Source organism: Pseudonaja textilis, chromosome 2 (assembly GCF_049901715.1).
Source record: "Pseudonaja textilis isolate UNSWEBS1 chromosome 2, rPseTex1.2, whole genome shotgun sequence".
Taxonomy (NCBI): domain Eukaryota; kingdom Metazoa; phylum Chordata; class Lepidosauria; order Squamata; family Elapidae; genus Pseudonaja; species Pseudonaja textilis.
In genome coordinates, this window is record NC_141991.1 from 201,545,214 (window position 1) to 201,612,040 (window position 66,827).

The 66,827-nt window shown below is 37.3% G+C and overlaps 2 protein-coding genes across 3 annotated transcripts; both read right to left on the reverse strand.

Moving 5' to 3' along the window:
- Window positions 1–11,319: 11,319 nt before the first annotated feature.
- On the reverse strand, window positions 11,320–48,473 carry AUH (AU RNA binding methylglutaconyl-CoA hydratase). Of its 2 annotated transcripts, XM_026703942.2 has the most exons (11): window positions 48,242–48,473; window positions 46,414–46,481; window positions 46,244–46,331; window positions 42,185–42,271; window positions 40,707–40,799; window positions 39,343–39,399; window positions 26,617–26,804; window positions 17,644–17,694; window positions 15,949–15,996; window positions 13,859–13,932; window positions 11,320–12,291 (listed from the first exon to the last, which is right to left on the reverse strand). In XM_026703942.2, exons 1-11 carry the CDS (start codon window positions 48,444–48,446, stop codon window positions 12,288–12,290), a joined length of 963 nt encoding a protein of 320 aa, XP_026559727.1. In that variant the 5' UTR covers window positions 48,447–48,473; the 3' UTR covers window positions 11,320–12,287. The 2 variants fall into 2 exon arrangements, with proteins under 2 accessions (XP_026559727.1, XP_026559726.2); XM_026703941.2 differs by lacking the exon at window positions 11,320–12,291 and having other exon boundaries at window positions 12,730–13,932.
- On the reverse strand, window positions 20,796–24,375 carry LOC148127323 (uncharacterized). Its single transcript, XM_087923102.1, has 2 exons — window positions 23,781–24,375; window positions 20,796–21,625 (listed from the first exon to the last, which is right to left on the reverse strand). Exons 1-2 carry the CDS (start codon window positions 24,318–24,320, stop codon window positions 21,284–21,286), a joined length of 882 nt encoding a protein of 293 aa, XP_087779228.1. The 5' UTR covers window positions 24,321–24,375; the 3' UTR covers window positions 20,796–21,283.
- Window positions 48,474–66,827: the final 18,354 nt, after the last annotated feature.

Sequence of the window (66,827 nt, forward strand, 5' to 3'; positions counted from 1 at the left end):
TCGCAATAATGTCTAGAAAGTCTCCTAATCAAGATAGCTTGTCAAACCAGCAGCAATGACTAAAGCTCCTGAGTACTAATAAAGAACATTTATTACTGCCCAGGTTATTGAGGAAGTGGACAATAGTTCAGGAAAGTATTTGCATAATCATATTTTATGTAATTCTCCTGTTATACTTTCAAATCATAATGTAGATAATGAAAAAAGCATTATTTTAGTACCTGAATCTTGGTCTCTCTGGATTCTGTGACTAAGGTCAGCCAAATCAATGAAAGCTGACACAGGTAATAAAATATCAAAACACAGAAATGTGTTATTATTTCACAAGAAGAGTTCTCCACTCCTCTACTCGTTGCAGAATACCTTATGCCACCAGACTTGAAATTCTAGACCTAGAAAACCTAGAACTACGCGGCCTTCAGTCTGATCTAAGTATAATATATAAAATCATACATTGCAATATCCTACCTGTCAATGAATACTTCACTTCAACCATAACGATACAAGAGCACACAATAGATACAAACTCAAGGTAAACCGCACCAAACTTGATTGCAGGAAATACGACTTCAGCAACAGAGTGGTCAATGTCTGGAATACTCAACCTGACTCTGTGGTTTCTTCCTCAAACCCCCAAAACTTAACCTTAGACTGTCTACTATTGACCTTCCTAAGAGGTCTGTAGGGCGCGTGCATAAGCGCACCAATGTGCCTACTGCCCCTGTCCTTTTGTTTCTTTTTATTTTTCTTATATGTATTCATTTCATGTATTCATAACTATGTTTATACGTATATAATCTTATAGTTGCTTGACAAATAAATAAATAAATAAGTAAATAAACAAACAAACAAATAAATAAATAAATAAATAAAAATTATTCTGAATGCTCAGTTTAAGAAACTGTTATTATCCCCTTTCTCCTATAGTTAACACTTCTGCCAAAAACCCATAGGCAACATATACTGGTTCAACTGTTGAATATTTACTTGCCACACTATTATGGCATGGGGGCTTAGTCAGAGAAGATGACAGTCTGGTGTCAGTTCTTCAGCTTTAATATAAATTAGCTTTGTGTAACAGCACATATCATTTTAGGAAATGTGTTTCCATGCTAACTCCCAAACTAATTAACAATAACCCCAAATATTTCAGAAGAAAAACAAAGCGGAAACAGGTCTGGAGGTTATTTTTGTTTGTTTGAATCAGGATGCCAAGTTGCTCTAGAAACTATTTACAAGAGATAGAAAAAATAGCTGTCTTGACCATTGCTAACGCTTGCTTGAGCAGCTGGGAGCTATAGTCCAAAATGTTAAATGACTATTTCAACACATAGTAATATAGGAAATGTGACACATAAACCTAAATATTCCCAATCAGCACAGTATTTCTCTGGACCGAGAGAGTGAATTTGGTTCTGCTTGATGTTTCTTCTTGTCTTCAAAGTCCAATCATTACTCCCTACTCCCCAAATCCATTTACTGGTGGAGATAAGTCTCTTCCATCTTCACTGATAAAATCTGGGACAAAGGACCAGGCTCAGAAAACATGCTTCTTTTAATGCTGCCTTCTTCAATCTAGCTCTCTCCAAGTGTATTAGACCACAATTCCCAACATGACCAGAGAATATATATGAGGGGATAGGGATAAGAGGAGTTATAAGAGGAGTATAGCACAGCAAATCAGGAAAACAGCAGGCTTTCAAAGCTCTGAGACTAATCCTGAGATGTTCTTCCTATTGAGACTCATGCAGGGGGCTGCATTAAGTTGTCTGGTTCCCCTCCCACCCTTGGTCAATGAGAGAATGTAGCAAGGGAGAGAGAGTTGGATAAAACGGAATAGTAGCTAGATACCCATTGTGCTAAGAGTGAAGCACAATGGAACCTCCCACTGCTCCCAATTGACTGTGAGCCTTTGTGTTCATGTGTAGAAGGCCTGCCAGGTAGGGAAGCTGGAGATCCAGAGTTAGGGTGTAATACAGTCTCTGGAGGGCAGGGTTAGGGAGGGCAGTTATATCCAAGTAGTGACAGGCAGGGGTCATTATGACAGGAGTCAGAAAGCAGGCCACATGTGGGGAAGATGCTCCCAATGTTTATTACTGGTGGTATCTTCTGGCCATTTGCACTCACACCGAGGCCTGGCAATGGGACCTGGGGCTTTTGACTGCTGCTGCTTAAAGCCAGGTTGATCAACAATAAAGCTCTTATTTGTGACCTATAACTGAGGATCAGGCCAAACTATTATGTATGACTGAGATCTGGTTGGACTGATAGGTAGGGAGGTTTCCCTCTTTGAAATATACCAACGGGGTTTAAGTTCTGGCACCAACTGAAAGTCAGGAGAGGACAGGTAGCAGGATCCAGGAATCTCTGGTAGTCATCAGAGGTACAGTCAATTGTGAGACCCTTTCCTTGAAGTTAGACTCCTAGGAGCAGTTGGGATTGTACCAGCCTCCCTGCTGCTTTGCAAACCTACCCTACCAAAGCTGCTGGAGGTGATTGGCAGGATTGCCAGTGGAGTTTCCCAGACTCATGTTTTTTGCAACTCTTCTTTACTTCTTGTGGCTTTTGATCCCATCAACAATGGTATGTGTGTGTATATATATGTTTTCTTAAGTTTTCACGGGTACTTACATGTATGGCATTCAGCTTTGTTTGGGTATTTTCCCACGTCATTGTAGTTGTGCTTTTAAAGTTGTAGCAACGTTTCGGCAGAATCTCATCTGCCATCATCAGTCTTCTGTATTGTGTTCGTCTGTGAGTCAGACTTTTACAGGTAAAAGTCTGACTCATAGATGAACACTATACCAAACAAGCTGAATGATTTTGAGCTTTAGGCAAACAAGCTAAAATTAAAATGTCCCTTTATGAACAAGTCTGCAAGGAAGGTGCTACAATTGGGGATTATCAGATGGCCATGTTTGCTGTTACATTATCTCTAATCCATAATTTTTTATTTGATTGGACCTGGCAACAGCTGCCTACATCTTTGTCACCTGATAAATTTTTGGAAATTGTCTGGAAGTTATATGTGATACAGAATATGGCTACATATTACATCTATGTTAAAAGCTCTTATCCTGATGATTGTTTGGGGGCACAATTTAAAAGGTTCAGCTCCTAGTCAAAATAGTGAGAGATAGTTTGTATTAATATACATGATTATAAATATCCTACTTAAAAAGTTGCCCTTTAATTAAAATACTGTATCTGATGGGGTTATGCTAATCAGTCCACACCCTGCTGATGAAAGCCCAGGCATGCTGGGCAGGCCATGTTACAAGGATGCCAGACCATTGCATCCCTAAACAGCTCCTCTATGGCGAGCTGTCTCAAGGAAAGCGATCACAAGGGGGACAAAGGAAGTGATACAAAGACATTTTGAAAGCCTCCTTCAAGTCCCTGGACATTGACACCATCTCCTGGGAAACCCCGGTACAAGATCGATCAACATGGTGCATGTCGATTCACTAATTCACATGTTGATCCGCTGCCAGACATTTGAAGACAAAAGAACTACTACTTCACAAAAGCAGCGAGCACTCCACAAAGCCAGAGCTGCAAATGCTCTAACAATGGTGCCCACACATGTCTGTACGACATGTGACAGAACATTCCATGCCCGTATAGGCCTTACCAGCCACCTGTGGACACATCATGGACAGCCCACAACCTGTTAGATGTCAAGATGTTCAAACACGATGGACGGACATCATAATCATGCTAAGGCACAGAAGAATATGAACTGTGGAAGTGAGTGGTCGATTTCCTTGTTTTGCAACTGAGGATAGCTCAAATGATCAAAACATACTTACAGGATTTAAGTTCATATAGATATATCAGTACCAATTATGCCTCATCTTTGGAATTGTTTTAAGTCTCCTTAATATAACAAGATTCAGCTTACTTCAGCATTTGCCAGGAAGACTTCAGATGGCAAAATCCAATTTGTTTTAATAGCCACTGGCAACATACCATTTTCTTCACCACATCAGCAATTATTTTTCTAAATACAGCACTAATGGGCAAAAAAAAAACCATTATAGTACTGGATGTTGTAACACCAGAAGGGCAAGATTTTATAAAAGTTAACATCTCTATAATCATGTTTTAGAAAACTGAAAACAGCTAAACCACAAAGGAAAACACACACACACACACACACACACACACACACACACACACACAGCCACACATACATAATCATCTTTCCCTTCTTTTATCTCACAGATCTCTGTAACAAACTGGTTGCTAAAGAAATCTGATCAAATTGTGACACCGTGTTTTGAAACTCTTCTTGGAGTTCATTTGAAACTTCAGCATAACAAGTGGCCTCTTATCTGTGTACTATTCCAAGAAGGAAGGCATGTTATTTTGTCATCCCAGCTGAAAAACTAGCTGGCTTCGCACGTAGACCCAGGGAGAAGAGAGACAGAGAGTGAGCTTGCACACATACTAGTAAACAATGGTAACCAAACCTCTTTCCTTTTCCCACTGCTGCTGTTATTGCTTACTGGAACTGGAATGCAGGAAGAAGTATGGCCCAGATTCCTAACTTAAAGTCAATGTTTGACTTTTTATTTGCTTTTAACCAGTTTATTCTGTGGTAGCATTCTTGTTCTGCCTCTCCCAGCTGAATATGGATGCATTCATCTCTCACCGAGGTCATGCACACTTTTTGACAAATAGACCCACTGAATTCCTATGGAGAACTTATGTGAGCAATGCTTACTCATTCTTAGTGCTGAGGCTGATAAACATTTCACTGAAGTGGGGAAAGGCAATGCTGCTTTTTTCAAGTTAAAAATAGTCTTATGTAATTTGGAGATATGCAAAATTAGTTGCAGGAGAGGATACCATTTTGCTTCTTCCTGTGTCAGTAGATGGATCAATAGTTCTAACCAGCCCAACCTACATAAAGAAAGGTATTTTTAAAAAACCTATTATCTAGATATAGTGGCTAGGATCTAATACTAACTTATCCCGGGATATGTTAGGCTTTGGCTTAGTGTGGTATGTAAATACTGCTGGTGTGGAAAATTATGTTTATAGCTTAGTATATTGATTGGGTTGAGAGGAAGCAATTCTGCATATATTGGGCATGAAGTCACTGAGAGCATGACTGGTATGCTATAAAGAAGTTCAAAGAAGGCATGAGATAGCTAGAGCCAAGTCTTTATTTCATCTAAAGAGGGGCTGTTTTGAGGTTAAAATAAGGGGAGATATTCAATGTATTATTCTGATCCAGAGAAAATCCCAAGGTTAAAACATAGGTATAAATACATAAATAAGTAAATGCTTAGCATCTTCAACTGGATTAATAAAAGGCAAGAATAAATAAGATCATTGGAATAATTATGAGAATAGTAATGGCCAGAAAAGAATAGTTAAGCTTGATTGTTGAAGAAAAACATTTGACTATTTAGAGAAAATGAGTTTACACTTGTATGGTTGTCACTATTTCCAAAATTAATCATGTGTAATACTTTGCAATCCAAAAATAAATTATCTATGCCCTTTCCCAAACAAAAAGCTCTTTTCTGAACTTTGAAGCTGAACTACATTACCAAAGAGAAAAGGCTTCATTTTTGAAACATGAGTTTGAAACTTTCATATTTATGTGATGAGAATTATGTCACAAAGTTAATCATTCCCAGGATATAAACATTCAGGCTAATGAAAAACTTCTTGTGCAAGCAGTCATTAGTCAGGAGCATAACATTGCATAATGCTTTCTAAAACATGTGTTATATGATCAGAGTACAAGGCTATATAATACAGACAAGTGTTTATGCCATATGCTGACCTTTCCTAAGACAGAAATGGATCCATGTGACATGCTCTTCTTGCCAACTTCATGCCAATAATTAAACTTGATGAGATGAAGGAAGACAAAATAGTCTTTAAGAAGCAGCTTTCAAGTTTTTATGTTCTGTCGTAATAAATGTAACCATAGTCATGTTGTCCACTGGGAACTTCACTTTTTAAAACTGGAAATCAATAAAGACTTCAAATGGTTTCTCGCATTTGTAGGAGAGAAAACACATACTCCTATAGATACATATGCACACACATACACTATCGCACACAATTGCTTTATTTGCCAAAGAAGTAAAAAGGTCAGAGGAACAAAGACAGCCAAAAGAATGCAAGGCACATCAAATCTCAGCACAGAACAATGGTGTTTGAAGTTCTTGAGCAATAACATTAGCAAGAAGCTGTTACTTAATCTCCTACCAGTATTACTGAAAAGAACATTTGCGAAACCATTCAGGCAAGCATGCTGTAATTATAATAAAAAGGGTTTTGCAGCACCAGATAATTTTAATTCTTTGCACAAATACTTCTTTAGACCTAGCTTAATTAGGAAGAACAAAGCCATGACTTGTAAAAGAATCACATGCACTTAAAACTATTACAGATAGTAGATAGCACGTACATAGAAGTATCTTTACCTACTGATGGCATCCATTCTATTCTATGGAATCCTGAACACGTTGTTAAATGACTAAATTCCCACTGAAACCAGTCATTTCCCAACTTGGTATACTCCAGATATATCTTAGGAATTCCAGCTAGCTTTCATAGTAAGAAAGGAAGCTGCAACGAACTCACTGGGAATAAAGGCAGAATATAGATTTGCATTATAAGGAAACTCTGCTAACCCAGGTATACGTAGGCAGAAAATAGATTTAATATTGGAAAACCCTTTGATAATTTATAATAAATATTTCTAACTTTTTATCCATTTTAATTCATTATAATTAGACTGCACAGATGGAAAAACAGTTTAAAGAACCAAAGGCTTTTCTTTTGGTACTGATGGACAAACAGTTGAGAAAAAGTTATGGAACTTTGTTTTTGTATAGGGTAACTGCAGCAAATTATTGCAATCACAATGATGGAAAAAAATTGACTCTATTCACAATGGAGAATGGTTGGTGAGGATGATAGAACCTGCCTGAGATGGCTACATTTTCTTTGATCAGAAAAAAAATCTAATATTTATGTTTAAAGACTTTTTGCATGAAACAAAAAAAGGTGAACATGTGATTTATGGGTTTGATGATTTAATAGGATATATTTAATCAGGAAATGAGAGGGTTATGATGTAACCATCAAGAGGTAAATTTCTAATTGTATTTATAACTGCTGTAAAGAAAATCAAAAGCTACTTTGTATCTTTTTTTCTTTTCTATATTTCTTTTACACATTTTCCTTTCCTGCACTTTTAAATTCCCCCCCCCCACACACACACACTTTTTTTTCCCCTTTTATATTACTGGTAGTTTGTATCAGTTATCTTACTTTTTAAAATCTTTAATAAAATGTAATTTTTTAAAAGCTGGAAAAAATGACAAATAAGAGTGCACTAGTCTGAAAAGATTTTGAGGTTAGTTTATAAATTGTTGGCTAAGGAGATGCTCAGTGTTCTGAATGTATAATCTGTTCTCTTCTCATATACTGCTTTCCAAGTGGTAGACACTGCTGTTCTAGGAAAATAATGTAGATCTAACAAGTTCTAAATCTGCCTGTTCTGTAGAAAACCATAATTTGTTACTCATATTATTCTCATATATTCATTATTCTCATACTCATATATTACTTATGTAAATGTGATAATAGGACTCCCATCCATCCTCCATACTTTCCCCAAAAAATTACTTTTCCAATTGAAACTGGTAATAAGCTGAAGAAATTGATGATTTGTAATTTGCATTTTCTCCTACCAAAATAAAGCTTAATTTTCAGAGTGCATCCATAGTTTACAAATTTGTAATTTTTGAATTTGGCGATTAATACAGGAAAATGCAGTCAGGCTTCTTTTACCAGAGGCTGACTGGATTTAATAGAAAAGTATAATTCGGTTTGCAAAATTCTTGAAAAAAGAATGTGGGTTCCACATGCCCCAAATTTTTGAGAAATACTCAGCTGATAAAACTGATAAATATTGAATCAGAATGAAGATATTTATAATAATTTATTGATTAGCCCTGCAACATCAATAAAAGAAAAATAAAATGCATAATCTGGTTCCAGGATAAAAGAGATGGAATGTGATACGGTGATAAAATACATGTGATACAGTGAGTCAGCAATTAGTAATTAATAGATTCACTCCCTTGCAGGATACCTCAATTGGTTCAATGTGTCAGGTTCTTAGTTCAACTGCCTTAAAAACTAAGTAATTATATATGTAGGATAACCACGAGGAGGAATTCATTCAGAACTATGCAAAAGATGAATGACATGGGGCATAGAATGCAAAGAAAAATGAAATATCAAAATAGCTATAAAACAGGCAAGAAACAGCAAATGGCTCCTATGTTATAATCTGAATCTTTATGTATTCCTTTTTCTTTCCTATCTGCACAACAGTCATTCATGAGAGTCTCTGTGTGTGTTTGCGTGAAACATATACAGCAGTAACACAAAGAACTTCTTGAACTTGGACATAGTCAAATGGATAAGGTTCACTCAAATCCGGCTTGCCATTTCTCATTTCTTGTTGTTGCTTTTAGACAGACAATAGAGAAATAAAGCTTAGCCTTTCTCACATGATGTCACCCTTTAAAAATATCCATCACCTACTGGCAATTAACTTGGAAAAAATATCCCCCGTCCATTTGAAAATATTTTTTTAATAAGAGAAAGAGAAGGGATGACAGAAGAAGTCATGTAAGAATGAGACTTGTGGCAGAGTGTTTTCCTCACATTTGGCTTTAATTTCATATAATTATCCATCTACTCCTGGCCCATCACTGCAAAACTGTGTCTACCAGCATGAACCCCTCCCCAACTTCCACTTAGTGGGATGGGATTATACATTTTAGACATGACTTCTGATGTCAACAACAGCTTCATCCAGGAGCAATTGTCCAAATTTCTCTTCCTTTTTTAAATTAAAGTGGGTTGTTTTTCATCAATGGGAATTATAAGCCAGTACAAAAATACAAGAGTGGTTTCTCTTGTCTAGAATTAAATTTAATAATCTTGGAAGAGTTAATTGACAGAAATGCTTGAACGAAAAGTATGCATGCGGATGAAATGTTGAAACTGAGAAAGGCAGTTATGCAACTTCTGTTTCATCACTGGAACAATTGGATTTTCAGGAGTATTTCACGTAGTGATATGAAGTGTTAATGCTGAATCTTTCTCTGTCTTCCAGGCTCCCAGCCAACTTATGTTTGTCATTTCAATCTTTTTTTTTCCTTCTCAACCAGCTGGGAAAATAGTTCGAATATCTAAAGCTAGTAAATGGAAATACCAATATAAGCCAAATACCTTAAAATGAATTAAGTACAATTCACCAAAATAAGCATGTTCTTAAAAAACTGAAAAACATCTGGTATTTAACTGGATATCAACATTGCAAAATTTGGAATCTTCTTCCCAAATTCATTATAATAACAAGAATCCTCCTGAGTCCTTGTGAACTACAAAAAGGGACATTTTATCATACTTGGTGGACAAGTAAAAAGCTAAAAAATGGATTCAAATACTGTAGATACATTGATTCAAAGGATTTTAAAGTAAAAGTAAAATAAACAATAGTGATCAAAGGCTTATATATTGAAATTGACAGGCAGTTTGAAAAAAGTCATGGAACTTTGTTGTTGTATATTGTGTATCCAAAACTTGGAAAGATTCAGCATTATCCACAATAGAAGAATGGTTGGTGAAAATGATAGAACTTTCTGAGACGGCCAAATTGACTTCTTTGATAATTAGACTGGCTAGATTATAGAAAGAGAGTCATGTTGTTTTAGAGTACAAAGGCAAATTTATAATTGTATTTTTAATTGTAAAGAAGGGTGGAAGCTATTTTGTAACTTTATTTTCTATTTTTCTTCTACCTTTTACTTTATTTTCTCTTTGATTTCTTATTTTTATTTTTTTCATTATATTAGTTTATTTCACTTTTTATTTTCCCTTTTTAAAACTATATGCAGTGGTTTTGTTTAGATTGTTTTGGCTATAGAACATGGCCCATTTCCTTTGCAATTTTTTTCTATAATTTGATGTATAAACAATATATTTACATAGTTTTGCTCATCACATCAGTAAGATAAATTCGGTAAACAGAAATATGAAATATGAGTGGAAATCCCATAAAAGATCAAGGATCTTTATTTTCCAATAATACCAAATATCTTTATGATGTCTTGCTGCAAATCAAGTTTTCTCATAGTGAATTTCACTTCTATTTATTTGATTTTCCAAAGTTTCATAACAAAAACATGCAAATATAGTGAAATAGCTTAAGAGGCCATAGCATTTTTTCTTGGCAACTATGGCAAGCAGTAAATCCAGATGTGTAACTCACCTAGTGATTACATATTGACAAGCCATTGTGCTTCAAAGCTACAGGTACTCTAAAGATTACGTTCTACATATCACACTGGAACAATGCAATTAAGAAAAATTAGCAGTTCATAATCCATGCTTTGATTCTATTTGATATAATTAATCTAAAAGAGTTAGCATTATAAATAATATATTAATTGGATATTCACTTTAGCTAGAAGTGAGGTGATGGTTTGGATTTTTTGAATGAGAATAAATCCCCTTACTTGCACGGGGTCTAAGAATAACTTTTTTTTTTTTGCCCCACCTGATTCTTTTCCCCAGAAAAGCTTAAGAAGATTGAGAAATTACTTTGCTTTCAGGTTAACATGGTGGGTGCAAATGGAATCAGTACAAAAGGATTATGTACTGAATTGTCAGCTTAACAAATTGTAAGGCCCCTTCTTTCTAGCAAATGATTAACCGAATAAATTAAACAAAAAGGAAGAAACAGAGGATAAATTATTGTCTAATGTGGATAATCTTTCCCCTGGAATTCATTACACCTTAAGATACCATGATATTTAATGCACAGAAGTGAAGGCTGCAGATACAAGGGCTGCAAATAAATAGCAACATTCTTCTTGTGAAGGAAAAATGAGATATGTGTAAATAATTTCCTTGAATCAAAATAATTTTTAAAACATAGGCATCAAAATGACTAAATATTACAGTTTAGTAGAGATATTTTTGTATTCCTTTATAAGCAATTCTGATGAATGACATTCAACATGCAATTATCATAATTTATTATTTTTATACACTAGATGTATTTAGTCTTGAGTGATGTCTGTGCACTTAAGTATATTTAATTGGATGCATGACTTTATTAAACGTTACATCTTACACAATGAAAATAGAATTTTAATATTTTTGGGGACTTTTTCTTTCTTTCTAAAATTATAATAGATAAAATGGTCAGTCAGCTAGCATAGTGATAAGTCCACTGAAGTATTTTAATCAAAAAGTGGAATGTTGAATTTAAGGATATTTATTTCATTTTGATTCATTCTTATATTTATTACTGACATGCAACATACAAAATTACATATAATTTTTCCATACTAGGCAATGCTATATAACAGAATATGTAAACAAAAAACTGATATACACTGCATTCACAGATGAAACCTCCTTCTAGTTCATGTAGTGGGTAGAACAAGTTTCCCTACAAAGGTTAGCATCCAACTTAGCCGAAGACAAAAAGAAAATAAAAAATGTGGGCTTCATCAATATGTTTAATGCTTGTAGATGATATTAAAAAACTGACAATGAATCCAGATAAGATGTTGGTTCTACTGTTTAAGATGGAAGGGGATTGCACAGAGAGAATGATAATATATTAAGTTAGGCGCATAAGAATCCTTATAAGCCCCTCTATTTCTTTGAAGAAAGCAAAGATTGGCCATAGTCATATGATCTTTTGTTAATTTTAGCTGTCTAGAAAGACTTAGGCTTTCTGGTTAATTGCAGTTTTTCTCTCATCATTTTCTTTAAAAAAATTTTTTTTTAAATGAGGTGTTGCCTTAAAAACAACTTGTATGAATCCCTAAACTGTAAATTATAATACAGATAGTCTTCAACTTACAACCACAATGAAGCCCAACATTTCTGTTGCTAAGCAAGGCAGGCGTTAAGTGAGCTTTGTTCCATTTTACAATCTTTTTTTTGCCAGTTTTTAAGTGAATCACTGCAGTTGTTGTAACACAGTTGTTAAGTGAACCTGGCTTCCCTTTGACTTTGCTTGACAGAAGGTCACAAAAGGTGACCACGTGACTCCACAACACTGTGACCGTCATAAATATGAGTCAGTTGCCAAGCGTCTCAGTTTTGATCACGTGATCATGGGGATGCTGCAATTGTCTTAAGTGTGAAAAAATGGTATTTTTCCAGTGCTACTGTACCTTCAAACAGTCACTAAATGAACTGCTGTAAGTTGAGGACTACCTGTAAAACAAACAAAAAAATCAGTGCTGCTTCTTACCTTCTCGGCAGAATGCAGCTGCTTTCTAAAGTTGGAAGAATTCCAAGCAGACAGATGTTGCAGCACTAGCAATTCCTTTTTTTTGGAGTCATCAAGTGTGTAGAATCCTTGGCTTGCAATGTCACTTTCTCTGTAGCGATTTCAGTTTATTTGCCTTCCAATGAGGAGCCTTGTTTAGTAGGCAACACAACTGCAGAAAATTGTATGAGCAATTTCTGGACATGTGTAATGTAAGGTGGTAAGGTCTCCTATTATTATTATTAAATTAGTTATTAAGATCCCTATACATCCTTAATTAAAATGTACAAGTTTATAAGACAAAATGTCCTTGGATCCGTTTTGATTAGTATGTAGGGTAAAGCTATCTGATTTGTTAAATTGGGTTTATTGATGTATTTGCATTTATTCTTTTCATTCTGTTTTCATTCTTGGATTTAGTTAGAATGCCTGTTATTTCTGTGTGTGTATGTGTGATTGTGTGTGTGTGTGTGTGTGTGTGTGTGCATGCACGCGTCTGCATCAACAGGTAGTCTTTAACTTATGATCATAATTGAGCCCAAAATTTATGTTGCTAAAGGACACATTTCTTAAGTGAGTTTTGCCCTGTTTTATGAGTTCACTTGCCACAGTTGTTACAGTTGTTAAGTTAGTAACCCAGTTGTTAAGTGAATCTGGCTTCACTTTGCTTATTGGAAGGCTACAAAAGACCCATGACCCTTGGACACTGCAACATCATAAATCTGAACCACTTGCCAAGCATCCAAATTTTGATCATATGACCATGGGGGATACTGCAGTGGTCGTGTGAAAAATAGTCGTAAGTCACTTTTTCAGTGTCATTGTAACTTTGAATGATGCCTAAATGAACTGTCAACAACTACCTGTAGACACACAATAATAAACTCTTTGCCATTATATACACAAAAAAGCTCAAGTCATAATTTTTATGCCTCAAGTAAATAATCCCAACCCCGTCCCACCGTGCGCCTAATCTAAGTTTCAGTTTCTATTTTATTGTTAAAATCCTATGCTGGAAGCATAGCACAATTAGTATACTGAAGAATTCTTTACAATTATACAAGCTGTACAGTTGTTTCAAGAGTATATAAATATACTCCCAGTTGTTCTTTCATAAATTTGGGAAACATCATAAATTTACACATTCAGATGGAATAAAAATGCATTGCTGATCTACTGATAAATTTATTCAATATAATCTACAGTGTCTGGTTTATAGAATTATTTTGTTCCAACAACAGAACGCCTACATTGTTTAGTCTCTTTAGGAATGTATATATTTAATTGATAAGATATACAGTTCCAAGATGTGGAATAAAGTGCTGTAGAATTTTGTTGACCTTGCAATTTCACAGAAAAGCCTTCAGGACATATACATTATATATATCAAACTATGTGTATTTACATTTACTTCCATAGTTGCAGTAGTCCACATTCTGAGGCAAAAAGTAAACTAAAAGTCCTTCCAGGAGCCTTTTATTTCAATTGCATTTTAAAAGAAGTTTTTCTTACTCTCCTTTGTAGCGAGGAGGTCTTTTCTCTTTAAAAGCAAGAAGACCTTCAATTCTGTCTTTTGTTGGGATAGTCTACAAAGAAGAAAATCTTTTTCAGTTCTTGTAAGTTAGTTAACATTTACATGCAAACATCACCCAAAGATATGAGTGTGTAGAAAGATAAGAAAAAGTGTAAGCTGAGCCATGATTACAAAATGTTTGCAGCTGTTGTAAATCAATCATGCTCCTCTATAATCAAAGCTTTGCTGGTTATCAGGGACAGGATAAAACTGAGAATAGTGGCTCATATTTGTTTGTTCTGAACTGAGAATCTCTCAAGAAAGAATGTACAACATATGTGACAATTAATTTTGCGACAAGGATGTAAAGTGTGGTGTGGCTTCTTAAAACTGGTCTTGCAGGAAAATTAAATACTTCTGCAAGTTTCAGTTCTGAATAAGATCATCTTAATCAAATCAATCAATCACAATTCATGTAAGGCAGAATTAGTATAGTGCACTCAAGAATAAAGAAAAAGCCTACCTCCTGTTAAGTCATAAAAACCTCCCAGATATTCTTAGGGTATAAGAATTGCATTGGCACCCACAATTTTGCTGATCTATTTCAAGTTATTATTCAGATTACATAATTGTTAATTTGATAAATTTCAATGGGAAAATAACACAGTGGTGAGGAAGACTCTTCATGAAGGTCGAGATTACCAACTGGCCTGTAACTCAGAGGGTTGGTAAGTAGTACAAGGAGAAACAGAGATGTTTGTCCCAAAAGTGCTTTTGCAAAAGGCAACTAGACTTTGCTTTTCCTTGAAGTTTTGTTTCTCACCCAAGAATCTTCTTCAATTCAAGAAACAGAACTGAAGAAGCTTCTTGGATAAAAAGTGAAATGTTTTCAAGGAAAAACAAAATCCAGTTGCCTTTTGAAAAAGCACTTTTTGGACAACCAAGACTTGGACCTTTTGGACCTCAGGGACCACCAAACTCATAATTTTAAATCCCGGGGACCACTAACCAGTTCTGTGGATGTGGCCTAATTTGTGGGTGTGGCTTGGCGGTCTTATGACTGGCTGGGCATGGCTTATATGTAAATATTATATATATTTATATAAATATTGAATTTTTTATAAAAAAAGAGCAACTTTTACCCAAAATCAGGCAAAGCAGGCAGGCAGATTGAGTTGCTCACAGAATCATTCAGAGATCTATCTATCTGCCATCGGCTAGCTCAGTCTGTCACATAAAATTTGCTTGCCGTGAGTCTGCACTGATTAATAGAACCTTCAGTCCTAAGGGAGGTTCGGCTGTGCTTCAAAGCAGACCCAAAGATTAAAAGACTAGCTAGAAAGCAAGAAATCCAACCATTTCCTGCTTCCAAGCTAATCTAAATCTCCTGGCACAGCAGAACAGCTGATGGTCGGTAAAATAGCAATTTAGCAGGCAAGTTTGCCAGGTAAGGAGTGAGTGGGCGGGGAGGGTTCCTGTGGACCATGTGGGTGGTGCAGCCTTGTGTTTCTGTGCAGACTAGATTAATTGCTTTGGGGAGGTGCTCCCAGGGTGAGATTTCTCTGCGGCCCACCAAAATTTTCTCGTGGCCCACCAGTGGGCTGTAGCCCACCGGTTGGCGACTACTAACCTGGATGATAGAGAATCTCCACAGAAATGTTTGTATTATGAAGCTGCATTTCTAAATAATACTGGCATCACTCAAAGAACTAGGCCAAGGGCTAATTTTTAAGAACATAACTGATTCAAGAAAATAGGTGTTCATTACAATATGAGCACTCTAACACAGTAAATGTGTACATATTAATCTGGAATTAAGTCCTATTTCTAAGTAGGCATATATACAATTAAACAGTATATATACAATTGAACAGTAAATGAGTAAATGAGTAAAGTTCTTATCCAAAAAAGTGAGGTGCATGAGGTGCAAAGCAGATATTCGTTACTCCTCATCAAAACTGAACTATCAACTATTACAGTTTGATATTGGGTGAAGACGATCACCCAATATTACCAATATTTAAACATAGGAAATAACTGGAGGAAGCATTTTGTAAGGCATCAAGGAAGGATAATTTTAATTTCATACCTGAGCATAACAGGCTTCTTCAATTGCTAAACCTGTTAGCAGATCTACCTAAATAACAACAAAAGTGGAATAAATTTAAAACAGTGTTGAAAATATTTGGCATACCAGTTCAAAAATGAGTTGTTATCCATAATAATAATCGTTTCACCTATACTTCAATGGAATCTTAGGTTCAAATTTCATAAGGATGTATGAAATCAGTGGCAGGTTCCAATAGCTTTCATCTCTGGTTATGTTTGGTGGGATTAATGGACAGGTTCCTTACCATTAAAGTATAAAGATGTTGTACTTACAAGGGTTTTGTGGTCCTAATCTAATTGTATTATTGTGGTAGGCCACTGAAATTTTATTTAGAGTTTTATTATATGGAAAATGTGTCCCAATTACACACAAATCCAGTTAATGTCTTCGAAGTACTTTTAACAAGATGTCAACATATTATTCCAATAATTTATATTCTAACTCCTACATGATTCATACTACATTCCACTTTATGACTCATATGTATAATAGTAAAGTCACTGATATAATATTTTAAAAAAAGTAATCTACACTAAAGAATCACATAAAACATTTATAAGGCCAGAGGGGATAAGTAGGCATAGTGAAATGAAATATAAGAAAAATATGAGAAATCAAGTGATCCCTAACATTTTCCCACATTTTAACAGCAATTCAATCTTAGCCAAATTTAAAACAACTAAGTGCGTGTAACAGGATATATTCTCCACGTACAATTAAGGGCATTCAAAGCACCATTTGAGATTTCCATTTGAGGAACTCTTTCAACAAAAATTCACAAATACTTTTGCTGAGTACATTTACTGTATGCTTATATGCTTCTCATATTCCTTAAGAACTCTGGGATACAAAACTACCTATAAATAACATATATACTTATATAAAGCAATACATAGATCAATATCATACTTTCAGAAAACCATATGACAAAATACATCAGAACATAGCTTTTGGTATCCTTTTTGAACTTTCTGCGTAAAGCAGAAAAATTGAAGATAGGATCTTTGGTTTTGACAATAAGGATTTTTAAAAAAATAAGAGACACAATGTAACTTTAGAGAAAAAGATGAATAACAAAATTATGTTAAAGAAGATAGCTTTTGGTCATGCTTTGTAAAAATAGATAAAATGATACTGTTCAGTAACATTTAAGAAGTCTCAAGGTATTACTTTATATTATAATTGTGCTAAAATGCATGTTTTCAGAAACCCGGTAAAGATAAACAAGAATATATATTTATCCAAAGAAAAATTTGCAAGTCCTGATAAAAGTATGTTGTGCTCAAAATACTCATTTGAAACAAACAAAGAAATCATAGCTTAGCAGATTTTCTAAAGTTAAGGAATAAATAAGCTGATTTATAGAGTTAACTCTTTTCAAATTCAGGAATAAGTAAGATGTGATAAGAATCTCACATATTGTTTTATGTGCAATAGGAGGGTAACATTCAAAGTTTTCCAATTCTGTGAGGCAATGAGACTAGAAGTATAGTAGTCAGGAAAAAAGTATGGATAAGATTCAACTTTCTAAATTTTCCATACTGTGCTTGACACAATACATCCAACTACCGTTTTATAGATTTTGATCCATATATATCAAGTATACAATTTCTGCATCTACTCTTCCCTTTAAAAGAAAAAAATTAAATAGTATGCACAAATAGATTTTCTTACTTCCATTCCTTGATTTATGGCCAATTTTGCAACTCTCATTGCTATGGGCCCCTAAAATTAAAAAGAAATGTAAGTTTCAGCATAGAAAATAAGGTTTGTGATTTTTTAAAAGGATTCAAATATCAACATTTCATTTTGTTATCTCAGAAGTCAATTGTATTAATTGTTACATTTAGAGGGAGGGAAATGCATGTGGACCATAACAGCATTTGAGGATAAGAATTAAAACCTTAATCTATAACTTCACTTTGACAAGCTGACTTCAGTAAACACAATACTGAATCTTTTATGTAGAATAGGTTTTGTACTCAAGGGCTTAAAACATATTTCATAACAGAATGAATGCTGTATCAGCAATCTGGAACTAATGATAAAAGTGCTGGATTAAAAATCAGATTATGAGTTGTAGTGCCTCTACAATGACCACTTTACAGGATTGGTATTGTGGGGAAAATAGGAGGAAGGAGGATTAAGTACACCACCATGAGTTTTATAAAATAAGAGTGATCTAAATCTATAAAATAGATATGTGCATGCATATGCAAAGCTGTATTTAGCAAGTTCATTTATTTCTATTTGTATTTCTACATGCGTTATAATAATTTTTTACCAAGATTAAAAAAGAAAGGCACTGCAATTTTTGTAAGACTTTCTATGATATAAAATCTGTAATTTGTTGGCCGGTTTCATGGCACCTGATTGATGTATAAGAGCTGAATTCCTGAAAAGTAAATTTGGCATTTGGAAAGTAAATATCAAATAGAGCACCAAGATGAGAAAGACCTGTCTCTGAATATTTATACAGGAAAACAAAAATAGAAAAGGTTTCTTGGCTGCAAATATACTACTGCAATGGTCATCTATCAATTCAAACAAATGTATAAGTAGAAAGGTTCTTTCTAATCATCACAATGTGTCAGAAAAAGCAATGGTCTTTCCATTTCCTATGTTGGTAAGTGAAGATGAGAATAAATTTTCATGGCCACCTAATATCACCAGGAGGAAAGCTGCCAATCCTGAATGAGAATCAAGCAGCAATAGCCAGAGCAAACCATTATGGCTCCCATTATCAGTATGGAGAATGATGGACCTTGAAAAACCAACAAACTTCAGTCCCAGTGAAATGGTATTGTACTGGCCAAACCAAATTAAAAATGAAAAGCATCAAAAGAATAAAGCATGTGTCAAGCACAGGAAATCAGGAGTCCAGATAGTTCAAATGAATATAGGTTTATTGTACACTAACACTATCTATAAGAATTTGAATTAACAGTAAAAGCAAATTGGCAGTAGATAAGAGTCAACGGAATTCAAGGTTACTTGACTTAGATCTCTTGTGGGTGTGAAGGGACTTGAGAACTGACAACAGATTTGATCCCTTCCTTGGGCTCAGCCTGATCATCCTACACAATGTTTTGAATGGTGTTCAGGAACAGGGAAAGCAGACTATTTTGAATGAAAAAGGTACCTGAATAAAGGACTATCTTGTTCTATGGAAAATCAGGAACGCCCTCATCAACATACATACATACATACATATACATACATACATACACACACACACACACAAAATTCTGTATCTCAATGATTTGATGTCACAAAGTTGATGTGATAGGGCATTGGTACTTACCTGACATGCCCGTTCTCTTTGAGATGTGAAGAACATCCAGTAGGGGGAGGTGCTTCAATCTCTGCATGTCTAGGCTGGGCTTAATTTGTGGAACGCTCCTCCTCCTCCATGGGACTCCTCCCCAGCGTTCCCCAGTTTTGGTGAAGACGAGAGAAATAAACGCCCTCGTCCTCAGTGCCCTAACAATTTGTTGGCTGAAACAGGACCCCACCAAATGGAAAAAGGGTGGGGCTGGATGCTCTTCACAGCTCAAAGAGAATGGGTGTGTCAGGTAAGTACCAATGGCCTTTCTCCCATGAGCTGTTCAGAGCATCCAGTAGTGGGACATACCAAAGCTTGGCCTGTCCTATGGGAGGGACTCTGTCTGGCCTGAAATCCCCTCCTGCTCCCTGTGTACCCATTGCAGAACTCTTCTGCCAAAGGAGGCCTCAGTGGATGCAAATACATCTATTTTATAATGCCTAATGAATGGCGATGGAGAGGCCCAGGTTGCGGCTCGACAAATTTCAGTTATTGGTGCCTGTGTGGCCCATGTTGCTGATGTTGCGGCGCTCCTTGTTGAATGAGCTGTTATGCCCCTGGGCACCTGCAGTGATTGAGTCTGATACGTTTTCGCTATCGCAGCCCGTGGCCAACGGCCTATTGTAGAAGGTGAGACCTTGCATCCCTGAATGTTGGGCTGAAATGACACAAATAAGGCTTCCGTTTTTCTGAAAGCTGCTGTGCGGTTAATATATATTCGCAATGCTCGCCTCACATCAAGCCTATGCCATTGTAGTTCCAACTCTTGGGATAGTCTGGACAAAAATTAGGAAGTATCAGCTCTGATGCCCTATGAAAAACCGAGTTAATTTGGAGTATAAACATAGGATCAGGATGAAGGACCACTCAGTCAGAATGGCAAACACAAAGATCTTGTCTGATAGACAAAGCTGCAATCTCCGAAATACGACGAGCAGAAGTGATTGCTACAAGGAAAACTACTTCATACGTCAGAAATTGGAGACTTGACTATTTCAAGGGTTCGAAAGGACCCTTAGTGAGTGCGACGAGAACCTTGTTAAGGTCCCAGGTGGGATAACAGTGTACCACTGTAGGGTGTAAAGTTGTGGGTCCTCGAAGGAAACTCCATATGCATGGATGATGGGAAAGAGATAGTAGGCCTTCACAAGTGAGAACTGACACCAAAGCCGCCACCTGTCTTTTCAACATATTAGGTGATAATCCCTTGTGAAGTCCCTCTTGCAAGAACTCTAGGATTTGAGCCACAGATGGAGAGATGGGATCAATTCGAGACTTGGTACACCATTGGCAGAAACTGGACTATGTGGCATTGTAAATGCGAGTTGTTGAGGGGCAACTGGAGGCTTGGATAGTGGTGATAACTCTGTTGGAAAACTTTTCACTCTTCAGACGACTCTTCTCAACCTCCAGACACTCAGGTGCAACCATTGAGGGTCCAGATGTTGAAGGGGTCCCTGGGTTAGCGAGACCCTGGCTGGCAGAACTCTCCATGGTGTTAATACGGATAGACTGTGGAGGTCTGCAAACTACGGCCGTCTGGGCCAGTAAGGAGCTACTAGAAGCAGCTCCGTCCTCTCGTCTAGCAGTTTCTGGATGACCTTGGGAAGCAGTGGAAGTGATGGGAATGCATGCAGAAGTCCCGGGGGCCAACGACAGCAGAGCGAACTGAAGTTCTCCGCTCCTTGCAAGGGGTATCTGGAAAAAAAATCTCCGGAGCTGGGCGTTGAGGGGGAAAGTGAACAGGTCCACCACCGGCTCTTCAAATGTCCTGACTGCCTCCTGAAACAGGGTTGGATGGAGGCGCCACTCCGACTGATCGGTCGTGGCCCTGCTCAGCCAGTCTACCTGTGTATTCGACAGGCCTGAAATGTGCTCTGCTTTGATGGAAAGTAGGTTGCTCTCCGCCCAACGACATAAGCATTCCGCTTCCCACATGAGATGTTTCAACTGTGTGCCCCCCTGTTTATGTGAGCTTTGGCTGTTACGTTATCGGTCAATATTAGTACGTGCTGATTGCATACCTGTGGAAGGAAGCTGAGGAGAGCCAGGTATACTGCTTGAAGCTCCAGCCAGTTTATGCTGCACGACTGTTCTATGACGGACCAGTGGCCTTAGGCTTTGAGCGATTGAATGTGCGCTCCCCATCCAAACAGGCTGGCATCGGTGGTGATGGTAAGTCTGTGTGGCTCTTTGAAGAAGAATCCTCTGTTGATGATTGGTCTGGTCCACCAGAGGAGAGATATGAGGACCTTTGATGGTACCTTGACCTTGTATTTGGAGTTGCTTCAGCCGGAGCGCTGGTATGGGAGCAGGAACCACTGGAGGGATCTAGTGTGGAACCAGGCCCAAGGGATGATAGAGATACATGAGATCATCTTGCCTAACAATTTTGATAGTTCCGCTAGGGATACCCTCTTAAGACCCCTGATCTCCTTAACTAATTGATGAATGCTATCTATCTATCTGGTTACATATAATTATATATATATATAGTTATATAATCTATCTGGTTACAGGTAAACTTTGCCTTCCACCATATCTATGACTGCCCCCAGATGGGTTAACCGAGTCGATGGTATTAAATGACTGTTTTTCCAATTTATTGAGAACCTGTGCTGTTGTAGGGATTGTAATGTGTTCTGGGTATCTCTGACTGCTTGATGAGCAGAAGATGACAAAATCAAGATTACACTGGAGTCGTATGGGGATATCACAGAGATGAGCAGCTAGCGCTGCGAGGACCTCCGTGAAGGTCCTGGGGGCAGAAGCTAGTCTGAAAGGAAGGGCTACATATTCAAAATGGTGGTTATTATTACAGAATCTCAGAAATTTATAGTGGGAAGGCCGAATAGCAATATGTAGGTACGCCTCCGTCAGGTCTATGGACATGAGGACGTCACCCTTTCTGATGCAAAGTAAGATAGATTGTAGGGTGTGCATTTTAAACTTGCGATATACTAAGAAACGGTTGAGACGTTTCAGATCCAATATTGCTCTCCACCCCCCCGAACTTTTGGGAACAACAAAAAGATGTGAATAGAAACCTCGCCCTCATTGGTTGGTGGCTACTGGTTGGATGGCTCGTATGTCCAGTAGGCGTTGGATAGCTGTTTCCATGAGATTACGTTTAACCGGATCTCTGGAGAGAAGGCATGACATGAAAAAACCTGGGGGAGTGGATTGAAACTCCAGCGCAAGGCCAAATCTGATCATGTCTCTCACCCAGGAATCAGAGGTTGAGGAGTCCCATTGGTCCACGAATAATTTAAGGTGTCCGCCAATGGGGGTTGGATCCAGGGAGTTATCTTGGATGCCAAAAGGACCTGTTTCCTGCTCCCCAAAAGGATCTCTTGGATTGACCACCCTGTCTGCTCCTATCCCCGAAGTCGGACCTGTCTGGCTGCTGCCCTCGTCTGAATGATGGGGGTCTCTGGTATCTGGGTGAAAAGGATCCCTGGTAAAAGGGCCGAAAGGATCCCCTCCAAAAGGACTGAGGGTTTCTAGAATCTGACTTCCGAAAAAGGGAAGGAAGAATTTTCTTTTTGTTTCGGGTTTCAATTAGTAGCAGATCAAGGGAAGGGCCAAACAGTCTGTCTCCCACAATAGGAGATGAAGCCAGCTTGCATTTGTGCTTAAAGTCTGCCTGCCAATATTTTAACCATAGTAAGCGTCGCGCTGTGACATGTGAAGTAATGGCCCTGGCTGAAAACTTGACTGCATGATAAGTTGCATCAGCTAAGAATTCAGCAGCTGCTATAAGTTTAGCAATATCTTGGTGCGCTCTAAGGTTGGAATTAGGGACATGTTCCCATAATAGGCGGAGCCATCTAGAAGAACGGGTAAAGAAGGAGGCGTCCGTGGCTGCTCTGATGGCCCACGCATCAGACTGATGGGCTCTGCGTAGGGCTAGCTCGGCTTGTTTTTCCTCCGGCTTTAATGCCTCCAGCACTTCACTGGGAATGGAGGAGGACGCTAATCCCACTATAGGTTCATCTACCTCGGGAGTATTCAACAATTTTGAGAAATCAGGGGCCAAATTGAAATATTTCCTGTCATATCCAGTGGGGGCTGGGTACACCGCTGCAGAGGCCCACTGTTTCTGTACCAGGTCTGAAAACATGGGAGGAACTGGGATCACCTCTGCCTTGACTACTGGTTGGTTGAAAATTAGATCTTCTGGTCCCTCTTCTGAAGGAGCTAGAGTGGTAGAAGGGGTCGACTAGTTTAGGCGTGCAACGTTTTTTGCCTTAAACAAGAGAGATCTGAAAAGTTGTGGGTGGAATAAGCCTGTAAAAACAGGCTGGTCAGGAACAAGGCCCTCATCCTCAGATATTCCCCTTTCTAAGGGCTCTGCTTCTGACAGGGGCTCACTGTCATGTGTTGATCCTGATTCAATCTCTTCCATTTGATCAATTTGATCCACTTCTTCCTCTTGCTCCTCCTCAGTCAGCCCTTGAAGGGGGACTTCCCCTTGTAAATGTACCTGGGTATAGTGCTGCTCCGACCTGGTCAACGACTTCAGCGATTGGGAATCACAATCAGCGATCACAGAAGGTTCCCTGGTCAGAACTGTGTGTTGAAGACCTGCTGCGATTCCCTGGCGGATTGCCAGCTCCATCCAGGCCTTCATCCTCTCTGGAACTTCCTCTGGAAGAATGTCGTCCTGACGAAGACCGGCAGCCATCAGAGTGAATGTAGCTTCGGGAGCCCTTCGCGTGGGCGGTGTCCCAGGTACTTGGGCTTGTTGGCTCTGGTGAGCCAAACTGCTCCTGGATGAGAGGAAGAGATCTAGGGGAGGAGGAGGGTGGGAAGAGGTAGACAGACCTGGACTGGAGGAGGGAAAGTCCTGTGAGACTTTCTGCGCCTCCCGTGTGCACTTATCTATCTGTCTTTGTAAAGCTTTATGGCGCCTGATGGCATCCCTTTCTGAGGTTTTAGAATTCCCTTTAGCCTGCTTAGGTTTGTTCTGAGATTTGGCTTTGACCTTCAAGGATGAGGTCTGAGAGCTGCTACCATCTGCCATTTTGATTGAAGTTGGAATTGCAGTATGCTTGTTATACAATGCAATACTGTGAAGGTGGTTGGCATGCCCAGGGGCATGAACTGAGGACAGACTGGTTGCCCTGATGATGTTTTTATTGCCCCCTTCCCTCTTTTTTTTTGGAATAATACCTATCTATAATGAGTCGTATCTCAGTAATAATATTTTACTGATAAGAAAATTATTATTATTATTATTGTATTATTATATAACCACATAATATATATATATATATATATATGTATGTATGTATGTATGTATGTATGTATGTGTATGTGTATGTGTATGTGTATATGTATATGTATATGAATATTAATTAAATGGCACGATGCTAAGTGCTGAGAAACCAAACAGCCAAATTGAGAACGCCTAAAGGCCCAGATTGATAAGGGTAGAGGCCTTCAACAGCTTCCCTGCACAGGCAGACACAGGCCTAGGTGCTCGCTGTTGTGCCGCTGGGTTGATTGGGCTGTGAGGGTTAAGCCAACAAATTAACTGTAGGAATAGCCTCGAATGTAGAAAAAAAACCAAGACGAGGGTATAATGATCCCCAGTGTTCCTGAAGGGAACCTCTGCTCGGGACAGAGTTACCTCACACAGGACAAAATGGAATACAGTCAGTGCGGCCACAAGGTCTTTGTAAAAAAAGATGGCCTCTGGCCATTAATCTTTTGGCACGCTCCCCAGCAGCAAACTCCCGCCGTTTGAAGGAATAGTCTCCGATGGCTCTTCCTATATGGCTAAACAGCGGGGAAGGGTGGAAGGCACTAAGTGTTTGAATCCTCCAACCCAAGTGGCATTCAGAGGGGGAAGGAAAGCGATACAACTCCGTAGTGAGCAAGGAGCTCACGCCGCTATCCGGGTAGAGGAAACTCTGCGGCTATCTGTCGGAATAGCAGGGGTAGAAAGATCGGTTGTGGGGAGGGAGCGCGGAGGGGGTTCGGAGCAGCACTGAGGCCTCCCACCACTTGGGGGCACAAATTGGTGCTTCCCTGTCATGCGAGCGATCTCCGACTGCCCGATAAGGAGCCAACGTCGAGAGATCGCAATGTAATTAGAAGGCTAAAGGATTCTAAAGACAAGCTGATTAATTTTCAAACCTGCTAGCAAGGAAAGAATTTTTCCTGTTTCGGCCAAGGAAGAATCACAAGCACTGCCTATCTCTCATGAGGCTGAGCCAGAAACTGGGGAACACTGGGGAGGAGTCCCGTGGAGGAGGAGGAGCGTTCAACAAATTAAGCCCAGCCTAGACATGCAGAGACTGAAGCACCTCCCACTACTGGATGCTCTGAACAGCTCATGGAAGAAGACCCGGAGTGTAACACAAACATAACAAAATCCAAAACGTAAATAAATGTCCTTTAATGCCTCCAACTTGGCCCCACTATTCAATAATTCTCAGTTGGAGATAAACCTTATGCAAAAAATAGTCTTCAAAAGAAAGTAATACAGACTGAATGAGCAGATAGAGGTGAAATAAAAAAAACCAAAACAAACTACATTGAAGGAATTTCCACAATGGACAGGATAAGTAATTTCCAACTTCAAGGAGATAACAAGGCACAGTCTGTTGGAAGGATGCCAACCAAGATAATAACTTCAGCCCAAAATAAAACACGCTTTGCTTCTGGCAATGCTGTGTTTTAACCATCTCTCATATACTTTTCTGCCCAGTTGCAACCAATGAGGGAGATCATGGCTGCTTCCTCTCTCGTAAGCCAAGTAGTTTCCTTCTCCGTTCCTCCCTGCGTGTCCTAGGATGAAGAGGGGATGGGCCTGATTCTTCCTCTGACTGCCCAGATGGTCTCTGCCCTTCCCCAGCCTCCTTCACAACCTCCAGAGCTACACCTCCACTCCCTGTCGGCTGTTCCTCCTCCCTCTCAGAGTCCGACTCTAACAAGGGCATGACAGTTTATATATCAGGACTATAGACATTAATTCAAAGAGTTTCAACATTAAGAGAGAGAAAACAAAGAAAAGGCTGCATAGCAGAAGTGATGAGGAATCAGAAAATAAGGACTTTCTACTCTAGGACTTTCATGAAATGCTTCACTTGTGAGTTATGAAAAAGAAAAGAAGTGCGAAGAAAGGAAGGGACAGCTGCAAGATATACTTTACTGAAGAGCGAGCCAAATTTTGCTATTTCATATGCAAGATCCTACACAGGATTCAATTATGGTAGAAATACTATGGAGGGCTTTCATATATATTTTACTAATAATTGTCATCTATTGAAACAAAATGACAGAATAAAGAATATTATCCATTGAGACTGTACCTGAGGTAAAAATTCTCTCGCCAGGGCTAAAGCTCTTTTGTAGGCAGCATCCCCTGCTTCATTCTGTTCCACCACATGACTGATCAAGCCAATTGATTTAGCTTCTTCACCGTCAAGTACACGAGCAGAAAATATTAATTCTTTTGCCAGAGACACACCAATGGTACGAGGTAGTCGTTGTGTCCCGCCTGTAGTTTAGGAAATGTAAGAGAAAACTCAAATACTGATGCTATGGTGTATCATCATGTTTAATATATCAAGATTTAAAAGTGTGACTGATTAATAAGCCTAAGAGTGATTTTACTACTACAATTACCAACAGAGTAAGAGTTCAAGTACTTTAAGAAAATGCCTATAAATAAAATGCCTATAATAAAGCACAACATAATGCACACATTGTTTTCTTTCTCAAGGCAAGTACGCATATCCAATTTTAACAGGTCATCTCCACTCAGCAACTTTCCAACATAGAAAATAGACCAAACATATTTATAAAAATGCACATCTCATCAATAATTTAAGAAAATATATGTGCTGAAATTTGGCACAACAAAGTAAGTTTTAGTTTTCATTAACCAGCAAACCAGCAGTACTGTTTATTATCTAACATCAGCTGCAGTCAAACAGCCTATATTGCTGATGGATGTTAGGCAATGATAACATATAAGTAGTGTATACTTCTTTTCAAACACAGAAAATAATATTCAATCTTTAACTGAAGGACTTTCTGTCTGCTAACTCAGCCACATTTGTTAAATCCTGAACACTCTCCAGTTATGAAGCTGATATGGACGTAATCAAGAGGTGGGTCCATGCAGTGATTTCTGCTTTGAGGGAGTGGTTCTGCTGGCCTGAAAGAGGCAATGGCATGCCCTCTTCTCAGGAGTCCATTATTGGCCATTATGTTATTCTAGACCAGGGGTGTCAAACTCATGTTGTCATGGCATAATCCTATGACATATCGTAACTTCCCCCCTTTGCTAAACCAGGCATGGGTGTGGCCAGCGCTTCACATATCCAGGCTGTGGGCCGTGAATTTGACATCCCTGTATTAGACAAAACTATTTTCCAGGCTCCAAATTTACTTCATAGTAAAGGTTGCAGAGAAAGGGGTTGGTCAATAATTACAGAGGATCTTGGAGGAAATGGATTACCTGGACATGTTTCAGTTGGTTTTCACACTGGTGTACTCTATGCAGACAGTGCTAATCATGCTTGCCAATTACCTTTGGCAAAGCTGGGACGGTGCATTCATTGATAAATGCATTTAAGGGTCTGCCTATCTTAATTATTTCTACCTGCCCAGTAAGTGATAACAGAATAGTAACAGAGTCACCTGATAGAGAAGATGGGGAGCATAAACATTTAATAGATAAAAACAATAGCAAACATTACAGCTCCCTTCTATTAAATATTAAAATCTTGTGGAACTGAGGAAACTTGCCTCTAGAACAGCAACCCCTCTCTCGCCCCTCCCCCACAGCGATACAGAAAGCACTTCATGGTTCTGAAAAACACTTCAGAACTGGTTTTGGACTCAGGTTTGCGTGTTTGATATATTTTGGATTTATTTGTTATGATTTGATTGTTTTAATCGGGGCTGCTTGTGGGGTTATATACTTTTGTACTTGTGCACTCTTACCCACCACTCGCGCATAAACCATTACCTCTCCCTCCCCCTCCCCGCCAGTCCAAAAAGATATAAAAGTTGGGGATCGCTCTTCTAGTCCCATCTTAGGCCCAGAGCCAGCTAAGTGATTTTGGGTTGGTTACTCCCTCTAAGTTGTAGAAAAAAAATGGAATAGCAAATCTGAAATTCTTGCCAGGAAAACTCATTCAGGCAGTCACTAGCAGTCAACATTGCCTTGATATCAACCAGAAACATCATCATTTACTGAAATATATGATTATGGCAGAAAGAATAAATTTTGCCCCACACTGGAAAAAGATATAATCCCAACAATATTTGATTGGGAACTTAAATTTGGAAAATATGCAGCACTCGTAAAATTAACAATATATATTCACAACAGAATTTTAACTAAATGTAAGCAAGAATAACTACAGGATATCACTCAGCACAGCAAATATAAACATTTACAGTTTGGCCTCTCTGTGAATCTAAATGTTTATGAATATTATAAATTAGCAGAAGCACAAAAAGGGGAAAGTCAGAAACCAAATAATCTTGTTTTTTTCTTTTTAGTTGTTCTGCCTATTTGGTTTTGTCTATTTCTTTTTTCTTCAATATGCATCAACAGTAAATAATATTACAGTAGAGACCTTAATATTAAGTAATCAGCTTAAGACAAAAACATTTACTGTATAAAACTATTTTGATAGGATGTGCAACTGCTTTTTATTGTTAAAGTCAGCTTTGGATGTAAAAGCTAAATTATCTTAAGCTTATTAATGCTGACATTTTACATCATAATTAATACTGATATATCTTCTTTTTCATCTTTAATGGTCTAGGTCAGGGGTCACCAATCTTTGGACCTCAGGGACCACCAAACTCATAATTTTACATCCCGTGGACCAGAAACCTGGGAAAGTCCCCCAAAAGTCTATAGGAAAATTCCCCACCCTGTTTTCCTACCGATCGATCATTCTTTATTTGAGATCACAGGATACAGTCTCCAGCTCTGTTCTCAGGGGGAGAGAGAGAGAGACTTTTGGCTTCATGCAAGGAAAGCAGCAGAAGCAGCAGAAGTCTTTCTTTCTCTCCCCCAAACTCAGCCAGAAATGAGTCCTTGCTGGCACTGCCTCTTGGAGCAGGATTGCCTTGTAGGGTCCCAAAGACTAATTTCTGGCGGAGTTTGGGGGAGAGAAAGAAAGACTTTTGCTGCTTTCTCTGCATACAGCCAAAAGCAGTAGAAAGAAGCGGAAAGAAGCAGCCCGGTGGCCAGGCCAGGTGTGTGGGGCAAGTGGGGCAAATCCCCACTCCACCCTTTCCCCACTCCCCTCACTACCTCGTGTTGTTTGCAGTGCAAGCAACACAAGCCTTGTTTTCCCACGAACCATGTGGGTGGCACAGACTTGTGTCCGCGCAGCCTGGATTAATTGTTTTGGGAGGTGCTTTGGGGATGACATTTCTCTGCGGACCACCAAAATTTTCTTGTGGACCACCAATGGTCCCCAGACCACTGGCTGGAGACCACCGGTTATCTAAATATTAAGTGCCAATAATCTGTAGTCAGCACTGCACAAATGCCATGATATTGAAATAAAATATTACATATGATTCAAAGGAACAAGGTTTCCTGTTTTCTCACCTAATTCCTAAAAATTCTAATTAATGCATTTCAAAAAAAAAAAAATTTCAATGTAGTAGCCAATTTAGGTACTATAAATATTTCACATGATTTATCTGTGGGGTTTCTAGCATAAGCAAAATGTGAGTTTTAACCATATTCCAGCTGTTTTAAGATTAAAATGGCTCTTTTTGCTCTTTTTTATTTATATAAAATCATCCCAAAGGATTAACAATTTAGTAGGAAAAAGAAACTATTTTCACGTTTTTATGTTCCAAGAAAGAAAAATTTATAATAGAAATATACAGATAGCATCTGAAAATGATTGATTTATAGTTTTTTAATTTCAGAATAAGAGTCACTGAAACATGGCCTGCAATTGAAATGAATCCTATTAAGTAGTACATAAAAATGATTAATTCACAGCAGAATAATTGTTAAAAAAATCTAGTTAAAAATGTTTTCATGTGCATTTACTTTTTAGATTTCAAATGCACGAATTAGTTTAAATTTCAGTATATATTCTTGGAATACTTTCAAACCGTAGGAATAGATAAGAGGATCTTTTGGAGGATGTCTATGTAGCTGAGAATCCTGAATTAGTAAATTAAAATCACTATGAGTTGACAGAGTAGAATAAAGTTTAGGAAAACATCTTTGTAGTATTTCAATAAGTTATTCTTGAGGCCATAAAAGTCAATCAGACCGATAGTGTTATTAATTAATCTTTTCTAATAAGAAAATAAAGTATAATTCAGTGTCACGAAGCTTGTATTATACACTAATTTTAGAATTACTATTAAGCATAGTAACTACCCATAATGTCCAATCCAACTTCTAGGTCTCAAGAAAAATAGTTCTCTTAGTAGAATACAGTGGTGGGATTCAAAAAAATTTTATTACCGGTTCTGTAGGCGTGGCTTAATTTGTGGGTGTGGCTTGGTGGTCATTTGACTGGGTGGACGTGGCTTGGTCACATGACCAGATGGGTGTGGTTTTGTGGACACATGACCGGATGGGCATGGCTTTGTGGGCCATGTGACTACATGGGCGTGGCCAGGTGATCATGTGACTGGCAAACCAAATACAAGTGGTCCTCGCTTAATGGCCGGTTGCTTAGCAAGTATTCTAATTTATGACTGATCTCCCCAGAACTAGTTAACCTGTTTTTGGAATTTTGACAGACAGACAGACACACACACACACACACACACACACACACACTTCTAACCCTGCTATTCTACAATTCTCTAAGGATCTCCTGCTGGAGGAAGGGGTTGGACTAGATGGCCTCCGAGATCCCTTGCAGGCCAGCCCTAGATTGCTATGCTGCTTCAAAGAGTCTTCTGAAGCCAGGGTTTGTGTCCTTCCTTCCTCTCCTTTTTTCTCTCTCTCCCTCCCTCCCTCCTTCCATGTATTTATCTATCCATATATCTCATTCACTTTTTCCTCCCTCCCTCCCTCTTTCTTTTTCTTTCTTTGTCCCTTCCTTCCATCTCTCCCTTTCTTTGTCTATCCCTTTTCTTCCTTTCGCTTCCTTTCTTTTCTTTCTTTCTTTCTCCTTCCTCTTTTTCTCTTTCTTCTTATCTCTCTCTTCCTCTCTCATTCTCTTTCCCTCTTTCTTCCCCCCTCTCTCCCCCCCTCTCTGTGTGTCTCTCTCTGCCTCTCTCCCTATCTTCCCCTCCCCCACTCTATGTGTGTGTGTGTGTGTCTGTCTCTCTCTCTCTCTCTCTCTCTCTCAAAGCTGCGGCTGGACCAAGCGCTCTTTACTACTTTCCAGGGACTCTTCCAGCATGGCTGGCGATCCTTGTTCAGCCAATCCTTTGGGCGACCCTTCTCCTCCTCCTCTCATAACCGGTGGCTGTGGCAGATCCGGGAGGATGGCATGCACACACGAGGAGGAGGGTCACCCAAAGGGATGTTTCTAGCATGGCTGGTGATCCTTGTTCAGCCAGTCTGGATTCCAAAAAGAAGAAATGAAAGTAGCAAAGAGCACCAAGGAAAGCCCAGCCACAGCTTTGAGGGAGAGAGACACACACACACAAACACAGAGAGTGGGGGAGACAGAGGGGAAGATAGGAACCCGGCCGCTTCGCTATACCCTGTCATCGCCCTTACCTTCTCAGGCCAGGTGAGGGATGGGAGGGTGAGGGGCAGGACCAGCCGCTTCAGGCAAGGTGAAGAGGTGTCGACCAAACACGGGGGAGTAGAAGCCTGGGAACGGCAGCTCCCGGCTCAGCTGGCCTGAGGGGCTGCTGCAGGCATATCGCGTCGAGGGGGACGAGGAGCCCCGGGACATCCGCCCACCCACCTGCTGGCTGGCCACTGGGAGAAGGAAGAAAACGTTCTCCAGGACGGCAGACAGGCAGGTGGATGTCCCGGGGCTGCTGCACATGCGCACTGCAAGTGTAGCAGCTGCACACGCAGTCAGCATGTGCAGCAGTCCTGGGACATCCACCCGAGCTGCGCCATGGCCACGTGGTAGGGAAAGCTAGGAGAGCAACCGGGAAAAGCAGGTGACCAGGCAACTCGGTTCAGGGGCATTGCCTGCCAGGGGTCGCCACCAGTTTGGCAACCCATGCCAAATCACCACTACCGGTTCGCCCGAGCTGGTATGAACCAGTTCAATACCACCTCTTGTAGAATATTTCCTGCAACATAATATCTGGCTGTAAAAAAATTTCACCTACCCCCACCCTCTTTTTTAATCTGATCCCAATAAGATTCTAGCTGATAACTTTAGGCCTATACCTTCATATAGGCAAAATATTTCTCAAAACCAATTTTCCAACATGGCAGACATCTTGTTCTATGGAAGCTTAAAAAGTAATAGATACATAAATGATTTAAATAATGATTACAAATCTAAACTAAAAGAAAGTAAATATAATAAAGAAAAAACAAATCTCACTCTACTATTTAAAATGGGCAAAAAAGTCATTTATTATAAATCTATGGTAGGCTCTGGCTTAAAGCTCCTCACCTCTCTGACCCTGGAAATAAAAATGTAGAAAAGGAAGCTTCTGTATTCATACAGGAGCAACAACTGTTGAAGTAAAGGAAAAGGGGAAAAAAACAAAGTTTGTTACAAAGCAGATAAATGCAAAAGCTGTAAGAATTCCACATCAGAGAATTTCCATCACAGTATGTGTACATTTTAAAGTATTTTCTCGCAGAAGAAAGACAGTAGATTGTTGGATTTAAAAATAATGGTTTCTTGTTTTCTGTCAACAGACATGACAGACATGGCAAATCATTTTTCCTCTTTAAATTTAGCATTTGTGAAAGAAGAGCTGGTTAAATCATTATTTTACTTCTACTTCCTACTCATTTTATTTGTACTTCCTACTCATAGAATCAGCTAGCAACGAGAAGACTTCCTAAATATATTCTTTTATGTAAAATTAACAAAGTGGTCAGCTGATCTGCATATCCAAAAGCAAATTAATTTTTTAAAAATTATTTCAAATAAGTCATCTATGTATTTTAAGTTTGCAGATACTGTATATAATTAATTTATCATGAAATTCTTAATTTCCTTCTAAGGTCTTGATTCTGATTTCGTGTGAAATAAAAATAATTAAGTTCAGTACTTCCAAATCTTTATAAAATTTAAGAGCTTGGGCTTTCATAGTTTTAAGGTCTCTATATAGATCCCAGATATACCAATATCTAGATTCATAAATCTATTTTTTCATCCACTTATAGATTAATTAAGGTTTCACCATTAATTCCAACCTCACTATTTCTTTTCATATAAATAGAAATATTCATGTTTTCTAGCCCAACAAAATTTGAAGTGGCTCTCAGGGATTTCAAGTGAATTTATATGCTTGTCCAGGTTTTCTCCCTATTATCTGAAATGCGTGGGGGTACTTCTTCATTTTGTTAAATATAATGTCCTAGTTGTTAAAGCAAACTGTGAAAGTTTGTGTATGCATCACTTGCTATTTATAGCAGCAATTTTGTTCACACAGTTGGAGGGAAGTAAAAAGAGGCAACTGTTTAGGCTTCAAAATCAAAATCATACCATTTATCTTGTAGAATTTTGTTTTCTATTTTTAGGACAATAACTGTCAACAGATCATCCAGCTTACCATACAAGAAATCAGGCATGTGCCAAACATTTTGTGGTTTAATATTCTAATTCTGGAACTAACAAGTGTTCTGGAAGCCACCATTCCAACAACACAATGGATAATCCTGATGCCAGAACAACCTATTTCAAATTCAGGTCACTTCCAGCCTATATAGAATTGTTAAAGTGATCAATTTCAGGATGAGAATATTCTGTGAAATTTTTCTTGCTAAAAACTAATAACCTAAGCTTGCATCATTCAAACCAAATGTAAAGTGTTTACATTGATTTTCTGTAATTCAGAACAATCCTCCACACTATGTCTCCAAAGCAGATAGGTAAAATTTATGCAATGACATTATTATGCATGTGTTATCATAATACAGGGATGTCAAACTGGCAACCTGCAGGCCAAATGCATCATGCACAGGCCACATCCAACCCACAGCAACGTGATACAACGTTTGACACCCGTGTTATAGTGATTTGTTGAGAACACTGCTACTTTGGAGTACTATGTTATTGTTCAGAATAAAAAGTTAAGAAAGATTATCACCTCAATTTATGACTACAGCAACCTATGATCAAATTTCCGGGATCCACTGTGGTCATAAGTTAAGGACTACCAGAATCCACAATACTATTTTGTGTCTTAAGTATAAACTAAAGTAATAGTAGCAACAACAATATTTAAATTAAAATATGCTACAATATAAAATATAAAGTGTGATGCACAGTGGCCTGCAGAAAAAAACAGCAGAGAACAGTAGATATTTTTTCCTGTTATATGAGCTGTCAGGAATTGACCTGCAAAATGGATAATCATCACCTCTAAAAATCTGTTCTTCGGAATACATGCTTCATGTTCTATAACGACTAAAGAAAATCTATGTTTTAAATTCACCATTATGCTAACTCAGCTGTAACTGAAAGCATGTTGGGTGTTGATTTATGTTGTACTTTGAAGACTTTCATTCAATAGCTAGCTGCATTTTTCAGTTGTAGCAATACATATTGCTTAGGCTTATTAAACATCATCTATTGTCATTTACCACCCATTTCCGCCCCTTCTCTAAATCTACTGATCTTCACTGAAGCTTAGGGAAAGGTTTCTGTCAGTTTTGCTGGGGTATAGAAAGGATAATATGTGAACCCTGAACTATGATTAAGGAGCAAGACTGGTAAAAAAAAGTCACCTGATGTTATACTGTATTACCTATTCCAATACAACTGAAGAATACCTAAAAAATATTTAATATGCTATATAATGCAAATAAGTTTTTAAAAAACCAGATAATGGGACATAATCTTTTTTTGTAGACAATAAAATTTCATTTAATGTAACAATTAGTGTACATTCAAAATGACAATAAAGTTATTCTAAGTCTAAGTCATTTGAGGAACTACTGCTCTATTTATTAAATCAGCTACAATGAAATTCATCTGAATCAAATTCTATTTTGGGAATAGCAAGCAAGAAACACATGCAAACCACACTATTCTTCTTAATTTATAAACACAGAACTAATTCATCTCTTTCTATTAGCACTTGAGATACATTATTTAATTATTTGGAAATAAGATTGGATGTTCAGACAGCTGCTTTCTATATCATTTCTCTTGAGAGTATTTTTTTTTTGTAAGCATAAAACAAACATTTTCAAATAATATTGAAAAGCAAATAAAGTTGTTTTCACACAAACTAGTAATGATGAAAAATAATTTGATTACAACATCAAGACTTCAGGTTAAACATGAGCTCAAATAGTCAGAATCAGATTTACGATAATTACTTAAGAGTTTGCGTATAAAAATGCTTTGATTTTCTAAGTGCCTCTTTGTATCGTTCAAGAAACACGTCAATCCTCTTAAATTAACAGATCCAAAAAAGATACAGCGCTATATCAACACATGCTATGTTTTGCAATTCAATGGCCAGCCTGCACCTTCATGAACTGTTACCATGCAGTAATAAAGGAGCTTGTGCAACTCGCTATTATCCTTGGGGATGGATACTTCCTATACAGTTCACACTTGAGGGACATGTCATAAACAAAGTATCTACTAGATAATAAAATAGCAACCTCTCTCCAACATTTTGTCGAAAAGTTACTGATAGACCTTTTGGTGAAAACAGTCTTCTCTTTTTGTTTCTTGTACAAACTCTCCTCCTTTTGTTAGCTTTAGGTACAGATTAGCATTACAGGTAGTCCTTGATTTACAACAGTTCCTTTAGTGACCGTTAGAAGTTATAACAGCATTGAAAAAGTGACATGACTATTTTTCACACTTACAACATTGTAGCATCTCTGTAGTCATGTGATCAAAATTCAGACTCTTGCCAAGTGGTTCATATTTATGACCGATGCAGTGTCCAAGGGTCATGTGATCTCCTTTTAGGACCTTCTGACAAGCAAGGTCAATGGGGAAACCAGATTTATTTAACAACCAGGTTACTAAATTAAGGACTTCAGTAATTAACTTAACAATTGTATAGAAAGAAAGATTGTAAAAGGGGGCAAAACTCACTTAACAAATATTTCACTTAGCAACATAAATTTTGGGCTGAATTGTGGTCATGTCGAGAACTACCTGTATAGTTATACAAACGATCTATTTTTACATTATTCACATTCATCCAGCTTTGAAATATTTAAAAATCGACAAATGATAAACAGATATAGTAAATAGAAAAGAGAAAATATTTAGCTACCTATCATAAAGAAAAGTGACGCACGGTTGATGAAAGCCAGAATTTTTTCTTCTTCATGCCATTTCAGACCTTAGCCACTGAAGTAGGAAATAGTTCATATTTATAGTTTCTTCATGAAGTCAAAACAAAGCAATATACAGATGAAACTCAAAAAATTGGAATATTGTGCAAAACTTCATTTATCATTTACTGCTCAGTAATGCAACTTAAAAGGTGAAACTAATATATGACATAGACTCATTACATGCAAAGCAAGATAGTTGAAGCTGTGATTTATCATAATTGAGATGATTATGGTTTACAGCTCATGAAAATCCTAAATCCACAATCTCAGAAAATTAGAATATTACATGCAATCAATAAAACAAGGATTGTACACAAAATAATATCGGACCTCTGAAAAGCATAAGCGTTCATATGTACTCAGTACTTGGTTTGGGCCCCTTTTTCAGCAATTACTGCCTCAATGCGGTGTGGCATAGAAGCTATCAGCCTGTGGCACTGCTGAGGCGTTATGGAAGACCAGGATGCTTCAATAGCGGCCTTCAGCTCTTCTGCATTGTTCAGTCCCATGTCTCTCATCTATCTCCTGGCAATGCCCCATAGATTCTCTATGGGGTTCAGGTCAGGCAAGTTTGCTGGCCAATCAAGCACAGTAATCCTGCGGTCATTGACCCAGGTTTTGGTGCTTTTGGCAGTGTGGGCAGGTGCCAAGTCCTGCTAGAAAATGAAGTCAGCATCCCCATAAAGCTCGTCTGTGGAAGGAAGCACGAAGGCCTCCAAAATCTCCTGGTAGATGGCTGTGTTGACCCTGGACTTAATGAAGCACAGTGAACCAACACCAGCAGATGACATGGCTCCCCAAATCAACACAGACTTTGGAAACTTCACAAAGGACTTCAAGCATTTTGCAGCATGTGCCTCTCCATTCTTCCTCCAGACTCTGGGTCCTTGGTTTCCAAATGAGATGCAAAAGTTGCTCTCATCAGAAAATGATGAGAAAACACTTTTGAATGGCCTTTTCCTGACAATCCTCTCCAGGCTGCGGTCACCTCTGCTGCTTGTGCACCTTTTTCTTCCACACTTTTCCCTTCCACATTACTTTCTATTAATGTGCTTTGATACAGCACTTTGGGAACATCCAACTTCGTTTGCAATTACCTTTTGAGGCTTTCCCTCCTTATGGAGGGTGTCAATGATGGTTTTCTGCACAACTGTCAGGTCAGCAGTCTTTCCCATGATTGTGATTCCTACTGAACCAGACTGAGAGACCATTTAAAGGCTCAGGAACCCTTTGCAGGTGTTATGGCTTCGTTAGCTGATTAGAGTGGGACCCTTTGAGCCTAGAATATTGAACCTTTTCACAATATTCTAATTTTCTGAGATTGTGGATTTGGGGTTTTCATGAGCTGTAAGCCATAATCATCTCAATTATGACACATCACGGCTTGAACTATCTTGCTGTAATGAGTCTATCTCATATATTAGTTTCACCTTTTAAGTTGCATTACTGAAATAAATGAACTTTTGCACAATATTCTAATTTTTCTAGTTTCACCTGTAGAATAAGTCTGATTCTCCTTCTTCTAACTCCTACATTCTGAAGGGGAAAGGATCTTCAATTTTCATCAGTCAAATCTAAGATCATCTGGCCAGTGCAACTATATCTACAGGTAGTCATCAACTTACAAGCATTTCTTTAGTGACTGTACAAAGTTACAACAGCACGGAAAATTGTGACATGACCAGTTCTCACACTTATGATCATAGCAGCATACCTACGTCACATGATCAAAATTCAGGCACTTGGCAACTGGGTGTATTTATAACTGTTGCAGTATTCTGGGATCATGTGATCAGCTTTTGCAATCTTTCCAGCTGGCTTCTGACAAGTCAAATGAGGGAAGCTGGATTGTGTGATTCACTCAATTGCAATGATTCAGTTAACAACTGTGATGAAAAAGCTCATAAAATCAGGCAACTGCTTTACTTAGCAACTGCTTTACTTCGCAATGAAAATTCTGGTCTCAACTGTGATTTTAAATCAAGGACTACCTGTACATTGAAAGGAAAAAAATTAAAGAAGTGCAACTTCTCTTTCCCCTTTGGGTAGATTGGGGACTTTTGCTACACAGAAGAAAACTAAGCAGCAGGCCAAGTACCAAGGAGTAAATTTCTATGTTGTTCCCTGATGCTAAACATCTTCATAAGTAAAAATAGGCAGCATGCATATCCATGCTCTTTGCTTGTGCAATGGTATTAGAAGACAAAATGCCGTACAATCTAAGAGTAGATAGATATCCTCACCAGCCCAACCTGGCTTCATTTCCATTCTCCATGACTACTCATTTTACACCAGAATGTGGTGAAGTGATTAGTATACTGGCCTAGAAACCAGGACACTGTAAGTTCTAGACCTCCCTGAGGAATAAAAACCAATTGGGTGACTTTGTGCCAAACACTCTGGTTCAGCCCAACCAATCTCACAGGCTTGCGGCTGTGGTGAAAAGGGGAGGCAGGACTATATTAAATACATTTACCACCTAGAGTTATATACAAAAAAATCTGAATGAAAATGTTGTTGTTCAAAACTGGCTAGCATCTGGACAACATACAAGAAATGGAAGGTAACAATAACATTCATAAAGAATGGTTACATAATGATGAAAAAAAATCCATACCTGCACCAGGAATGATCGCTAATTTTGTTTCAACTAGACCCATTTTTGCAGAAGAAGCTAAAAAAGAAAAATTGGTTTTTGAAAAACCTACACATTGCTTTAATAAAATAACAGGAACTTAGTATAATAAACTGTAGCTTCACTGTAACAATTTCAGATAGAAGTGAAAACACTGAAAAGAGTAGAATGCCAATGGCTGTTTTACTTCAGCATTAAGCCATGGTTTATTGAGAAACCAAAAACAAATTCAACTGTGCCTTAGGTTGTATGAGAAAAAACTTTTTTTTCTCAATAGGCTCTGTAAGGCCTTTCATTTTTCAGAAAGGGCATACAGGATGTAGGAAATAAAACCTTTTTTAATGCTCATGTGTGAAGATCCATCTCTGTTCTTTGTAAAAAGGCAGTATGTGTCATGATTTTCTAATATTTTCACACCCAGAAAAACAAAATTATTTGTATGGCAATTGTTCTGTGTACAATATATGCCCATTTAGAATACTCTTCTTTGTGCATTCATGTATTTTTCAATACACTGATCTCCAGCTGAACTAGGCAAATTGTAGTAAACTGGACAGTCCAATGAATAAATACTTTAATTGGGATATATTGCTGTTGCTTTTAAAGTTGTTATATTTTTATTTTTTATGTTCTGTAAACCATCTGAGTTGCTTATGCAAAGAAAAAAGCAAGGTATATATTTATTAATATATTAAAACACTTCTTCTAAAGTGAGCAATTCAGATATAGGAAGTTTTAATTCATTCTCCCTTCCTGTGAACTTCCTTATTTAGAATAAGGCTACAGAACAATCATGCAATTATCTTGCCTAGATTTAGTATTTGGTTTTATGACTAAAAGCTATGAATAGATAAAAGGTTAATTCTCTTTTTCCATCATTGGTTTTATTAATGTTGTAATTTTCTATATCTGAATGACACAAGTAAGAGGTGAAGGGATCCACTCCAGTATTAGACAATCACCTCCATCCAACAGTCAAAGCTAGACGATGTCTCCAGGACAGGTGACATGCTAAAAACCCTTCAGCTACTCTTGTAAAGTAGAAAAAATTGTCTTAATGTGAACACTTCATTAACCTGTGCCTTTTTCTTTATCCTCTTTTGTACTTATTAGCAACAACCTTTTCATGACACAAATCACAATTTTTTATATTAGATTAAATACATTTACCCTGGATCCAAAAATTAAAAGATACATACTAATACCAATGTAAATACTATAATAATTATCAAAGTCGAGGTGTTCAAAATTGCATTAAAATAGTGTTCAGAAATCATTTTCCCTACACTTGAATTAAACAAGGTTTAGATGAATGCTTTAATTTTAAAAATAGGACTAAATCTTACCTGCCACTCTTATATCACAGGCTAGAGCCAATTCTAGGCCCCCACCTAATGCAATGCCATCTATTGCAGCTATAGTTGGTACTGGAAGATTAGCTAAAAGGCAAAGTTAACAAAAATAATTTCAGGCAGTTGTCAATAGTTCTAACATAAAATTAATTTTATGAAATTTCTAATATCTATTTATTAATTAATTTATGTGCTGCCCATCTTGTGAGTCTATGGATAATAGCATTTTTTTTTCAATATTAACTGCAAACTAAATTCTGACTACAGAGATATTTGGGGTATTAACAGCAATAAAAAACAAGATACCAGAATTAATTATAATAAGGAACAGTTATGACAAACCAGCAATTCCTGATCTGTAAATTTGCAAATCAGATATGCTGTCTATCCATAATGGAAGTTATTTACTTTATTATTTTAATTTACATGCCATTCTATTTCCAAGCAGCGAAGGTCTTTCTGGCTGCAAACTCTACCTTTTGTTCAAGTAAAAGCTATGAGATGAGGAGGTTCAGATGAAAATTCTGTTACTTAATAGAGATCTGGAAAACACATAAGCAGGGCATAAAAATAACAACCCTACTCATTGTTTGTCCCCAGAATTCACAAGCCTGTATTACTAGTAAATATGTAAGTTTTAGTTGTTTGCTTCAATATAAATTAACTGATTCAATCCTAACAGGAAGTTATCACTGAAAGACAATAAATTCTTAAAATACTGCCATTCCAATCTTAGGTAATAACAGATATCTACAATGGATTCTTAACCTCATTATCAAAAACGTTTTATGAATTTTTGGAAACACTCCTTCTGAAGTGCTGATGAATTTAATTTCCCTTTTTACAAAAGAATATTTAGCAACCAGCATGTTTAGTTATAGATCCAGATTGTAAGCCATCTAGAGTAGCCCCAAGGTGAGATAGGCAACAAATAAATTTAACATATAAAATAAATAGAATTGATAGCTTGAAACACAAATAATTCTAAGCTCTTTGAATTATTTACAAATATGTTTTGATACTGTTGAAAAAAGAAAAGCCTTGGCTCTACTCCTTCTACCTCTCTCAGTCCAACTGTTTAGAATACATTTGTTTTTAATTAAATCAGTGTTAACTGATTAAACCAGTTAAAGTTTCTGATTGAAGTTTTCAAGGAAACATTTTGATTTTTTTTTTCTGTTTTGATCCTATTCAAACTGAGAGTTTAACTTACTTCAGAAAGATATTCACTGAAATAAATTCTGTCTGTACATTTAGAGGGTTTATTTACACTCAATTCAGTAATACTAATAACAGAGAAAAGTATAAGAAAAGTAATATTCTTTAGTGACAATTATATTATACATCTCTTTGTCATGTTAATGAAAATTAGCCTTAATTTATTACGCAGTCATTTATCACTGAGAACCTTACTTACTACTACTATTCATGATTGATTCAATCAGTAATATTTCAATGAGAGTTGTACTTACCCATTTCATTAATAGTGGATCTTGCTTTTGATACAAAAGAGCTTACTTCACTAGCATGCATTTTAGCTCTTTCTTTAAGGTCAGCACCTGCAAATGACATTTTATGGTCATATTTAAATACCATCACAATTTCTGTTCAAATCAACCAATTTTCTCTAACCTGAATATCCTTCAAATGCATGCACATCAGCATTTTTATGAATGACAAGGCTTGCTAGAATTTCTGGGAGCTAGGCATAATCCGTTCATACTTTATAGAAAAGTACCATGGAAATGGAAATCTACTTCTTGACAAGGTCTCAAAACTCTGTCACTTCTCTTTACAAACATTTGGATATAAAATAAAAATGTGTATAAAATTTACAAAGTACTTAAAATATACTCCATTGTATGTTTTATATGCATGTTTCATGAAAAACATGGAAATACACCAGTCGTCATTTCATAAAGGACAAAAAAAAGGAAAAAGTTAATAAAACAAACCAAGCTAATTTCTAGATGGGTGGAACAGTTCATATAAAAAGGCATTTGTTTTTTCATGATAGCTCTGAAAACTATCTCTAATGTGTTATAAGCATGACCATATCTTTTGAATGTTTTGCCAAAATGAACAATTTTACAAACAAAATAAGGAAATGAAAATAAGGAACACCTCTTCTTAAACAATCCAACAAATTATTTATAAAAGTCATACATTTTATCCAACAGCAGAAATTGTTTCAAATTTCATGCTTAAGTCTCTTCTGAAGCAAAGCGCTCCAATAGAATATTTAAGAGACTTTCCTCTATACAGTCAATGTCCCAAGAGAAGAAATTTACTATGTCTATAGCCAATTATTTAAAATTAGATTAAAAATGTTTCTATGTAAAGGCTATATGAAAAGTTTTATAATTGTGGTCCACATGCATATTCATCCATAATTAAATGTGACTGAAACATTTTATATAATTATCCCACTCGTTTTATATTAATAGCCCAAGATGACAAAAATTAATGATGCAATAGCCAATTTTATTTCTGCCAAGATTAAAAAAAATTAACAAATAAATAAAATCTGTGTCAGATTAAAAAGTGCCATTTATACATTTTTAGAGATACCAGGTTTATATCAGGCATTTGGAGCAGGACATTAGAATTAGCTATTTCCTACTGATACCATAATACATATAATTCATATGCTCCCCTAACTCAACAAATTAAAAATATTCAATTTATATTGTCTATTTCAGTTATTGCTGTATTAGTCTTCATTTAGAATAGAATAAAAGAGTTGGAAGGGATCTTGGAGGTCTTCTATTCCAACCCCCCTGTCCAACCATTCAGACAAACGGTTTCCAACATCTTTTAACTAGCTGAAATTTATTTTTGTTGGACCTGAAACTGAGGAGTGCAATTATGGAAGGATTGTAATTAGAAGATTATTAAACAGAAGAACGTCTGAATGTTTGTAGTTATATGATCATATCTAACAGCTTTATTAACACATAAAAGAAGATTCACATAATCCAAAAATTTATTCTCTGAAAAAGTCAAGCTCACATGTTACTCACAAATGCCTTCTTACAAAATCAATTTCAGAATAATTTTGCAAATGGCTATCTAATTTCTGCCTCTGATTAATAGCAACAGAATATATACCATTTTTATATTCTTAATCTAGATAACTAGCAATCAAAGCTTAAATATCAGAAAATTTAAACAACTGACGAAAGTACTGGCACTCAAGTGACATCAGAAGAGAAAATAACATTAACATTTTCTGGTTATTGTCAGCCTATACAACTGAACAGGCTAAAATTATGGCAACAGAAATAAGAGTCTCTTCAAAACTATTGCTTTGGCCACAAGTTACACTTACAATAAAGTATGTACTGCCTTTACATTTGCTATTTAATTAAAATGGATAAAATTAATAATAGTGAGCTGCATGAATATGCAATTACTGCAGCTCTGTAGAACAATGCTGAAGTATTGATTATAAGGCTCAACTAAAGACAAAGACATAGAAGATGCCATACCTTGGTAGCAATATAAAATAATGACCTCACTAGATATTTAACACATAGTTTTGTTTCATTTCCAGTATAAAAAAGAAACAATAGGACAGGGACAGTAGGCATGTTGGTGCTCTTATGCACGCCCCCTACAGACCTCTTAGGAAAGGGATGAGGTCAATAGTAGACAGTCTAAGGTTAAAGTTTTGGGGGTTTGGGGAAGAAACCGTCAGGTAGAGTATTCCAGACATTGACCACTCTGCTGCTGATGATTGTTGATGAGGAATAAATAGTAATATTTTATTGGCTGCTACAAACTAGATCCCCTACTTCAAAAAACTTTCTTCAATATAACTCTATCACTGTAAAATAATTAGTAAGAGAGGAAACTAACCTTCCTCTGTAGCTCTTTATTGCATCTGTATCCTATTAAAACTCTTGTGTCTGTAATCTTTTTAAACCAAGATATCTCAAATGGGATAACTTACAAAATGCAGGGACCCATTATTTCCCAAAGGAATGAAAATTTAGGAAAGTTGTGGCTGTTTCAGAGCTGCCAGTTGCTATTTCTTCAGTACTGCCACCACGCTGTTATCATCATGTGACTTTTATTTTCAACTTTCCCTGACAGCATCATGGCCAATCCTTTGTGAGTTAGTGGAGGGAGGAAGGCAGGGCAGGGAAAAGGGAAGGGAGGGAGATTTCCAATGTTCATTGCCAGCTTCCTAGAAGGAAATTCAATAAGAAAGCTGACAGAAATTCAGAAATCCTCCTCCCACTGAGTTTTTGCTGTCCATGGTCATTCTGTTTCCTCTGTTTAAGTAAAGAAATACGTCTGAAACAGTGACCCACTGAGTGACAGCTTGTCTAAGTTTCTTTAATATTACCGGTTTGCTTCTTGTTGATCAAAGCTTTGCAGCTGAAGAACCAGATAAAATACCCTTAAAATAAGAAATTTTAGAAAGCTACAATATACACCACATTTCTAACAAGACAAACAAATAAAAAATTCGCCATACTTTTCCTTTTGGCAGATTTTGTTTCAATGCTTAATTTCAAATACGATCATGGATTTTCATGATCTACCAGAGCTACTAATTCTAAGTTATACATGGTTTCACTTCCCCAGGCAGACCAGGTATGCTCTGGAGTCACAACTATTCCATGAAGAGGTTACTGTTGTGGCTAGACGGGTCTTTTTGTGCAACTTTCAGTTGTGTTCCAGTCGCACCCAATCCTAGATCAATCCTAGGTTCTATGTTCAATCACTCAGGCCCTAATTAATTCCTGTTTTACATCGGGCTGCCCTTGAGGAATATTTAGAAGCTTCAGTTCAAAAACAGATAAAGGCAGTCCATGGGTTATGGAGGCAATTGGGACTGCAACGCTTATCACTGTCATAAAATGTGATGTCACATGACTGCATCATTTATCAATGACAATTACAGAAGTAATAGTTGCTGTTTTTAAAACAATGGCAATTTTAAATGTTTATGTTTTTAACTGTAAGCCATCCAGAATCATGAATGTGAGATGAGAAGCTATATAAGCATTGGGTCATTAAGTCAGGACCTCACGATTGCAGTTTCCTGCCAGCTTCCCCATTGACTTTACTTTTAGGAAGTAATTGGAGAATGTTGGACATTGCGATCGTGTGACTGTGGCTCACTGAGATGTTGTAATCACAAGCCAGGTGCAAGCATAGGGAATCACATGACTGCAGGGACATTGCAAGGGCTGTAATTCCGAACTTATATCTTAAGTTCTCCTCATTCAGCATTACTATAACTTGTAACTGCTGAACAAATGGTCATAATCTGAGGACTACCTGCATAGATATAGATATTTAGACATACACACACACGCACAAAGTCAGGAAAGCTCTCCAGTCTATATATCTCATTAAATATTACAGAACTTTTTTCTTAAAAGGGCACAGCACACATTATTTAAAACATAGAACATATCTATATTTCATTCCCAAATAAAAGATTCCAAGTTATTTCTTCTGAGTTTAATAGATTATGGATTTCCAGATGGATAATAAAAATTAAGTTTGCATACCAGCACAAAATACCCCAGGAACTTCACTTCGGAATATAACTGTCCGTACTTTTTTGTCTGTTTTCAAAGCGTCCATAACTTTTGATATCTACAGAGAAAAGGTGTGGACATTATCAACACTAATTTTCAGTTTTTCACATTAGTAAGTAGTTAAAGTTTCATTTACTTACCGCTTTAACAAGATTTTTATTAAGTGCATTTTTTGCATGTGCTCTGTTTATTCCAAGTACAACAATTCCTGTATGCAGGACAAAAAATAATTACAAAAATCAGTTATAAATTCCAAAACATTTCATGCTACATTTTTAAGACTTTTACGTCTTTTGGGGAAAATGCAAGAGTTTATATGAATAATTATTGCTGTGCATTTATTTGAAAATTTTAGTGCTATAATAACTAGCATGAAAATACACATTAATAGTTGGTTGATAAATATATTTTAATATATTTCTTATTTGAAAAACTATAGTAGATAATTTGGAGTATTGCTAATAACATTGAAAAATTTGTATGCCCTAGCTTTATATAAGCATAATTCCATTATAGCAATAGCACTTAAATTATATACTGCTCCATAGTGCTTTACAGCACTCTTGGCTGAAGGATGGAAGGTGAGTCAACCCTGAGCCAGTCAGGATTGAACTGCTGACTATGGGCAGAGTTAGCAATACCAATAGCACTTAGACTTATATACCGCTCAGGTTACAAAAGATGATCATGCTGCAACCATCATAAATATGAGTCAGTTGCCAAGAGTCAGAATTTTGGCCACTTGACCATGGGGATGTTGAAATGGTCGCAAGGGTGAAAAACAGTCACAAGTTACTTTTTCAGTAACAAGTAACTTTAAACAGTCACTAAATGCACCCTTATAAGTTGAAGACTACCTGTACTATGCAACCATCTATTCACTATAAATAATACACTATAAATTGGAATAGAGGTGTTTCACCTCCCAATCTTCCATATGTTTATTAAAAAGACAGGAAAAGTCAATTAAAGCTAGCATAAAATTACAGATATAAAGTATTTTCTCACAAAGCATTCAAAGTACACTTTACTCCTCTCATTTTACTTATCTAAAATAGTCATTTATATTGATCTCTGAATATACTGTAAAATTCAAGAGCATGACATTCAAAGGATAACCTGCACATCATTCCAGAAAGCATAATCAGTACATCTGTGTAGGTGCAGCCAATCAGCTCAATGTAGAATGCAAAGATTTTATTGTGCTTTTAGCTTAAGTTCTGGGCAGAAATTCTTGATACATTTATACACTTAAGATTTCAATATGATTTAAGTATTTATCCATGCATATTTTCCAAGAGGTTAGGAGCATGCATAAGCACACAATCATGCCTACCATCCCTGTTCTATTGTCACCAATTATTAGTTCCTATTTCTTATACTTAAAACTTATGTTTATTTTTATTTATATTATATTGTAAGCATTTGACAACATAAATAAAGAATAGAGAGTGTATTTTTTAGAAATATAAACGTGTAACAGCGACAGCCAAATGACAGGCCACCTTCAAATAAAACGCAGAACTTTCAAAGTCTGCACATCAGACATCCTGACTTTACAACCCGGGCACCCATATTTCCCAGTCTCCTAAACTAGCTTAAGACTTTTCCGAACCAGCGACTGTAACGCTGGTTAGTCATCACCCACAGCACACGAGAAAGAGCTGCGCATGCGCTTTATGATTGAAGCGGCTCGCGCGACCCGCCCCCGCCCACGGGACAATTTAAAGGGTCAGGCAGCTTCATCATTTCGGACAGATAATTGGACATGGACGCGTCCCATCTACGAGTCTCCGCGGCTGACAAGCAAAAAGAGGCAGCCAAGCCTTATCTGCTGGCCAGAAATGGAGGGAGGGAGGGGGGAACATATGGCTTTCCTGAGAAATGGAACTTCAGGTTACGGCCTGAATGACAGGTGAAAAAATAAAAAAAGAGCCCCGCTCCTTCCACGGCGGCTACTGCAGTTACCTTTATGCTCGTCGTCCAAATACCGAACCCGCAATTCCTCCTCCAGTCCTTTGGCTTCGGAACTGTATTTTCTCACGGCCGCGGTCAGGCCACAACAGCTGGCCGGCCTCACGGGGCCCAGGGAGAAGGAGGAGGCGACGGCGGCGAAACTCCCTCGACGGTGAAATAGCCTAAGCGCTACCTTGGCTGCCGCGGTAGCCGCCATGTTGCCTGTCTAAGGAGGACGCTCCCCAAGCCAGTCTCTAGCGCGGTCACGTGACGGCCACTTTTAGCGCGGGCCGCCAAAAGCGGGGACCAGCCGGCAAATGGCCTGGAGCGGCCTCATTGGAGTAGGGCCTCCCCAGGGCAGGTTTTGCTCGATCGATTCTCCGGCCGATGAATGGAAAGAGATCCTCTTGTCGCTCGGGAAGGGTTGGCTTTACCCCTTCCCCCTGCCCTGAGGACTAAAGAATGGCCCAAGCCATATGTGGCTTACGTATTGCGAAGTTACAAGTCAACTTTTCCTATTTATTATCTTAGAAAGCTTCTCGCCAGACAAAAATAATAGCATTTCCCTTCATTTGTGTGTGACTTACTGTTTGGTGCCTCGAACTCTGTAAGGTGGTGCTCAATAATCGGAATTCTCACCGATTTTGTTTTTTAATTTCAATATAGGACAAAGCGCTGCTTATTCTTTAAAAAGTAAATTAATATTAAAAGCATTTAATGGTGACAAACAGGAATGGTATCGTGATTTTTTTTAAATCGTGGAATATATGCTTTGTACGCTTTAAATTTCGGCAACATAACATACAACAACATATTGGCTACATAATAAAGCAATTCAGCAATATAATTCAGTCTTTATATACATGCAAAAATTCCATCACACAAGCCTATTATATGTTTTGATTAAATCAGTAAATGCACATAAACCTTTATTTCCTGTATATATTTCTCAATGGCTTGCTAAAAAGCAAAACTGATACGTGTACCCTAGCTCAGTATGAAGTTTTCTCTCATTTCTCAACTGGTACTGTGGTCTTTCAATCAAAATTCTGCCAAGGAGTGCTTAAGTCAAATCGTCCTGTCGTTTTTGTATTTATTCTTGCTACTTTCTTATAGCATTCTTCCAATCTGCATTTCTGCAATCTTTGCAGACCAGTTAAAACATTGTACAGTTATTCCCTAAACAAATAATACATATTCCCCCTGGTTAAATGTGAGAAAACAGATCCAAAGTTTGGGAGGACTCTGATGGCTGAGAAGCCGAACAAGGGGATGTCTCAGTATGTGGCCTCTCAGTCCCCTCTCCCCTGCAATCCCTAAGGCATCATGTGCTCAATGTCTAGCACTTTCATTTAACAACTGCAACAGGAAGTTGTTGTTGAGGCTGTTTTGCTTAATGGCTGTCACTACTTGAAACTAATGGTCAGGCTTCATTATGGTCAGGGGCTACCTATAATGCAACAGATAGACATTAAGTGACAATATAGGCATACCATATGATCCTGTGTGGCAGGAGCCATAGTGATTGCCAGTTGCTTACTTAAGTATACCCCATTTCTTTATAATTTAGATTTATAAAGTCTAGTCTAATTTGAATTAGACTTGGCACTAAACAGATTAAAAATAAATACCTAAAACAAACAAAAACGCATACATATAAAAAGAACTATTTTACCAAAATAGATACTGCATCCCAGGTAGGCATGGCCCTTCCTATTTGTTTAATCATTTGCTTTATATAGCCCATTCTGCTGGCACATAACTCAAGGTAGCATGCATGATCAATAAACAGTATGTGCCAGGGAAATATCACTTCCATCTCAATGCTGGATTAAAATACCAAGTTTTTAATGTCTTTTAAAAGGCAGGCCAGGGGCAGGATAAACCACATTTCAGGAGAAGGCAGTTCCATGCATTTCTGTTCTTCTGTTTATCTGAGGCTGAACCTTGATAAAACTAAGGGGCTTTGGATATGTGGAGTTCAAGATCTGGGGTTTTGGATGGAGTTGCACTGCCCCGCACAGACCTGGTGCACAATTCAGGGCTTCTGATCAAAGAGATAGCAATTGCAGTTAGGAGAATATTTTTTGCAACTTCACGTTGTTCACCAGTTGCACCCTTTCTTAGATTGGGAGTCCCTGACATTCAAGCCCTGGTCATCTCATGTTTGGAATACAAGTAGTCCTCAAATTACAAACCCAATCCCCAAATTTCTGTTGCTAAGAGACAGTTGTTAAGTAAAGTTTGCCCCATTTTGTGATCTTTCTTGCCACAGTTGTTAAATGAATCACTGAAATTGTTAAGTTAGTAACACGGTTGTTAATTGAACCTGGCTTCCCCATTGATTTTGCTTATCAACAGATCACAAAATGTGATCACATGATCCCAGGACATCATAAATATGAGTCAATTGCTAAGTGCCTGAATTTTGATCACATGACCATGGGGATGCTACAACAGTCGTAAGTGTGAAAAATGGTCATTAGTTGCTTTCTTCAGTGCTGTTATAACTTCAAACAGTCACTAAATGAACTATTATAAGTCTAGGACTACCTCTATTGCAATGTGCTCTATAAAGGTCCACCCTTGAAAAATATTTGGATTTACAGCTCGTGTAGAATACAGCCTCACAAATAGTCCTTGGGGTCCTTAGGGTGGCCTATGCTATACTGTTATTCTGTGAGTTGTACTGCTTGCCAGTTTATTTCCAGGTCCAATTCAATGTGTTGGTTATCATGTTTAATGCCCTTCAACCTGGCATCAGTCCAAGTTATCTGAGGAACTATCTCACCTTGATGGGATTAGCATGCCCCACCTGCACCAGCAGAAGGGCTATGCTGCTGACCTCATCAGTCAAGGAACTCCGGCCGGGGAGTCCAGGAAAAGAACTTTTTCTCCCATGGCTCCTGCCCTCTGGAAGAAGATGAGATCTGCACCCATTCTCTTGGTTTTCTGAAAGGCCCTGAAGACCTGGCTCTGCCACCTTCCTGGGGTTCCAATATAAATATAAAATTAGTACAGCTTGTTACTTTTTCAGGTACATTTTATTCTCTTTAGAAGAGCACTCAATCCTATTTTCAATCTCTTTAAATGTTATTTTCACTCCCTCCTCCGCTCCCTTTTTTTAAAACAATGCTATGACACTAATATTCCCCTAATTGTAATCAATCTTTCATAAATAAACAACACCATGACATTCCCACTTTGGCTCTCTGCCCTTTTGGTATATATCAAAGACAACTGTTTCCTCGAATTGTCCTTCCGCATGTTGATTAGAACATTTTCTTTTCTCTTTTAGAGTCTCCATAATCAGAAAGTTCCTGTGCGCACACTTTGCATATAAAGCAAAATAATACCTGTTTAGATTTTGAAAATAATTTTCTGAAACTTATACCCAACTATTGGGTAATAAATTGTATTTAAAGTTGCTGGTCTTGTTAGTATCCCAGAAATAAACATAGTAATTTAAATAAAGTGCATCCTATAGATTGAGGTTGCAAATTCAGTGATGATGGCAAAAGTGGGCAATATTTTCAATCCTTAATCCATGGTCGACTCCAGACTGTCAGTTGCTGTCAGATTTTTTGGTATCTTGTTATTAATAGATGGCAAAAAAAGGACAATTCTGAACAGTTTCATGAACCAGATTATTTGCAGCACATGCATCTCCAGGCATAGGTCGTTCACCCTGTACATGTAATATTTAAGGGGTTTAAGAAGACAATACAGGTAGTCCTTAACTTACAACCATAATGGAGCCTGCCATTACATTTGTAGGTTGCGAGGCCACCATGTGACTGGAACCATATTTGGGGGAGGGGGTGTTGCGGTGGTTGAAAAGCAGATGCTTCTGTCATAAAGCAAACATTGTTTGATATGGACCATTTTTGCTGAAAGCTAAAAGTAAATAAAGTTTTTGGCAAAAAAATATAAAATATCATGTGGCCATGGAACACTGCAGATAGCAGTGAATGCAGCTGGTTGAGAAATGCTTGATATACGGTCATATGACTGGGAGGGCACGGCCTTTCAAACTTTGGAACCAGGTAATAGGTGTGTTGGATGAGCCCATTGTAATTTTGAACAGCCGTCAACAACCAGTCACAAGTCAAGGAGTCCCAAGTGGGAAGCTATAGAGATTTATGTTCCATAGATTTATGCTATTATGGTGTATGGACATTCCGCAGATATTTGCTATTTTTTAATCTTTAATCAAAGTTTTATTACATTAAAAAGGAAGAAAACAAATATATAAAAAAAACTAAAAGCCACCATCCTGGTGTAATCGGATATTTAAATGCAAAACCAAACTGCGCAAATGCCTATGAAAAGATAAATGCTTTAGTCTGGCACCAAATCACCGAGGCATGGTTTCCAACAGAGGTCATGCTTCATGTGGGCCCCACTGTGAGATTGAATTCCCTTGAAGCTGTTTGCCCAGATTTATTTATTAAAGGTGTCACCTGACTGTACTGACCCAAAAAGTGCGTTGTAATAATCTAATAAAAAGTTACTTCAGCAGATGTAACTGATCTCATTCTGTGTCCTGATATCACTGCAGATGCTGCCTCACCTAACAGGATGACAAGCAAAGGCTGATGAGAACTGCTTTTACATTGGTGGTCTTTTCCAGTGATTGTATGTACATGAAAGAGAAAATAGGGCTTTAGTACACTTTGGTGCAACTAACATTGCCCTTTGGGAATGGCCAATCTGTAAAACAATGATCCTAATTTGAAATATTTTTATTATTTTTCATTTAATGGAGAAAAAAACAATAGTTAACAACATAATGGACCAAACCAAATATAATTACAAAAATCATTCTTTATTGTTACACAAATATAGCATGAGGGTGAAGGTTCTTTCTCCTAGCTTGTGAGTTGGTTTTTGAACATTTCGTTACCAAGCTAGGTAACGTCTTCAGCAGAAGTTCGGCTCCACTGAAGATTTCCTAGCTTGGTAACAAAACATTACCAACCCGCAAGCTCAGAGAAAAAAACTTCACCCTCATTTACACCTGAGTTACAGATATTTGCCCCTATTGCAAATATAGCATATAATCTGAATTAATAGTGTGTGCGTGCGTGAAAAGTATATATATTTTAGAAAAATAAAAAATGTGTAAAACAAACAACAGATCAAGGAAATTGGACCGTTAGTTTGAAGATTCTCTTCCGTACCCTTCTCTTAAAATTTTAATGTTGACAAAGTGAACATATAATATAATATATTGAATCATTTTATCTTTCAAGTGTCATACAATAATTTTTTTGGCAAACCATTCCTTCCCCTCCCCTCCCCCAGTTTCCCATTGCACAGAGAATTCATTATTTGTGAATCTGAATACATTCCAAATGCTAGGAATATAGCCAAAGAAAACATATGACAAGTAGTAATCTTTCTAGTGTTGAAAATGAGTGATTGCCAATAGGATGGCAATATTGTTGAAATGTAGAAAATTCAGAGAATTGTTTGCAAGAATAGGATATGCAATCTCATTATTCCTAAGACCAGCTAAGTAGTATCAGTTTCATCAATTTCATCTTCTAGTCAAAATAAATTACTGGATTAGGAGCCCAGTGAATTCATTCTTCCAAGACTTCTAACAAATGTTGACTTTTGAGATAGCAAAGTACAAATATTCAAAATAATAAATGCTTGAAAAATATGCCAACAAATAGTCAAGAGGGTTAAGTTCTATAAATTAAAAAAAACATTTCAGTGAAGTTAAGATATATTATGAGAGGTCCAATTTATTATCCTTCCAGGATTTTCTAGGTATTTTTAAAACATGATCATTTCGTAATAGAAGTTTTTCTTGAGTACAGTGATCAAACTACCTAAGACCTAGTATTTTCCATATACTGAAGCATTGAGTTCAGAAATTAAAACTGATCCCTTGCCAAAATTTCAGTGGGGTAAAAGAATAACTCTTGTTAATTAAAGTAGAGCTGACTTCAGTAATTCCTTATTTCAAATTATAAATTAATTCATTCAAAAAATTTAAACATGTAAAATTAAATTAAATCCACATTGCCCAAGAGGAATTATAATTTCTGGGGAAAAAAACTAAAAAAAGAACATTCTACTCAAGGGAATTGTTTAGTAAATAATGCATTTACTTAAAATAATATGAAAGAATAAAAATAGGCTTTATAAACAGTGTCCCTAATTTAGAGATTTGGCCTTGGAAAATAAATGTTATTGAAAATGGCTGAGTGCCTAAAAATCAGCAGGTTTTTTGTCTTTTTCAACCAATATTATCTCCCGGTGTAACTAAGGCAGTTTTTATTTAAAACCTTTACTTAAAGACAAAATGAATCTAAAATCAGCTTCATCCAAGAGTATGCAATCAGTCACAGGTGACCCATTTAACAACCACTATGACTAATTCCATATTCAATTGCAGTCATAACCCAAGTACTACCTATATTGGGATGATAAAATAACCAGGAGGAACTCAACCCTAATGAATAGACATGTTTATCACTTTCTGTATAAGTGGGCCAAGATGAAATACGATAATGTTTGAAAAGGTTTTGATTATGAAAACCTTGGGGAGTGCCAATTTAAAGAACCTTTTCTCATAAGCCTTCCATCAATTACGGAAAACTAGTTTCCTCTGGCGGTAGAACTGCTTGTGACTAACTCTTGTGGTCAAATTAGCTGAAAACTACAAAAAATTCATAGTTCCCAAGCCATACTTATGAGTATAAACATGCCTTGGCAACATCTTTTTGTGTTTGCGTGATGTCCCCAATTCATGAGTAAGATAGGATACTGTGGCCAAGCAATCTCTTTATGGTTCTTTCATAAAAGACAAATAATTTTGCTAAAAGATTTTGGGGGATACATATACCTTCTGCTCTAAGTAATTGATTTAACGTTTCTGCAAAAATTGAAAAATTATGGTATTTAAAATTTTTATTTTTAATGCATTGACAGCATTGTAATCATGAAACAAACTCCACTGTTCACTAATTCTGCCATACAAAAGTTCTTTATTTTTTTTATTTTTATTTATTTATTTATTTATTTATTTTGATGAGAGCTTACAGTATAACAGAAACAAGAACAAACATAAGTTTAAATACAAGAAATAGGAACTAATAATTGGGGACAATAGGCCAGGGACGGTAGGCACGATTGTGCACTTATGCATGCCCCTTACAGACCTCTTAGGAATGGGGTGAGGTCAATAGAGGTTAGTTTGAGGGTAAAGGAATGGAAGTTTGAGCATGTGACAACAGAATCAGGTAGGGAGTTCCAGATGATCAGTCTGTTGCAGAAATCATACTTCCTGCAATCAAGCTTGGAGTGGTTTACATTTAGTTTATATCTGTTCTGTGCTCTTGTGTTGTTATTAAAGCTGAAATATTCATTAACTGGTAACTGTAACATTGTAACATATGATTTTATGTACTATGCTTAAGTCTAATCTTAGATGGCATAGTTCAAGGTTATCTAAGCCTAGAATCTCAAGTCTGGTGCTGTAAGGTATTCTGTAGCGAACAGAGGAATGTAGTACTCCTCTGGTAAAATACTTCTGGACTCACTCAGTTGTATTTATGTCTGATATACAATGCGGATTCCAGACAGCAGAGCAGAATTCAAGTAGTGGTCTAGCAAAGGTTTTGAATGCCCTAGTTTGCAAATCAGCATTACAGAGGAGAACCTTCGTAAAATTAAATTTAGAACTTTTCTTTCTCTCATCTTATGTTGCCCTTACTTTTCTGACAGCGCTATAAGTGGTTGATAAGATTTGCTCCAAATACTGTTTTGAGCTGCAAAAATGTTGTTGTGAGAATAGAATAGCTATATCTAGCCATTCCCTTGTATAGTTTTTCCCATGAATTTTTGTTTACTTAACTTTCAGCCTGATGTTGTAGTTAATCAGCTATGCTGAGAGAAATTCTTGTGATTTCATTACATTTTTGTTGTCATTTATCCCCGGTATAATGTTAGTTCCCATAACCTTTAAGTGCCAGAATTAGTCAAACACCAGAACCAGAATTCCCACTGCACTAGTGGAAGTTGGGGAAACGTGCTAAGCATAAAGCAAACAACAGAGTACTTTCAGCATTCAATGTCATGTTTCCTATTACTGGAAAGAGGCATGGGGGTTGGGAATGTCAGCTGGCAAACTTGCCAAAGTACTCTCCAAGATTTATGTATCAGCTTAAACTAGAATAAACATACCAGATCAGCATTCCCCGATCTACTGTGTTGGGACTACAGTTCCAGGATCCTAATTGGTTTGGGGAAAGCAATGCTAGAACAGATACCAAGTGTTTCTCTCTCTCTCTCTTTCTCTCTCTCTCTGTCTTTGTCTCTGTCTTTCTCTCTTTCTCCCTCTTTCTCTTTCTCTGTGTGTAAGGAGAAAAGAGGAATGTGGGGGACATTTGAAAAAAAAAAAACAAAGAAAGAAATCATGCAGTTATCATAGTTTTTGACGATTGTGCCACATCTGCATTCACAATTTAGATATGTACTGCAAAAGAAACTGTCTTTTTCTGCTGCAATTAAGCTGGCAACTAAGTGAACCATCATGTTTTTTTTAAAAAAACCTCATGGATGTTGTATGGTATTATTTGTTTATCACAATCATTGCCTGGCTACTTTTAATCATCAACATTATTAAGAGTTATACTTTTGGGTATACTTTTGGATCACTTTTGTATATTTACAGCATTTGCGAGACCATACAGTGACATACTGCGAAAATTCTTTATAAAAAATCTTTCTCTGTTTAACCAAGCCTTAATCAAGATATTTTATTGCCACAGGCTGAAAAGCCATTAAAGCCCCATTCTTCCAGGGATAATCAACTTATATTGTCACTTGAATAGAAATGCTGGTGAAAATTAACAAATTACCATTTTCTGTCAAACAATGACATCTAAAATCAGCTACCTGAGGCACTTATCAGATTTCTATCTAACATTACGGCAAAAACTACCTCTTGATTTACATATATGACCATAGAAGTAATATTTTGGTTGTTTATGTAACAGAAAGACATAGCAAAAAAATATCTAACTAAATGCTGAGTAAAACACAAGGAGAAATCAAGAGAAAATATTGGGCAAAGATAAGTATGGTTAAAGAGAATGTTATACTGAGGAAAGAAGTTAGAAAGAAGACAGGGAACGAATACTCAAAATTAGTCCTACATTACAGGGTTTGATCACTGAACAAAAAGCAAAGATTTTTTAAGGTGAAACTAAACAAGCCCTAGAAAAATCTGCTAATGACAAAGTTGCAGGAGTTGAGGAATTTCTTGTTTAAAACTTTGCAAAATGGCTAAAGAACTTTAAGCTAAAGGATAACAGTGACACAGGACTGGAAAAGACCAATTTATGTTTTATGCATTCATTTAGGTGCTCAGGAATTTGCAATCCGGCCTTCAACAATATAGAGGTAGTTCCTGGTTAATGACAGCTGTTGAAGCGAACATTGCCATTGTTAAGCAATACGGTCATAAATTATGACATCACATGATCCCACTGCTTATGGATGGCAATTCTGACCCTCCTGGTTGCTGTTATTAAGCAAATGTCAACTCGCGAAGCATCCCTGACCTGCTGTCAAGTTGCCACCTGGAACACTGAGCAAAAACATCAGGTGATTTCCATTTTCAGCTTCCTTCCAACTTTCTGTTGACTTCATGTCAGAAGCTGGCAAATTTGTATTTGTATGCCTAGCATGGATTGCAATCATGTGACCACAAAGATGCTGCAACAGACAGAACTCCGAGGACCAGTTTTAAGTACAATTGATTTAGCATCATTGTAAGTTTGAATGAGTGGTCATTAAGTGAGGACTATATACAGTGCTTTTATATCAATGCTTGATATAAAATCTGGAGGCAGAGGCCCTCAAAATTTACATCATCAGCTGATGGATAATGTAAAAGGGATAGATGTTCCATATTGCTTTATTGATTATACCAAAGCATTGACTATGAAACTTACAACCAATTGTAAATAGCTGTTATAAACATCACTTCTTACTAAAGAATTGCCTGTTGGCTAAGAAACAACAGAATAGAATATGAAGCAACTAAATTGTATAAAATTGTGAGAGAGGTCCATCAAGTTTATATGCTCTCACTTTATTTAACATATGCAGAATGTATCATGAGAAATGCTGTAGTGGAAAGAATAGAAATTAAAATTGCTGAACAAAAATCAATAGCCTCAGAGGTGCTAATAATACCATGCTAACAGCTGGAGTGAGGAAAATTGAAGAAAGGGGTGTTGTTCCTACCTGAACGCTTCTTCTCAGAGAGCCGAAGGGAGAGTCCAGGATTGGTAGTCTCTAGTCTCCTAGCTCTGCAGACCGAGTTGAAAATCTGAGGACACACCCCCTGGTAACAGTCCCCAGTTCTGAACAATGTCGAAGCGAATTCAGCTGCTCCTCATACTCAAACTGATACCTTAGTTGACACTGCGAAAAAAAGGGACATTTTCTCCCTACTCTGACATGACAGAATACAGGGTGGCACTGGACTCTCCCTTTACAGTGTAAAAATCAATCTATCTACAATAACTTAAAAATGTAGGTTAACAGGCAACGCCAATCCAGTGAAGAGTACTAATAGTAACAAACTTTATCTTCTTTGCCTCAGAATTCACAAGGATTGTGACTAGCTGTAAAATAGAGATCTGTCTATTATTAACAAAAAAGTGTAACAAAACTACACAATACTAAAGTATAGAGATAATGGATTCACACTAAAAAATATGCAATATTCACAGCAATGATTTTCACAGTTGTATTATGGCTGTGAAAGTAGGATCATTAAAAAGGTTGAATTCTTCCAATAGTGGTACTGGAGAAAATTTCTGAGAATACTTGAAACCAGACTACTTATTGGAAAGAATAATAATGACATTTAAACTTAAATACTTTGTATGTACAATGCAAATAAACAGTTGGTGCTGAACACCCTTATGCATGGATACATTTGAAAGCAGTCCCAAAAAAGGCTGATTGAAAACAAACCAGGTAGCTTCTTCCACTGATGACAAAAGCATGATTTTTCAAAAATTCAAAGAAACAGTTTCTGAAATGGCAATTGTGGTATTCAACAAGTCATTAAGAGTTGGAACTAGTGAAACAATTGAACAAGTCTGATAAATAAGTGAAACCATAGTATCACAGCTACTGCAGGAGCATTTTGACTCAAAATTTCTGAGAATATGTTTCCCAAAAGTTTGAGTGATGTATCTTTTAAGCAGTGGAAGTCTATAAACCTTAGATTGTTTAAATAAGCTAATTTCAAATCAAATATTTGCCAGGCATAGTAATCCTTTTCTGGCATAGCTTCCACAAATATACCACAACTATTCTTCGACTTTGTTATGTTCCCCAAAGCCATTTCTGGCAAAATGTAGGGTGGTTCTCCAAAAATAGGAAATGCAGTGGTTCTAATGTTTATTCACTTGGAAATAAGTCATATTAAAAGGGGGATTTATTTTCAGATTAATATATTATGCCATATAATCCTATGTGTTACATTTAATTCTCAGATCTATAAAAATTGAAAATAGAAAAGTTTCAGATCTGTGCATTCTTACTTGCATACATGCACAATCACACACACTTTTTATTAGTCTTGTGCTGGAAAGAACCATTTTTTTTCCTTGCAATCATTCATTTTTTGTACTATACATCAAACAAGGCTCTCATCGCTTGGCCTTGTCTCTTTTACACTTGGACATTATGTTCTGTACCAGGACATTCATGCTAGTTCAACTTTTGCAATGAAAATTGTTTTGTTATAATCTTGTGGTTGCTAAGTTTATGTTGTACAATGACCTGTAAAAAAGTATTTTGAAAACAATATAGCAATAACAAATGCCTTATTTTTACTTAGTGCTCCAAATCTAACCAAAATTAGTCTAGCAATACTTGTTATTGGCATAAATTCAACATATGTTTATATATAACTCTTTTTATGAAAGGAGAAAACCAGACCAGGCACAGAATGCTATAGATTGAGCTAAGTGCAGCGCCATACCGTTTCAGCACAAATGGCCCATATGTATTTTAATTTACAGTTCTCCCTTTAAAAGATGTTCCTGGTAACATTTTTGAAGAATCTATATAGATATCACTTCATATGAACCTTGATAGGATACTTCTAATGCACATTAAAACCAGATGTACAGTGAAATGATTGCCTTCTGCTTTAGCAGAACATTTGCCATTGTCCAAACAGCCTATGCATGTACCTTGAGAAGTCAATTCCAACTAATTTGATTCCCTAATATCTCTCTCTATATATATATATTAAAAGGACTGTGCAAAACAATTGTTGGAAGAAATGTTCATTTGGGTTCAATTCCAAGTGGGGAGAAAGACACTAGAAACATGGAGACTGCTTGGAAGGATGGTTTAATGGAGCAGAGCCATTAAGCACATGATCCTGGTGTAGCTGCACACATGGAGTGGAGAATGATATATATTTATACCAGTGGTGGGAATCAAAGTTTTTTACTACCGGTTCTGTGGGCGTGGCTTGGTGGATGTGGCAGGGAAGGATACTGTAAAATCTCCTGTCAGAGGTGGTATTGGCCAGTTTCCAAACTACTCAAAATTTCTGCTACCAGTTCTCCAGAACTGGTCAGAACCTGCTGAATACCACCTCTGATTTATACCCTCTCTTGGGCCTTGCAAGAAATGTATCCTATTGGTTGTCAGACTCCCAGAGGGCTATGCAGGGGGTTCAGCTAACCTTGTAGGCTGTCTGTGTCCCAGGCTTGGTTGAATCTTGCTGGGTGATGATGTAATGAAGAGACTTGTGTTCTGAAAGGGTGTTGGGAAATTCCTAATATATGGCTTAATGGCTGTATCCTTGTTTGGATCTTGAGTGAGGGCTAATCCTATTACCCTGGAGCTGAAGGCCTTTTGTTTTGTGGATAGGATGGCTCAGTCTTTCTGGGGTTATTAACAAAGGTGGGGGCTGCTTTCCAAGAGCATGTTTCTCCTTTTCTCATCCAGGGAGGTATAATATTCTGCCTTTTTAATATTTCCTAGAATTTTTCATTCTTCTAGGAGAGGAGTGGGTGCTAACTTTCTACACATTCAATGAGGCGTGTATCAAAATCCTGCACTGCAACTGCTCAAAATTGTTTGCTGCTTTTTTGAAGCTACTCTATCAAAATGTCTTACAGTAACCCCTAAAATATCGGGTAGGGTACTTTAGAGAACAAATCTAGAGGGACCCCTGTTTGAATTAGTTTAAAAAGGTCTAAAGGAAGATTTCAAAGAGTAGTTTACATTATCTGTAACAATCCTTTTCTTGTCTCTAAAACACTGTTTTTAGAAATCATAGATATATGAATATTACTAAAGAGAATTAATTGGTATATTTGCTTATCTCTATTAAATATAAATCTGTTTAATCACATTATTGGAGGTTTACAGAATAGGATTTATCCATATGTGCTCTTCTATTTTCATTGCAAGCTTCCTTCAACTGATTTTAGAATAAAGTTATCTAAAATGAACTGATTTGAGCCCAGGGCTATATAAGTATTTTTAAAGCGACCTTAAAACAGTTCAGACCTAATGCATATTATGTTTACAGAGCTTGTCAGAAAAAAAGAATTCTCTTTTAACCTTTTGCTAACATATTTAGAGCTAAAAAACAGTGAAATCTGAAAACCATCCATCACAAATTCCTCTATGCTGCTCCATTTCATTGTATCCTTTTTAAAATATTGATAATAGACCTGTTTCAACCACAGAATACTGTAGAATTAGATCCTGAACAAAAGGATTTTTCACAAATCCAGGGTAACTACAATATCCAGCAACCAGAATGATGTAATTTATAACATCATTATAGCAGTTGTTTTTGTCCTTATTGTTTCTCTGTTCTTGGATATCAGTATATAAACCAATTTAGTTCATTATTAACTAAACCTGAGTTTCAGAAAGGTTTGAGTCTTATCCGTAAATTCCAAAAAATAAATATTTGAACTCTGTACTTTTCAGTCCCAAATTGGTGGTGGTGTACAGAATATCTACAATTTGCGTTTAATTTATGTAACAGTTTATAATCCCAGATTTTACGATAGTGTTTTTCTTTTATTATTAGATGTTATTTGATTATTTATTTCATCCGATGTTATAGAGCTAATTAAGCTTACTTGATTAAATTCCTTGAGTCTGAAGGAATTTGAGGAGATGTTAGGTATCACATATTCATTCATTCACTGATGAAAATTTCACAAAAGTTATCTCATAGTGAAATGCATGCATGATGCAGCAATAAAATAATCATTTCTGAATTAGCAAATATAGATTGAAGAACAGCTGTAATGTGATTTTTGGAAACACAGAAATGAGCAGGGTTTTTAAAAAGAAAGAACAATTTAATTGTTAGTGAAGGTTATTCATTTACAGATCTTCAAACAATAAGAATATTATATTAAGTAACAAAAAGCTTGATAGAAATGGAAGGAAAAGAATGGGAAAGTTGCTTAGATAAAATAAGTTCCAAAATGTTCAGTAACCATCATTATTAGCAACAAAAAGAATTGAAAGTTTAGTGTAGAACTCTAGAGAATTTATAAAAATTTGAGAGTAGGCTCCACTAGGTATAAGATACAGACTAAGGTAGTCTTTAATGGCTGTTTATTCTGTGTTTGACATTATGGCACAAAACAAATGTAATTTGTGCCTGCTCTTCAAAGTTATGGTCACTGGATACCTCTATGGTCAAAATTCAGGTTCTTGGTAGCATGCCAGCATTTCCAATTATAAGGTGTGCTTCAGCAACCCTCACCTGCTTATCTTCCCTCATGCCCGCCATTTTACCACCACCATCCCTGGATCCACATGAGACCTCATAAAGAAGGCCTTATAAAGAAAGGGTAGGCCTGCCCAGGCATCCCTTGTCAGTAGTGGGAACAAGAGCTGTCTAGCTAGGGTGACAGGGGCCTCAGCGTACAGGGCAGCTCTGGTTATCTGAGGCTTCATATTAGGCCATGGCAGAGGCTTGTGAGGTCTACCACCCTCAGCAACAGCCACCCCAGTCTAGATCCTCCTTTTGATTCCTTGCTGACATCGGACAGGTAGAATCAATGGGGAAGCCAGAAGAAAGTCTTAAGCCCTCTCTTAGTGACCCACGATTCTCACTTAATGATGGCAATGGGGACTGCTGGGATTGCTGTTGCTAAGCAATGTGACATTACTGTGACAAAAAATTCTGGTCCCAATTATTACCATTGCAACCTGAGGATCACCTATATACACAATTAACAATGAAAACAAGTCACTTTATGTATATTCTCAGAGACTGGGTTCTGAAGATCTTGTATTTATGGTCAATTATTTGCAATTTATTGATCAGATAGAATGCTTGACTGGCAATTGTGTTATTTTAGTATAGTAAAAAGGATCAGCTAGAAATTTAGGTTTTCATACCTACTGTAATAGATAAATTTGAAAATGCATGCAGTTATGATAGGGTATACCAAAATTGATTGTCTGCATTAAGGTCTCTATTGGAGAAATAATTGAAGATCAGCTAAAAACAGAACATATGAATTTGGCCATCTTTGAATGATTAAAAGTTAAGCAGGTCAGACCTAGGTAATACTTGAATGGAAGAGCATCAGGAAATGCCTATCTCTAGATTATATTGAGAAGTTTTAAAAAGTCCTGGGAGAAGACAGCAACCTTCCATATTGTTGCCATCAAAATTTATAGACATATCCATGAATTTACCAGAAGGAAACTTGACTCAAAAGAGATCTTTGTATGAACATAAATGATTGTCTTCTAGGTTTTGTATTGAAAAAATTGCCTTTAAAGTTATATTTTGTATAGCATTACGTTCTTGCTGATACTTGCTAACAACAGACCATAAAACAAACAGTTCCAGAAGGCAGTCATTTGTACAAGAGACAATAAATTTATCAATAAACATATCCTAAAAGGAAAGCTAAAATGTTAACTAAGCTTGGAATCCTGAATGTAAAGCTTTATTGGAGACCTTTAAATGCAAAGTTCTTAGTAGTAAATGAAAAATTAAGTATTTTAATAGCAGTTAAAATCCACTGCAGACTGCAAAAATCACATCCATTTCCATTGTTTCTGAAATTCATTTGCTTTTTCTGTGAAATTTTTAATTGACCATATGAAATAACATCCATTATTCACCATTGTCTCAATTAAGTCATACAGTGAAGTTATTATGCAAAATGATGTAAATACAACTAGGGTTGTCAACATGCACCCAAAGTGTATTGCACAAGTTCTGCTAAATTGAAGTTTCATCATGGTACTTACAGATAAGAGTATTTTATGTCTGATTTCTTTGTGTAGGAAAATTGCTTTCCAACCTTTTTGAAAGACTCCTTAGAATCTGAGGTCTTGGGCATAACATTAATGCCACAATGGGCATGGAGAGTTACAGAATACCAGTTCACCGGAAAGCAAATTTGTAAAGTTAGACTTTATCATCCTTCTGATATGCCAATATTTCGACTACCATTTCATCTTAATTTTCTATTTTTTTCTGGGTAGATCAAAAACATACTTGTAGTCAGTGGTGTAGAGGACTATTGGAAATACAATTTATATTGGGCTTGAGATTCTCCTTTACAATATCCTAGCTTTCCTTTATTATTTAAATGAAATAATATAGAATACATTTTATGGGGCAGAGAACCTCATAGATATGAACTGTGATGTTATCATGTATATCAGAGGTGTCAAAGTTGATTTTATTGAGGGCTGCATCATGGTTGTGTTTGATCTCGATGGGCCGAGATGGGAATGGCCAGCTCAACGTCATTCATGTCAGAGACACCTATGGTGGCCAGAGCACTCTACCAGCGAAAACAGGCTCTTGAGCTGTTTTTGGTTGTGACGGCTCCTGCAACCCTCTGCCAGCAAAAATGGAGCTCAGGAGGGCTGCATGTGGCCCTCCCAAGCTCTGTTTTTGCTGGCAGAGGCACTGTGGGCTGGTCCATCACTGTTTCCAGGGCAGCCCCGCAGCCCAGATGTAAGCACCCCACAGGCTGGATCTGGGCCTCGGGCCTTGAGTTTGACGCCCCTGGTGTACATCATCGTTTGTGAGTGCCACAGTTTCTGTTACTGTAAAGTTTTTGAATGTCTGTTTTGCAACATGCTGCACTTTTAACAGATCCTCTGGGAAAAGGTTGGGATTAAGTCGTCAAACGAAATTGACAGTAACCAAATGAATACTTTGTTACACTAATCTGACAAGACAGTTTTTGACTGTTTCCTGGGTATCACAAGCCTGTGAGGAAAAAAGAAAAATACAGTAGTTTTCCAATATCTGCATATCATTTTAATTTTTATGTTTTCTAATTAAATATAAATTGATACGGGGGAAGGTCCAGCCCATGGCCCCTGCTTTGTGGAGTGCAGCAGGTCTCTGAATAATATCCACTCTTGTTCAACATCTACATTAAATCACTGGGTGAGGTAATCTGTCAATTTAGGTTGAGATATGAGTTGGTAGATGTTGGCTAGATTTACATCTCCAGCCCAGACTACCTGCATCATGTGGTAGAAATCTTGTCTTGGTGTCTGAAGATTGTGGGAAGTCTTGAGTGTAGAACAATTATCTTGTTCTACACAGCAAATCCGTAGCAAAACCTAATGGTTTTAGGACACTATTAGTTCTAGCGGCCTTCTTTGTGTAGTTATTGATCGGGTTGCACAAATTGTGGGTTCTCCTGGATTCCCAGTTCCTTCTTGAAGATCGGATAGAAGCTTTGACTAGGACCTTTACAGTTACGTGTTATGCACCAATTACCCCATTCCAGACTGGTTCTTGGACACCCGTGCATTTGGCCTACTGCAATGTGCTTTTAAATGGGGCTGCCATTGAAGAGGATTTGGAAGCTTCAGCTAGTGCAAAATGAAGCAGTGCAGGCAATTATGGGTGCCTTTTAGAGCAGGGCTGTCAAACTTGTGGCCTGCAGGCTGGATGCGTCATGCAGTAGCCACACCCATACCTGGTTTGGAGGTGAAATCACGATGTCACATGACGCTGCTGTGACAATGCAAATTTGACACTCGTTTTAGAGCCAGGGATGATTCTGCTCTGCATTGTTTGTCAGTAAGCTTTCAGGTTACAGCAGGACCAAGGGTGGATTTCTACCAGTTCTGTCCACCTCTGTAGAACCGGTAGCTCTGAAGAGTAGCAGACATAGACCGGTTCTATGTCTGCTGATGTTTTTGCCCTCCCACCCACCTGGGTTCTTACCTGATCTTTATTTCCTGATTTTTCAACTTCAGCTGCCTAACGAGGCACAGCTGCAGTTAAAAAAAACAAGAGGACTGTTTCAAAGGCTGCTTCTTGGCAGGCAGTGTGCTAATGATTTACAGGCACGTGGCTCACAGCGGGCAGGAAAGCTCATAAATAGAACCGGTAGTTAACCCTTTTGTATGCCACCCCTGAGCAGGACTCTCTCTTCCTGGTTGCATCTACCTGTCCAGTTGGATCAGGAAGGAGGTGCATGCTCCAGGTACCGTCTACTAGGGATTGTCATCTGGCAGGACCCAAGCTTTCTTGTCATGACACCCATTCTTTGTAACATCA

Bases quoted from the DNA above. Each gene is read 5' to 3' on its own strand.
- AUH (XM_026703942.2), bottom strand. From the start codon at position 48,446: ATGGCGGCTACCGCGGCAGCCAAGGTAGCGCTTAGGCTATTTCACCGT. The intron at 17,695-26,616 runs GTACAGTCTCAA...TTTTAATTTTAG, and splicing joins CGAGAGAATTTTTACCTCAG to GGGCCCATAGCAATGAGAGT. The intron at 13,933-15,948 runs GTATGAAATTAA...TCTTCTTTGTAG, and splicing joins AAGAAGCCTGTTATGCTCAG to ACTATCCCAACAAAAGACAG.
- LOC148127323 (XM_087923102.1), bottom strand. From the start codon at position 24,320: ATGGCAGATGGTAGCAGCTCTCAGACCTCATCCTTGAAGGTCAAAGCC. The intron at 21,626-23,780 runs GTACATTTACAA...GTTCCACACTAG, and splicing joins CGGAGCAGCACTATACCCAG to ATCCCTCCAGTGGTTCCTGC.